The sequence below is a fragment of the Anopheles arabiensis genome, chromosome 2 (assembly GCF_016920715.1).
Source record: "Anopheles arabiensis isolate DONGOLA chromosome 2, AaraD3, whole genome shotgun sequence".
In the NCBI taxonomy this organism is placed as follows: domain Eukaryota; kingdom Metazoa; phylum Arthropoda; class Insecta; order Diptera; family Culicidae; genus Anopheles; species Anopheles arabiensis.
Genome location: NC_053517.1, coordinates 69,284,767 through 69,356,855, shown reverse-complemented (window position 1 = coordinate 69,356,855; position 72,089 = coordinate 69,284,767). Strand labels below are relative to the sequence as shown.

General features: G+C 38.3%; 5 protein-coding genes across 5 annotated transcripts; 4 read left to right on the top strand and 1 right to left on the bottom strand.

Annotated features, from left to right (window-relative positions):
* Nucleotides 1–26,844: 26,844 nt before the first annotated feature.
* Nucleotides 26,845–28,205, bottom strand: LOC120896467 (60S ribosomal protein L15). The gene is made up of 3 exons (XM_040300603.1): nt 28,096–28,205; nt 27,495–27,828; nt 26,845–27,254 (listed from the first exon to the last, which is right to left on the bottom strand). Exons 2-3 carry the CDS (start codon nt 27,801–27,803, stop codon nt 26,949–26,951), a joined length of 615 nt encoding a protein of 204 aa, XP_040156537.1. The 5' UTR covers nt 27,804–27,828; nt 28,096–28,205; the 3' UTR covers nt 26,845–26,948.
* A 1,957-nt stretch (nt 28,206–30,162) lies between these two features.
* On the top strand, nt 30,163–32,044 carry LOC120895946 (microfibril-associated glycoprotein 4-like). Its single transcript, XM_040299702.1, has 2 exons — nt 30,163–31,193; nt 31,291–32,044. The coding sequence occupies exons 1-2, from the start codon at nt 30,226–30,228 to the stop codon at nt 31,418–31,420; spliced, it is 1,098 nt and encodes a 365-aa protein (XP_040155636.1). The 5' UTR covers nt 30,163–30,225; the 3' UTR covers nt 31,421–32,044.
* Nucleotides 32,045–32,184: 140 nt separating this feature from the next.
* On the top strand, nt 32,185–33,317 carry LOC120895947 (ficolin-2-like). The gene is made up of 2 exons (XM_040299703.1): nt 32,185–33,000; nt 33,072–33,317. Exons 1-2 carry the CDS (start codon nt 32,219–32,221, stop codon nt 33,205–33,207), a joined length of 918 nt encoding a protein of 305 aa, XP_040155637.1. The 5' UTR covers nt 32,185–32,218; the 3' UTR covers nt 33,208–33,317.
* Nucleotides 33,318–34,268: 951 nt separating this feature from the next.
* Nucleotides 34,269–35,495, top strand: LOC120895948 (ficolin-2-like). The gene is made up of 2 exons (XM_040299704.1): nt 34,269–35,079; nt 35,146–35,495. Exons 1-2 carry the CDS (start codon nt 34,310–34,312, stop codon nt 35,270–35,272), a joined length of 897 nt encoding a protein of 298 aa, XP_040155638.1. The 5' UTR covers nt 34,269–34,309; the 3' UTR covers nt 35,273–35,495.
* A 7,444-nt stretch (nt 35,496–42,939) lies between these two features.
* Nucleotides 42,940–44,016, top strand: LOC120897573 (ficolin-1-like). The gene is made up of 2 exons (XM_040302558.1): nt 42,940–43,746; nt 43,818–44,016. Exons 1-2 carry the CDS (start codon nt 42,953–42,955, stop codon nt 43,951–43,953), a joined length of 930 nt encoding a protein of 309 aa, XP_040158492.1. The 5' UTR covers nt 42,940–42,952; the 3' UTR covers nt 43,954–44,016.
* The last annotated feature ends 28,073 nt before the right edge of the window (nt 44,017–72,089 follow it).

Here is a 72,089-nt window from a genome sequence, read left to right as displayed (position 1 = left end):
GATGATGATGTAGAACAGGGGAAAATCAATTCAACCCACGGAACCCATTTCACATGAGTTATATCCACTGCCAGTCACACATCCCACCAACTGGACGGAGGCAAACGGAGGTATAATTGAGGAAACGTTGGTATTTTCTTTCCGATCGACCAGTTTTGTCTGTCGGGGCAGGTGAAGCAAACAAAGTGCCACCGACGATTCACTAGATGGTGAATAAATTTCCCTTCTGCAAAGTATGATTTATGAGCGCCACGTTTGGATGTTATCGTTTCTTGGATCCGTTCTTTACCGAGCTGCACTGAATGGTAACCTTTCGCGCGGAGGAGTCAAGCGCACCCAATTGTTTTAGCTCCTTCGCTTCGGTTTCGTTTTAATAAAATCCCTGCACCGTACGGGGGCTTCCTTTGTTCCGCTTTTTTGCTCCATTGTTTAGCGTCAATTAGGCTAGCGAAGGGGCAGCAGCAGTAAAACCGGCAGCCTGTCGATGTCCGGAGCATCTGCTTTCATATTGCTGGACACGGGGAAAACAAACTGATCCACTCCCATGGCCCGGGAAAGCGATAAAGTTATAAATCATGTCCATAATTGATTATTTCGACCGACCTCCTCCCTTTCTCGGTGCTGCTCAACCAGGCGTGCGGCTCAAAATGGCGCGAAAGATAAAGTTTTGTTCGCGAGAGTGTATCGACCTGCGGGTTGCGGTTTTGCTAATCTAGAAGCGCGTAGAAAACGGGAAGCCCATTATCAAGTCGATAGTTGCAAAGGAGCATGCCAGCGGCCTTAGAGGGAAAATGAGACGAGACACTTTGGTGGCTGTGAGATTGATTGAGGCACACACACATTGCATGGGGAGGGGAGGATCAACTTTCCTCCAAACGATGGTTGTCGATTTCGAAAACATCTTTACACTTCCTTCCGGAGCTTCGTGTGCCTCACTCACGCCCACCTTCCGGCATTTTGCGATTAGATTTTATGAACACCGCTCGCGTTGGGTGGCACTTGCCTTTCTCCGGCAGGAGTTTACAAAAGATTTCGGTAGTCACTTGGGAACCCGGTCAAAATTCGGTGACAAGGAGAAGAAGTGTTCATTCGAGTGAGGGTGTGTGTGTGTGTGTTTGTGCGTATGCCACGGGTGTCATGTTGTCGACTTTAACCGAAAACTGGCACCACATCCCATCATCATCATCATCATCATCATCGTCATAGTCGCAGTCTTCTTTATCCTGATAACATTACGAAAGAAAGATGTTAAGCGCTCGTCAAGCCGTCGAGAGTTTGCTTTCCAGTCAACGAATGAGGGGACGAGATTGGTGAGCTAAAAAGAACAGACGGGAAATTTCTAAACACAATGCGTAAAGAAGCTAACGAAAGTGGCACCGGATGGGAACTGTTTTGGGTGGGGGGAGTTTGCAGTAACGTGCTGGGTGTTCCGCTCCCGAATCGGTTCCGGGCCGTTTTATGGCTTGTTTATGTTGCTTTAGCCGGGTCAAGATCTTATCGCGCCGGGTAGGGGAATTTTCACGACGATTCAAATATCTCTTCTGCTGCATTAAGCAGCGGGCGGGTTTTGGTGATTATGTCGCGTAAGCAGTTCAACAACCGGCACGACGGGTGAATGATACTTCGGGATGCGTTGAAAGATTGGTGGGTAGTGCTTTAATGAGCTTAAAATTGATGGGCTTGCCATGGCGGTGGACGTGAGCCAGAGATTGGTATGGCATACGAGGAACAACACTACCTTTGGAGAGGATTTTTCACACAAGAGCGGTGGAATCTTTTAATTAGGGTGAAATTGAAAATATAGACATATTGCTTGTTTTGTTCTACTTTAGATCGTTTTATTCTGTGCTTTTAAAATTGCAATTAAAAAATATCCTACTTAATGAGAGAACATTGTAATTGCAATTAAGAAAAGTGGTCTATACTTAAGAATAATATTCATATTGGAAATTGCTTTTTATCGTTTTAACTAGCAGAACTTGGTTTATTCCCTAGAGTCTTTGTGGCAATATATTTGATGCGATTTTTGTAAGTGCTTGGTCTAAGTGCTTTAAACCTATGTAATTTAAATTAAAAAATATGTTACAATAAAAACAATTGGCTTGTCAAATGTACGGAGTAATATGTTCCAAATCAAAATGGAAATAAAATATAAAAGTGGAACATTGAGAAGAGCAGTAAAAATCATTATATATTTGAACCATTTCGAATCTCTTAAACAATATATTAGTAACTGTTTACAGCACTGATTATAAATTGATGAAAATCATCATATAACATCAATATTTGTTTTGTCTTGTAATGGAAGTAAACATTAAATTAGTTACTAAATTATTTGATACATTAAATACAATTTTTTCCACTAACAAGAAAAATAAATTAATAATTAAGTCCACCAATTCTGAAGCACATATTCCGAGAGCCGGTGTGCCGCAAGGAAGCGTTCTTTTCCACTTTTATTCAATATATTCATTTCAGACTTTCCAAAATAAAATAAAAATTTGTTCAATACCTTTTTATCGACGATGTTGCGATTACTGCCTCAGCATTCGGCCCTTGTCAATTATTCCAAGAATTGTGTTAAAGTTAAAGATTAACGGTAACAAGCCCGAAGCTTTGTTCTACACATACCTTACAAGTTGTAGGAAAATCCCTAGAAGTCAATTAAAAATATCAAATTCTTACATTCCGTGGAAACAACCTGTCAAATATTTTGGTGTTAACATTCACAAAAGTCTGACTTTCAAATCGCATGTAGAAAATAGTATCATAAAATGTGAAAAAGAATTTCGTAGTTTGTATAGCTCACTTAGGTAAGACAATAAGATTGTACGATACACAATAATAAGACCTAATATCACATATGTTTTGCCTGTTTGGAACAGTTGTGCTAAAACTCATAAAATTAATCTCCAAAAATAACAAAATATGTTTCTCAAATCAATATTAAATGTACCACCACGGTTTCGAACAAAAATTCTCCACACAATTGAAAAACTTAACATAGAATTAGTTAGTTTCTAAAGAAAACTTCAATAGTAGATGGACTCACAATAATTTCGACAGACATAATCTTGAGCATTATGAAATTTGTCCTTTTTCCCTTACCACCAAAATACCCTCAAGCTCATAATCCTAATAGTTCTAATGCATTGATATCGTTAAAATTCAACTAAAAATGGAATTAAACTAAAAATGGAGTTTCGTAATGGTATAAGTTAGGCTATAAGCAGGTTAAGTTAAAATCTTTTTTTCCTATCTTGGATGTGATGTAGATTTTTCAAATGTTGATAAAAAATAAAAAATATACATATATACATACATATATATACATACATGTATATATATTACGTTATAGACCACAAAGATACTAAATAGTTTCAGTTAGTGAGATAAATTAAATTATTGAACCCACTGAGAATCACAATCCAATGATTATTGTAAAACACATAGCATGAAAATCAGATACATTACTTCTAATAAATTTAATTTAATTAAATGAGTTACTCTCGAATATCACGCACATTGATCTCGTTTTTATGAACAGGCATGCACTTTTATTGTTTGCATTTATCACCTTAATTATTATTCAATATCTTGATTTCAAGCTCTGCAAACAAGCTTAATGATGAATAATTCAATCACTTCCTACAGCAGTGTCTTCCCACATCTGCTGGCAAGGAGAAATTAGCGTCTCAGTAAGCGTAAGACGCAAACCCTCCCGACTCAACGATCGACCAAACATCAACACTTTCAGCCAACCGATGGTTGTACGCATGATTATTCGTATGTAAGCTCCATCCTTCGTCTTAATCATCCTAATCGATGGAAAACGGTCCCATCGCCGCTTCCCCGCACTTGCTTCGGCTTCTGGTCTGATGGTCGGGACACCGGGCAGAAAATGGTCGCTTATTGCTTCTGTCAGCCGTTTCCGAGTTGGTGGCGGGCCACATGTGTGTAGTCGGATATAAATTAGATTGGGGGATTCCTTTGTCATAAAACGTTTTCCAATAATCCCGGGGATGACATAAAAAGGTACGAAGTGAAATATGCCAAGCTGACCGGAGTTCGGGTCCGGCAGCCAGCAGCATTTCCCACGTCTCACGTTCACGGTACCCCCGCGCCCCACCTTCTCGTAAGTCCCCCGGGGGAGGTCGAAGATGTGACCGGGATTGGGAATGGGCTTTTACCATGAATCATCGCAACCCCGTGAGGTATTCAAATGGAATTGGTTCCCCTGGCCGGGTCGGGTGTAGGCCACACATAAACATACACGCACACACATAGAGACAGAAATGGGCAAACATTGGACATTTATCAAACCCCCAGGAACGCCAAAACATAACGAAGCAGCAGCTTACCGCAAAACGGACACATAAACCATCACACATCTGGTGTCCGTACGGGGCGATCCCTCCCGTTGGGCGCGCTCCAGGTGTGTCCGAGTGGGTGCGCCCTACCAGCGCGGGCTTCTCGAAGTCGAAGAATGTTTGCCCAAGACTCCTGAGAGTGGCTTCCGCAGTGACCTTTGGGGAAGGGCCAAAAGATGAAATTATTAACTGCCCCATACGCAGCATTCTGTGTGTATTGTATGTACGTTCGTACGTTCTTTCCTACCTTTCGGTGGATCGGAGAATCTGAAGCAAACTGGGCGAGCCTAAAAAGGTGACCGAACAAGTTGATCAGACCGGACCTGTGCTGTTGGCGGTAGAATCGTACCGGTAGGTGGAAGCGAATTGCTGCTGCTTGAAGGTATATCGCACAACAAATCCTGCCTCGGCTAACAACTCTCTTAATCGTTGGATAATGAAGCATAATCCCGGCGACGATTTGACAGTAAGGGAAAATGCTCATTCCCCTGGAGACGGTGGCCGAAGAAGCTGAATAAAGGACGCTCATGACAGATGATCTCAGTCCACGGGTCCACGGTCGAAAGCTGCATTGTCACCGTACCGTGTTTTTTTTGGATCGCACTTAAGTCACACTACAAGCGGGACGAGTACGCAAACATCATACCCCCACGCTAAAGTGAAGACTTCAGATTACTGTGAGATTTCAGCGCATTTGGATTTGATTCTCTTGGAAGCCAAAATAATTTGGACAAAAAAAGAAAGCGTTAGAAGCTTAAGATTCAGTCAACAATCACGGCACACAAAAATGTGTATTAATAAAAAGCAGCAGCTCCCATTCTAATGCAAACGTACACTTTTCCAGTGTTCCAAAAAAAAAAGGAAAAATATCAAACTTTGATAAAGAAAACACTCGAAAGCAAGTTCTCTCTCTCTCCAAAGCAGTCCGTAGCTCGCTTGCTACATTACAAACGCGGTCAAGTGCTGCGGACGTTGCGAGGATTGGGGAATCATTCGAACACCATCGGTTACGCCACCGCTTGCGCGACGAACCGTTACTTCTTCTGCACGAACCTTTTGCGCGCTTCCATTCGCGTGCTTGCGGCTGTTCCATTGTTTTTCCTTCTTCCACTTCGTTTGTACTCGAGATTATCATAAAGCAATATTCGCGGGATATTGTTTTGTCTCGCGATTCCCGAATGCTGATGATCTTTCGCATTCATTTTCTCGAGTGCAGTTTTGATTACGTGAAATGGGGCCGGCAGCTTCCTTTGAAGTGGCCATCAAGCGGTTGGGTGGGATGGAAATAAACACGCCGCAGAGATATTGTAACAAAAAAAAAGAGAAAGAACGTGAAGCAGATAAGAAACTCGCACCGGATTATTAAATATCAAATGAAAGACGCTATGAATATGGCTGACGTCACCGGTAAATCTGTTCGTATTTGTAGCAAATCCAAGCCACGAAACTCCTCCGGGACATAAACAGAAAAAGGCTTGCTTTGTGATAAAGTGACAAAGATACACATTTCATGCGATTAACATGACGTGAATGACCACATTGTAATATGCGAACAACTCTCTCAGCCCTCATTAGCTGAGTAACATCGCATCGGGATCATGACAACGGGATGTAATAATCAATCAAAGTTAGTTCTATTCCAATAACTTCATCCTCGACAAACCGTTACAGCTGCTAATAACGCAGCGAGCTCCCGGAACGCAAAGAGAGCTAATTTCAAACGCAAAAAGCAAAGGATAAACCGTAACGGGTCGCTACTTTTACTCCCGCCGGGTAGAGCGAAAGGATCAGTTGCATGCTGCAGGACAAATTACGCTTCAACGGTGATGGACAGAAGGATTGGAAAATTAATAACCCTTGAATATTAAATTCTACTTCACTGACCATCATGCAACCGACCGATGTATGGGGCCGGCTTTTAACTCCTTTTTTATCCTTCTTCCGCTGCTTATTTGCTTGCCTTTATCATTTTGGGGTTGTTGGCAAAGAAAACGGATTATGATCTATGGGAAAGTGTTTTTTGTTTGCTACCTCCTTCGCCTCATGCGCATTATGTTAGTTGTTGTGTAAAATTAACTCCCCGAAACCTTTTTGAGGCCATTTAGCCTCAACAATAACCCGAAAAACACATACACACAAATGCATACAAACACAATTTAGACACATACATATTTTTTTACTCTTTTGACGAAAAAATAGAATGATGTAACTATGTACAGAATATTACATTGTGAGCAGTATTTTACTATTTTGAATATACTTTTTTAAAGTAGTTTAAGAAGTACACGTCATTAGTCGAATATCAGACTCGCAAAATATTCACTTTATCGTTTTGGTTGTGTATCAAATTAAAAAAAAAACAGTGAATTTTACAACAAAACTATACATATATTAAGCTTTTGAACATCGTTTATATGGTATTTTTCATTTTATTAAAACAAGTCCTATAACTCTAAGCTCTTTATGTCATATAGCTATTGTTCGTATGAGAGTAAACTATATTAAATGTATTGTTATAGAACACTGTAGAAAACATTGGTTGTATGATAAGTTTTCATAAAGAAACAAAGATGAATTACGATGAACTACGAGAACAATAAATAATGTCATTAACTATTTTATACTTTTTTATTACCTCAACCACTTTTTAAGTGTCAAAGAGAGCATATTCATTTATTACTCAGTAGTGACAACCAAATAAATAATTTCTAAACTTTCTTTGGAAATTTTGAATTTAATTTGGAAGTTCTCAGAGGACTTTACGTACATTGATGAATATTCTGTTCAGTTCTTAATTATAATGGAAAGCCAGGATAACCTTCGAGTGCAATTCCCGAGTTAGAGTCCAATTCGTGGGCCGGTCTGGTAGGAAAGTCGTCAACTCGTACGACTTAGCAACATGCCCTAACATTCATTAACATTCATTCATGTTCATTAACAACATGACTCAACATCATTTCGGGTGAAGATGACCTCTGCAAAGGTTTTGTAGAACATTTTGCTTCCGTGTACACCTGCAATTCTTCGAAACCTCTCAACCTATCTTCAGCACTTTCCGCAATAAACGACGCAGTTGACTTATCCACATCTACTATCAGTGAAGATGAAGTCGATGCTGCCATATCGCAAAAGAAGCTTTCGTATGCCTCTGGGCCGGACAACATTCCCAGTGCAATTCTTATTCACTGTAAGGCTGCTCTTTTGCCTATTCTGACTCAACTTTTCAACAAATCCTTACAGTCGAAATGCTTCCCGCAAATATGGAAATCTTCTTACATGTTTCCTGTCTTTTAAAAAGGAGACAAATCTGATATATGTAATTATCGCGGAATCTCTATGTTATGTGCTTGTAGTAAGCTGTTTGAAAAAGTTATGTTCCGCCACATGTCCTACGCTTTCCTGCCTGTTATATCTGTTATGCAACACGGCTTCATGCCTAAACGTTCGATTGAAACTAACCTGCTTCATTTGCTTCAATTTTGCTACTCCAATGTTGACAAGGGCCTCCAGGTTGATGTCATTTATACCGACTTTTGCGCTGCATTTGACAAGGTCCACCACTACTTATTGTTTGCTAAATTATTAAAATATGGTGTACACTCAAATTTTTTAGCATGGTTAGAAAGCTACCTAATGAACCGTTGCATTAATGTAAAAATTGGAAAAACTTTTTCTGACCCTTTCTGTAACTTTTCTGGTGTTCCACAAGGAAGCATATTAGGGCCATTATTATTTATTATATTTATTAACGATATTGTGTTTGCTGTTCCCAACGTCAATGTTTTACTATATGCAGACGATTTTAAGATGTTCCTTGCTGTTGAAAATTCAAATCACTGCGAAATACTTCAAGATTCCATAAACCGTTTTTTGACGTGGTGCCATGATAACGAAATGTTTGTGAATGTAAAAAAATGTAAAAGAATGCTCAATGTATTTTCATGCATAAATTATTAAATGGGCTTATTGATGCACCTGAAATTTTAAATCTGATCAGTTTTTCTGCACCTACTAGGGATCTTAGAAGCAGGTCTTTAATCAGGATCCCATTTCGATCTTCTTCATTTAGCGCTAACGATCCTTTAATTAAAATGTATGTCAGCTACAATAGACTTGAATCATCTGCAGATTTTCATATCCCTGTTTCTCACCTTCGTCAGTTGTAAAGGGCTAGTGTTATTTATGTTTAAGTTGTTTACTAATTAAGAATTTGTATCTGTTATTTAGGCCTATTGCCCGATAACGTTAATAAATAATAATAATAATAATAATAATAATAATAATAATAATAATAATAATAATAATAATAATAATAATAATAATAATAATAATAATAATAATAATGCCCGTCATGAGTTCAAGTCCAGAATGAATCGTGGCGCCATACCTAGGACTTCACTATCCTGTTATGTGCAATCAGTGAAAGTCATGTCACTGAAAATCAAGCCCATTAATATTAGGTGAATTCATGTGGCCAACAGGAGGATTAAGAGTAAGCATGAATCAGCTTGCTAAATTCAATAAAACCTCTTTAATTTAATGAATTATCTAAACCGGAATTGAAAGGTATAAATAAGCAAAGTGGAAAAAAATCATGAGTCTATACATCAACTACGTTGAATTGATAGATAATAATGAAATAAAACAAATAACGGATAAAAACATGTTGAAGGTAATGATAAGTTAGGGAATAGGTTGTAAGAAAATATACGGATTTGTATTGTTTTAATTTAAAAAAAAAACAAAATGGTGTGCTGGAAGTCCTTGACCGACAATGGTTGTTGTGTCAAAGAAGAAGAAGAAGAAGAAGAAGAAGAAAAAAAGTTCACAAGGAGTCGTCCAAGAGACGAATCCGTGGTAAAATCGTCAACTCGTACTACTCGATAACATTTCCTTCATGGGTTTAAGCCTAGAACGGACCATCCCCCCGTAGCAAGGATGTAACACCAAATAGAAGAAGAGTACAATTCCCCTAACATATGAAGTTCAGTGCTTATTGCGTAAACATCGGAAAAACTACTACGATCGTAGAGTCGTATTTTATTTAAATTTTTGATTTATTCACATTGTACAATCAACGGGACGGTCCCGTGGTACAGTCGTTAAGTCGCACGACTTAACAACATACCGCGGGCGGGTCGTGGGCTCCAAGCATCATATTGACTGTGCCCCGTAGCGTTTTACAAAAATAATTCTCGTAAGCCTGTATGGACCGGCGGCAAGACCGCGTAGGAGGTTACGTCAAATAGAAGACGAAGAAGTACAGTGAAAGTATAGTTATGGCTTAGTTAGTTATCTGCTTTTTCTATGACCAGGGGAAACGAACTCTCTCCGCCTAGTAGATATTGCTGTGTCTTTCACAATAGATCGGCCCCTAAAGAGTCTTGGTTATTCAAGCAATTAATGAAAACTGGATGCTAATAGCTACTTTCGAAGAAAGATAAATGAATAGTTTAATTATACGTTATATAAATAACCCATTTGCCCACCACATCTTTTACTATCGTCGCTATGATTCACGTTAAAATGAAGAAAACATTCAAATGTTTAATTAATTATAGCTAGCGGTGTTTGCACATCATTTGATCGCATCCTGAGCAACCTTTCCTGCTTGATCGAAGCGTACCAAAATTAAGTGACTTTAAAAGTTGTACACACGACGAAATGCTATTAAACTTTTCGTTTCATGAACCTCGTTTTGAACTCGTCCTTTCGTTCTCCCGACATGCCTTTTGTGTACTTGTGCCGGAAAGTGCGAATCGAAGGAAAGAGGAGAAATTTAAAAAAAAAAAACAACATCGTTTACGAAGCAATCACGTCGTGCATAAATGATGAATTCTCCAAAGATATCCCACTCAGCCCTGCAGCTCGGGCCTTGTCTTGCGATACACTGTTCCTACCTTCTCGGCAAATATCCGTTCTCGTCGGCGGCAGTGGTGATGGTTGGTTCGTACGGTTAATAAAATAAAACACAGGAAGTTACTTACTTGCATCCCATTCCGGTACAGGCAAAGTATAAAGTGGCTGGCGTTCGCCCACCCTCCGTCGAAGCGAGAGGTTTTTAGCAGCAGCCGAGCAGTGAAAGTTGCTTCCATCTTGGGGTTGCTCGGGTTGCTTGAAAATAATTGCCGACGTTCCTGGAAAAAAAGAAAATCGTTATGACATAGTAATTACTTCGTATAATCACATTAACAAACGAGACACATGTGTGAAGGTTGGCATCAAAAGGGCAGCGTTTGGCATTTTCTCCAAGATACATAGGCTTGCCTGACTGATAGCTTTAAAAATAACACACACGGACAAGAATCAATTTCGTTGCACTTGTTTATCAACAGGGAATGTAAAAAATAACTCGCATAAAAAAAAGAAAAAAAAAACACCAGAAAAGCGGCGCACAAAGGGCATTAATATTCATGATCGAAATCGAAGTGCAAATAAACCGGGTACCATTTGTTGAAAAAGCTTTCAGCATGGGAAGGTGAAGCATATTGCCAAGGTGCTAGCCTCGCACACGCATCCCCGGACACCTCTTCACACGTCCGCTTGCATGGAAAAGTTTTCGCACCAAGAGTTGCACAGCAATTTGAAGAGCAACATAATAAAATCAAAACTCTTTCCACACGAAGCCACCGAACCGGGCCACACTGCCTACTCACTCGTCCGGTTGCAATCTCATTTACTTTTCGGTTTCACCACCCTTGCAGCAAATGATCAAATGAGCAGCCGCAGCAGCAGCAGCAGCAGTATCAGCAAAGGGCAAAGGTGGGGACCATGCGGGTTACTACGGGGGCAACATGTAGGCATGGCCCGAGTTTGGTATGGGTCCAGTGCAGTGTAACAAAACCGCAAAACTTATCACCAACTTCGTTAGACGATCGTAATACTTTGATAAAATTTAATGCATTGCTAATGATTTCGGCAGCAGCAGCAGCAGCGCCGTGGAATGATTCGCCCACGAAACGAACCATCGTCGAATGACGAAGTTATTGCGGGGCACAGCATGGCACGTTGTTGTGTGATTGGGCAAAACTGTGCGGATGGTAAGCGGTAGTGGTAGTCTAGAGGGTGGTTTGTTATTTGACGCCGAAAGGAAACCATGTATCAAGTATGGTATGTCAAAAGCGCTGCTCTCTTTTCAATGTTGCTGAAGAACTGGGCGCCTCCATGCCCTTGTTCGCTCGTAGTGCACGGTCTGCACGTCAGCGGGTATATTTATGCATGCAGATTGTGCAATCCCTTCTGCTTGGTCGGGGTATGCCCCTCGTGCAGGCTGGCCTCCTGGCTGGTTGGCTGGCCGTGTCTGCACATACGGCAAAGTTAGCAATTCAATCTCTTCGATTGCTACCTTGTTGGTCGTACGGAGGGGGCTTTCATCGACTGCAACGTGCGTTTTGGGGCAGAACTGTAGCAACACTACTACTGGCAAATGGCAAGAAGTCATCCCGAGAAGTACAAGTACGTCCCAAAAGCGTTAGTGTGGAACGGTGCAGAGCAGGCGTCAGGTTGAACAGCTGCTGCAGTGTCTTTTCTGGGGTCTCTTTCTCTCTCTCTCTCTCTCTCTCTCTCTTTCTCTCGGCATCACACGTTAAGTGTGGACAGAAAAGGGTACTGAATTGCGACAATCATCACTTGCTCATAGGCAGCTCAGGTGGGTGGGCTTGCCTAGATACAGGGTTTCCCACGATTTATTGGTCAGTTCCCATGATTTATTGGTGCGTTCCCACGATTTTTTGGTCGTATCCTATAGATTTTTGGTTCGTTCCCATATTTTATTGGTATTTTCCAATTGGATATCAATACAATTGGACCAACAAATTCTGGGAAACGACCAAAAAATCGTGGGAACGCACCAAAAAAATATGGGAACCCACCAAAAATTGATGGGAACCAACCAATAAATCGTGGGAAACCCTGTAAAGATAAGCGCATAATTAAAGGACGTTAGATAACTTTTTCGACATGACTTTTGTTGTAGCGTTGGGTATGTAGTGCACGTTTTAAAGTGGATAGTTCTACAGCTAAGAGAATGTGTGTGCATTTATTATCAAAGCAAAATCTTGCTGTTATCACAATTATAAAAAGAGGTTTCGTATAGCCTCGAATTTTATTTACGTTTGCTGTTGCGACGATCATAAACAAACAGAGTAGAACTGTCACCGCGGCTGACAGTCAAATATTCAGCACTTGCGATCGCGAGAGATTCCACAATCTCACCTACAGAGGGCACTGTAACGGGTTCGGGTACAGGGAAGGCGAATGACCTTAGGATTAGGAATCGGGTTCCTCGCCATCGCGATTTAAACAGTAGCATCACGACAGCGAGCGAGAATAGTCAAAAACTTTTTAAAGGTGTACAAAAACCGCGACAGAATAAAGTTTCCACCCAAAGCGAAACTCGGCGAATAAACATTTTTTTGACTCCTATGAGAAAACAATTTCTACTCCGTTACGCGACTAGTTCGGGAGCTAACATTTGCACTAAAAATAGATTTTTTTTTGGATGAGGAGATTTATTACCATGAACATCCTTTGAAAGGTTTAAGTTTTCTTGCAAAAGTAAATGTACGGCCATGCTAGTTGCCTTTCGTCAGTTATTCGGAATTTACGAAGTCATACGTGTAGAGGTTTTGAAGGTCTATCTTCGATTTTTATCAATTTCTCCAAAGATTTCGCGAAAAAATTGTTTGAATATAGATTTTGAATCTTCTTCTTCTTCTTCTTTGGCTCAACAACCGATGTCGGTCAAGGCCTGCCTGTACCACTACTTGTGGGCTTGGCTTTCAGTGACTAATTGATTCCCCCCCATAGCAGGATAGTCAGTCCTACGTATGGCGGCGCGGTCTATTTGGGGATTGAACCCATGACGGGCATGTTGTTAAGTCGAAAATTTGAATCGATTTTGAATCATTTTGGTAAAAAATGACCTTCCGACCAAGCGAACGCAGCAATGTAGCACCTTGATCATCTGTCTTCATTTTCAGCTTCTTTTGGAACTTCAAGTCGCTCAGAGTAGTCGGCTAGACGGAACTCGGCTTTCTTTCCATGCTCTGATTGTTTTTTAATAGTGCCAAGATGATGTAAATGCCAGAATAGTCTTATACAAAGTCCACAAACTGCCGCACGAAGTGCGTTTTAGACGCTGGTGAAGTTGCTTGGACAATTTTTGTCCATTTTTTCTAATGCAAACGTTATGCTGCTTAACGTTATTTGGTTTTCTAGGATACTGTAAGCTATTTACCCTATATTTAGAAGACCATTTGCTATATTACCGCAATCAAAGGTAGGTAAGGGCAGAATACACATTGTTTTTACTCCAAACTAACCTAATATATGTGAATTGAAATATGAGTACGACAACTGGGTGATAGCAATAGCTGATAGCGTGGTGGAATATAAAACTGGGATTTTGGGAAGCAACAGTCAGTCGATGTACAACCTTATTTTACATTCTTGATATATTTTGTGAACAGTATACATTTATTGGAGAGTATTTTCCATAATCCTTAGAAATGATTGTTTTCTATATTTGAAATGTGTAAACGCAATCACGTTTTAATCAGTAGTTATTTATTTCAATCATACATGGAAGTGATCATGGCATTTTATTTTCTTTTTTTCCTATGAGCATCATATGTTACTTCTTTCTTTGTTTCTACCTATAAAAAAGGGCAAACGTGCATGTTCGCTGCTGTGATTTAAAAGTTTCCTTTTTCCTTAAAGAGTGTAATCCGAAAATACGCACACAGTCCGAAGGCTTCGCCCTTTCGGTTTCGGCTCAGCTGCCGTAGGGAATTTATAGCTAAGGATGAGTCAAACCATTTATCTATCCACCGGGTGACTTTAAAGGCTCGAGTCAGGCTCATTTAAAGGCTTTGTTCTTTGAAAAAATTAAGCTCATTACGAGCTAGGGCATAATTAGACCTTACCGTTTTATAAGCGTTTCGATTTGGATACGGAGGCAAGGGCAAACTTTGGCTAACAAAAGTTTCCACTGGGAAAACCCACAGTTGCCACAGGACGGCATGGGGTGGGCTACGGTAAAAGCGAGTGACTAAAATAAGCTTTCTCAACTGATGGCAAGGTCCCCCGACAACCAAGATGAGACAGGTGGGGAACGGGTGGTATGTGGTTTGGGGGCACGGCTGCAGGACCGCTGTGGGATATGGCACGGGTACAGAAGGTATCGTGCGCTGGCCGCACACAAAGGAGGAAGCAGCGAAACCGAGCCAGGAAATAAATTTATTGGCTGTTAAGATCTTTGCTCTACGATATCCGATACTTGCTGCTCCAGTGCACGTGGGGTTTGAACTTTACCGTCACTTTCCTGTCCGGGTTTCGCGTAGGTCAGTGTAGCTCCCGCTGGTCAGCCGCTCTGCTCTGCAGCCGCGCTGGCAACAGTTGCAACACTGTCTAGCAGAGTGTACCATTTCCCGCACCACCCGCAGGTTGACGACCAAGGGACGATGAGAAACGGAATGGGAAAACAGTCAAACGAACAAAAGCAACCAAAAACTGAAAGCAAAAAGCGAAACAAATCCATTATGTCAAATAATGCCGGTTTAGCTGCGAGCCGAGGTTCGCTTAATCTTGCAAGACAATGAACCTGGAGTGTGTAAATAAACATTTTAACGTCCCCTGTCAGCTTTCAATTGCACGAAATTTGGTATGCAAGTGTGTTGAGGGGAGATTTTTGTTTTATTTTCGAAAAAGGAGAGGGGGAGTGTAGAGAGTAGAAACTTTGATAATCATTTTAAGGACAAATTTGACTCATGAAACAAAGGTTGGTTAATATGATTCATAGATAGGTCCATATGTGTTTGCAGAATATTTGAAGTTTTTGTAGGAAATAGACCTTTTCTTTAACCTATAATTGTTTTTAAATTTAAGAAAAATTAAAAATTGTGTTGGCATTGAATAGATACTTACGGCTTTGGTATATTGCTTTGCTTATACAGTTCAAATTATTGAACGTTTTTTGTTTTAAAAAATATGAACAAAAAACTTCTAAATTGCATTTTTAAGTCATGCGAAGCATTGCAAGAGAAAACTATGTAAAACTTCGAAAAAAAAAACGATACATATTAGTTCAACGGTCCCTTTGCACAGTCGTATACTCGTACGACTTAACAACATGCCCGTCATGGGTTCAACCCTCATATGGCCCGTCCCCCCGTAGCAAGTCAGTCCTTGCTGCTCCGGCTGCTTGGTGCTGAATAAAGTCTCGAAAGCCTGTACAGGCCAAATTGTCCCAATAAGACGTTTACGCACCAACTGTGAGCAACATATATGTTAGCATAGATGACGAAAGAAAGAATCATCCTGAGTATAACAATCATATTCGCTGCAGGTTCTTATTATGTTATTAAATCATAGAGGATGAAATTTCATTATTACAAACAGCCTGTTTAAAACAGACAATCTGTTATATTGTGTGGTTTTATTTCCTAAAGCTATTGGTAAAATTAAAATTAAATGCCATATGATAATTAAAAGAGGGTCTGCTGCTGTCAATAATACTTTGCACAAAATATGTACTTTTGATTGTCATTGGTAAAAATTTCATACCCTGTAAATCTTTGGGCTGGATAAGTAAGCAAGTAAGTTAGTAAATCTTTGGGATACATTCCAAATACGCACGTAATAAAGAGAATGCATATTTCTCAATTAAAGTATAAATGATGTTTAAGTAAGCACTTTGTCCTTTGCTACTTAGATTCATATAATTGTTGTTTGATTTATATAACTGTGGTAATAATGTTGACAAAATCCAAATAAACTTTATTGTTTCGTTTAAGATTTTTACTTAAAAATACAACAATACCTATAGAGAAAGTTTTAAAGTATCATACCACAGCGTCACGTTGTCCGTGGGATCGATCATAATATTAGTAGTTGGGGGTCATCAATTAAAATTGTTAACTTAGCAATACAACCAGGTAGCTCTCAGTGAAAAAAGAAGACAATATGTTCATTCGATTAAAAAAAAACAAACAAATTGCTAACAATAATGTTTCTTAAATAGGTGGGTTTGCGCCTTGAAATGGTGATTGGAGGACCTCACAAGATGTGACATCTTTAGCCCTTGCCTACCTACCTCTACACATCGATGCGAATCACGTCCATCGATTATGGGAATGTTGCCACTCCCTGGACGTGCGTCACTGTACTGCCGCTGTTCGCCCAGCCTTATGCTAGGATCAGCAAAACTGCCAGGTGGGGTAAAAAGTTGACGCGTTGCCTTTTCCCACCGGAAGTGCATATTACTGCTGAAATGTTCTGCGGTGGTTTTCCGCTTCAATCTGCACCATTCCTTGGGGCCTACTTTCATCGAAGTGCCGCTTTTTTTCGTAACGATTGTAGGACAATACATTCTTTTTCCCGCTAAAGTGGTGTATACTACTGGGGATGGACGAAATGATCGTTGTCACTTCAAATGGTTTTTATTGCTGCCGTTGTTAGATCTTAGATATTGTCGTTCGATAGCCATGGACAATGATTGGGCAATCGCGATTATCTTCAAATCACGCACAAACATTCACGTGTCGCCGTGCGTGTGGTGTAAGATATAGTTGGAACGTGGTATTTGGAAGGATTGTTTGTGGGTTATCAATGTTTTTTTTGGGCCTATAATCGATAACCGTGATACGCAACCAAAAATTATCTTTATTGAGAATTTTCCACTGTTCAATGTGTATTTGGGATTGCATTCTAAAGATGGCATGTTAACATAAAATGGGTAAAATTGTAGAACAGAAATCTTCTTCGCAAAAATCGCTTGTTGTTGAATCTATTGTAAAAAGACTTTTTTCTAAATTGCTTGAAACCCGCTCAACGTCTCCATTCAATTCACTGCACTAACCCTTCGGCGGATGAATTGGAAGCTTATCAGAGATAAATATTGTTTGATTGTGCTGATGAATTCCCCACAGCCAGCGTATCCGATGAGGGACGATTCCTCACATCAAAGTAGTTGCAATACAATGCCGAAAATGTAACATAGATCCAGCAAACTTCCCTTCCTGTCCAATAGGTCGGACGGAGAGTTCGAAGTCATTTCCGTGCCCGAGTAGTATATGGATCCCCACACCCGACCCGACCACTACAAACGAAGCACAGCAAAGCGAAACGTTCGAGCGAAACCCGTTGAATGCTGTAACAAAAGTAGCATTAACCGGATCATTTTCTTCCCCTCCAAATTGGATGCGGCCACAAACGATGACGGCTAGAAGCGTGTGCCATCTTTCGCCCGTGAACCGATGGGGCGGGTTGTTCCGGGCTTTGAAATGGGTTCAACACTTTGCTCGCTAACAATGAGCTTCCTTTAAATCCGTTCCCTGCGTGCCGGGTTTTTTTAGCCTCGGGGTACTGGGCCCGGGGAACATAATCTCCAAAAATTGACAACCCTTCAGAATACGCGTTCTATGCGCATTGAAAGTCCCAATGGATTTCGAACAGTATTCGGTACAGTTCAGCTGCGGCCAAAATCGCTGACGGTGGTTTCTTTTCTACCGTCAGCATCAAGCAGTGCAAGTTTCCGAGGGTACCATAAATCTGGGAATGTTTTGATTTATTTGTGCTCAGGCATCATAATATTCAAATATTTGTAACTCCGCTGGATGCGTAGTTTTTTTTTCTTCACCGCGCTGGACAGGGGGAAGAGAAGCAATGTGCTTTTTTTCTCCTGCTGCCTACCGTTTAGGTTGGTTTACTACTGCGAGTGAATCGAGCGAGCGCTCCCGGGGGCCATTACTAGTTCGCTTGCACTATGCTGAAAGCGTCGTTTGATGTGCTTTTCGCAGATCTCTAGACTCCGCCGCATAATGGCTTTGATGGAAAACATATTGAAAACTTTGGCGATAGTTGGCAATAGACTGCACGAGTGAGAGTAGCATATGGTTTGGATGTTTTCATCGAGATGGTGGGTTTTCACGTATTTTCTGAATAGTTTATTTAATCGCAAATTTTTCAAAGTTTTTCGAAGCAAACTGCAAGGAAGACAAGCTAATGACTCCTGCCTTGAATTTTTTTTTTTTTTTTTTGAAATCCGAAGTTAGATTAGGGACTGGAACTAAATCTTATTTACTTAGAAGTATGATAATATTTAGGCGGTCCCCGTGATACACGGGTATCTCTTATACGCGGAATCGGAGATACGCGGTTTTCTAAATTTGACAATTCTTTGAGCAAATTGTACTGATTTGACACATCAATTGTAAAATTCCAAATAATGTCCCTTTTGATCGAATGTTAATAACAATTTCAAAAGGTTCAAAACTGTTTAATTCAGTCAGAATCATATCACACAATTAATTAAGTGGCTAAAACCACCCCTTACTTAGAAAATTATAAGAAAATTAGTGATATTTTTGCCTGGAAATCACAAGATTCGACTTACGCGGAAATTCGAGATACGCGGTATTTTGCGGCCATTTTCGGTTCTCATTAACCTTCGTTTCTATGACCAAAAATACACTTTATAATGCAGGTAATTCATTTTATAAGGGAATTTGTATTTTTATTGGTGAAAAAATGTCTTATATTGCTTGTTCTATGCAGCTGTAATATCAATACTTATTTTTATGTTATACATTTATGATGTATGGCTTTTAGTTACGTAAATTGAATGCACAGCAATTAGTTCAACTGACACTGTAGCATATCTGCTAAACAGAACTTATTATAAACCACACTATCAGCTATAGACACATTGTAACACACTTCGGAAAGCCAAATCACACCATTGCAACACATTCATTATAACACATCAGCAAATCAATCCACACCATAGCAACATACCCAGACCATACCGTCCATAGAAAAACAATTGTGACACACTTCTTGAAAACACCCGAAAGACGCATAATAATCAAATCAGGCGTTACTGCAGGCAAACTAGGTGAACCGAGAACGCATAGCAACTTATTGCTAAAAGCGCAGTGTAGGCAATGATCGACGAACGCACTCGTTCCGTAACTATCTCCAAAACTTACTACAACATTGATACACCGCCATGCCGTCCCAACTGTCGTGGTAATCATTTCAATCTATGTGACTTTTGAAGAATATTAAGAGCTAGAAAACTTTTGGAATAGATTCTATAAATATAACTACATGCATTGCTATACATATCATGACAAAATTAACGACTAACCGAAACCAAAATCTTTTATTGTATGTATTACGTACCCGTGTAGGTGGTTATAGAAGTAAAGAGTAAAATTTGATTTTATTTTTTGAAGCACAATTAAAAAAATTGAAAAATTCTGAATGTTTTACCACTATTTTAAAACATGTTTTTCTAGGCATTCATTTGGATCGATTTGATAATAAAAATGTATCATAAAAAGAATAAACAAAACTTTCCCGGGTAGGTGGTTATAGAAATGAAGGTTAACCGTGCATCTCGGGGACCGCCTGTACTCGTTAATGATATTGACATGAGCTAGAACCATACAAAAGACGCATACAAAATAACAAGTTAAGAATCTTGAAAACTCTTGTTAATATGATGATTAGTGCATCAAAACTCAGATTTTGTTTTAATGCATAACGTCTATGGTCCTTCTTCGTAATACAATCCCAAAATATAATGTGTATAGGAGTAAAGTTACGATAATGTATCCTTGTTTGTTTGTTGATTGAACAGATTTTTCTCTTTTGGCTCAACAACCGTTGCCGGTCAAGGCCTGCCTGTACCCACTAAGTGAAGTGGGCTTGGCTTTCATTGACTTTTTGTAACCATAGCATGATAGTCTAGTTCTACGTATGGGGGCACGATCCATTCGGGGCTTGGACCTATAACGCACATGTTGTTAAATCGTACGAGTTGATGATTGTACCACCAGACCGGCCCTAACAGAACAAAATATTTGCTAAAGATTAATAGTTTTATAATATTTCGATCGAATTAAAAAAAACAGTTGTTTATGTGATTATGACTTCTTTTGGGATTTATTTAATATTCTACTCCTTATGTTTTTTCAGATATATATTTCAAATATTTTTTTCAAATAGATTAAATTTACATTTTGAATAAAATAACATGATGATAATGATGATGATGATAATGATGATATTATAATACATAATATGTGAGTATAATTAATGAGAAAAGCTAGAATATAGAACCATTGTTGTTATACTATCATACCATATACTATACTATTCAATCTACATACATAATTTAGTCTACGAATACATCTACAACTACAACAACTGTAGGTTAATATTAAATATTAAAATTACCTAAATATTGAATATCATTAAACAATATTTAATTATTTTGGACCGAAATACATGTACATCACAAACCCTTAACTACCCTTATTTTTAGGATACTTAACCGAATCTTCAGTGATGTTATTAAATTAGGAGGTTAGAACTGAGCCGTCTTCAAACGCCATTTCAGTCATCATCTTAAAAAACCTGAGGCTCTAAACATATAGTGTGAAACTGTATCTCATCTTGTTTACCAATTGTTAATTGTTGTGTAAATGTGACCAGGCTTTTCAAGATGCAACTAGCTAAAATCTTTTCTATTTAACCATTGATGAGTGATGAGGGTACCTCGTGTCCTAAATTCATTATCGATTTTTTTAGAAATTGTGGATGTTGTAGGTCTGATTTGTAAGCAATGCTCTAAAAACATGTTATGCTAAGGACATTCTGAACAACAAAAAAAAAAAGTCGAGCCTAAACTAGTTATAAACATTCCACAACAAACCACGACAAATACGTTTTATATGCCAAAATCTAGCAGCAAGCTTCCGAAATATGCATCTGATTTCATTCTACACTAGCACGCCATTTGATTGCTGATGCTTAATTCGACTGCGTTAGAGCCGCCACGCACACGAAACAATTGTCACAGATTGTCGATTAGAAAGATACATTGTCGCACACCAAATCGTTCCTGCAATCTTTCGAAATCGGTTGTTGCGATCGGTCGTTAGGCTATCGACAGAACGCGGCAGAGCCACCGCCGACGAAATTGCGACCAAATGCGTGTTGTGTAGCAGCAATAGAGAGCAAAAGTGAGAGAAAGAGAAAGAGAGAGAGTCGCTCCATTCGCATACCAACGCAGGCACTGATATAATTAAAAGCAGATCAACTGATGATGGAAATGACTTCTTCGTGCGCCTTTCATAAACAAGCCACAGCCGAGCAGCGGCATGCACAACTTTCGCACGGTTGGATTTGCTTCGATTCTGCGTGCAAAATGGAAAAGGAATGTGTCGTCCGGGGAGTTTGGGCCAGGGGCAATGCACTGTTACCGCGTGGGAGCATGCGGCAATCCCTTCCATTAATTTTCAACGACCGGCTGCAATCTTTGGAGCTTGCATATAAATGCCTATTTATTCCAGAATGCCGGAAATGCGACCCGTGCCTGCCTAGGTAGGGGCGATCCTGGATCGCTTCAGATCGGTCGAGGTGGCTAAATTGTTGCTCCAGCGTGGGAGGCCACCCAATCGGCCAAACAATTGCGAAATGCGAGCGAATATCATTCAAATGAGGAAGGCCCGACTGCCCGCTACCGGGATTCACGGGATTCACACTGATATACGAACGCACCCGCACACTAACAGCACCGGGGCAGGATTTGATCTGCCACGAGCGCTTCCAGCGAAACCTTCGCTTCCAAACTAATTAATTCATGATAAAATGCAAGATTGCACATCCTGTCGAGTCGCGGAGTCGGTGCGATACACCAAATTATGTACTGGGTTGCGCTGCGCGATGTTCCGCATAGCATGCAAACAGAGGTGATTGTATGCCGTTGTACTTACGGTAGGATAATCTAAAGTGTACAGTGTCTCTAAATGATCCAACTTTTCCGTGATATGTGTGATTGAGAGAAATTGAGAGCCTGTTTAATCTATGCATGTATGATTACCCGCTGGTCGGAAGGATGGGTAGGCGTGTCAGATCCTGTAAAAGATGACGGCCGTGGTTCGATCCTCCACTCAACAAGTCCAGTAACTCTGTAGAAAGCCAAAAACGGCTACGTACGGCGGCGTACAATTTATCCGCTAGGAAAAATCTATGAGCAGCAAACCAAGTAACTTATTAAACATCCTCTCTGTTTCATAGTCTAGCGAATAATAAATGAGATTATTTTGAATGTGGTTTCCGGCAGGTACTCAATTTTATTTTCTTATTACAGCGGAGCACCGAAAACAAGCAAACAACACGAGAATTAGCACAAAATTGATTAAAATACAGTTTGCATACATACGCCACATTTGGTTTGTATGTACTCGGTAAACTTTGCTGGGTCCATGGCTATCATATATGAGGGTCAATAAACATGGAAAAATATACTACATATGAAATAAAAAGATAGGCAGTTAAAGTGTTCATTTTGTGAATAGTAGAGTATTATTAATATTTTAATCGGATTTCTCCACAAAACGGATATAGGACCATATATGCGAGCATTTTTTATACGATACATATTAACCTTCAGTTTTTATGAACTCGAGAATTGTTCAGACGCATGTGTTGGATTTAGAAGAATCGATCAGTTGAAATTGAACCAGTAATTTTAGTTACAACAATAGTTTTATGCACATTAGATCAGGCAGAATGAATATTAAATTTCAGTCCCGATGACTATCAATTCTGCTGCCATGTCTTCATTATCATTAGCCACGCACATACACAGCTCATTAATTACACGATCTTTTTGAATGTGGTTCACCTTACCAGCTACCAATAGTATGGGAGGAATATCGTACGCTTGGTTGGCGATGGACAGTGGCCAACGGATATGAAGATAAGAGCCATCAAGAGCAAGCCTGTTCACCTGTCTCATCCTGTGTAGAGTTTTTTCTTTGTTTGTAGCAAAGTTTCAATCCAGGAAATGCTGTAGCTTCTCGCATTGTGTTAATATAATTTCATTACTGCTAAGCATAATTACGCTTCAGTAAACTGCATTAATATGACATCAAAGGGATGTTGGAATTATCACTTCTAGGGTTTGAGAATGAGTGAAGTCATAACGTTTCTACTGTTGTATTTCTGAGTCTTATTCTTCTTCTTCTTCCGCGTAATAAACGGTCATGTTGAGCTAGATGCTGCAATTGTAGCGTTTGAGGTACCAAGCAACCCGATAGTAGAGTTCTTGCTAAGGCGAATGCGGTCCCGGATGGGAATCGGAACCGTGCGGGCTTTTAGCTGTCGCATAGACCACGGAACGCCCCACCAAAGGTTTCAATGATGTGCTGAGTGTTATCTCTCATTTAGTATAGGTACATCTTAAAGTTCGTTAAAATAATTGAATGACTTTTATCACTTTCTTAATTTAGTTTTAAAACTAGCAGATCAGTCGTTGAAAACAGTAAGAAAAGTATGTTCTGTACTGGCCTTTTTTCATATGCCTGCGGGAAAAGGGACACCAGCTCACTTGTTAAATTAATTGTCGTCAAGGTACAGCAACTCCCGCAACGGTCCAGATGAACCCTTTTTTATGATCGTTTTGTATAGCCCTTTTTGGTCACAAACAATCCAAACTTACAATGGGTAATTTTGAAATTTTAAGTTGAAAGATTCGTACGAATGTCCTTTAATTGTTTTTTTTTTGTATAATTTATCTACTCAATGAACAATTTCATTTACTACACTGAACAACAGAAACCTCAATATGGTTTAAACGAAAAAATCATTTAAATCTAAATATTATCATAATATTTAACAACAGCTTCATGTGTTTTACCTCCCAGTAATTGACCTAAAAAACATCCAAAAGATATTAAAGCTCACTCTAGCGTACACACTTTTCGAAACCAAAACCCCCAGCCGGCAACGATGATCAGAAGCACAAACTGAATCGATGATACTATCTGCGGCACAATCACTGCCTTGTTTGCATTTAATTAAAGTGCAGCGATTTCGCTTCAATTAAATTATTTTCATTTACACGAAACGGACAACACACGCCGGCATGGTGGCTCTTTCGTGTGTCTTTGTGCCTTTCTTTGGCTCCGGTGTGTTCGCGTCTGGCAGTGCCGACCAATTATGGCTATGCAAAAGAAAACTGCATAGAAATGCATCGCTTTCACGGCCATGAGAAACATGAAAACGTTAACGCTAACAGCAACACCGAGGCAATATGGGAAATGGGTGAGATGGGAAAATAAAGAATTCTCCCCTGTACGATTGGGCCAAGGGTGAAAGGAAACAGAGAACGATGCTTCCTGTGCGGTATGTATAGTAGTATAGTTGTTCGGAGCAAACCCAACCAATCCACCTACTCAGTCCGATTACTCGCATTACCGTGGAATCGAGCGGCAGCCGGAGCAGCTTTCATTAGAAGTAAACGAACCCTGAAAATACTCGTTTCATTTTGCACCTGTTATGCCTTCGCCTCTAGCTTTCCAGAGCGTTGTGGAACTGATTGTGAGCAAGAGATGTTACGTTCGCTATTAAAATACACACCATCCACTCGATTAGTCTAGTTTTATCTTCTAGCATGTTTAACGAAAGCTAAGCCATTCATACACACTCAAAACTTGCAGTGTGCTCGATTATTTTGCCAAATGTTTGCTGAGTCCTGTTTTGAGCATTATCATTTAAATCATCTGTTACGGTTATTGCCCGCCCACATTGGGAATTGTTTTTTTGTTTACGTAGTTGTATATCAGTTTAAAGCTTCTTTATATATTTTAACCTAGTGGTCAACTAAAGCTAGTCACTCGACTAATTAGCATCCTTTACACAGACCATACAAAACATGCATGCAAAACGTGCAGCATAAAGGGTATGGAGAACGTGTTTTCATTGCATTGCGGCTACACGTCGTTGTACACTGTACTGTGCACGTCCGCCGAACAAACGCCAACATGCGACTGAGGTGTACCGTTCCACGCTGCAGCCGTTTTGGCTCACGATGGAAACCATATCCCGATGCGGGACCGACCGAGACGAATTCTCCTACAGCTATTCCCCTTAACAGCATCCTACTAACTGAGCATGTGCCGAGATGCCAAGGTCTCGTGACAGTTTCCAAATGCATCGCGTTCATTTCACTGATCGCCAAAAAGCAACCGATTAGGTGGAGAATGAGTTACTCTAAATGAATATGTTCATTTGAACAATAGACACCCTTGGCTGCAACGCTTCTTGATCTGGAATTCAAAGAATGAATGATTTTTTTTATTTAAACATATCACATTCTATTTGATGAAAACAATTTCTATTTTTACTTTTTGTTATTAAAGTAAATATGATGCAGGAAAAAAACTATAATCAAGTATTTTCGACAGAATGGACATTAGAAGCATTTGCTATTACAAAAAAGGTGGAAATATTGAATAGGTAGATATTCAGTGAAGTTCAGTGAATTTTTCATCAGAAAGATCTGGTGTGAAAGCAATAAAAAATCTCACTCGTTAAGATTTCTTACATATCCTACACAATGCTCAAAAGACAATTTAATGGAACGGTGAAATGAAAAGGGTATTTAAATGCATATTTTACTAATGTTCGAAAATGAATAATCCTTGTTTTTTTCATATCTTCAATTTTAAGCCAACTAATTTTATGACATTTTTTATATTACCGATATCTGTACAACTGTAACATCTGACGGTATGCAACAAGTAGGAGTAAGAGGGCTCAATGGTATTTTTTTTAATTGGTGAAAATATAATTCACGTGCTTTGTATAATTGTTCTTACCTTTATTCTGTAAGAAACAACTATCAACATTTAGTTGAAGAAATGAGCTGTTAAGCTAGATACAACAGAATGTACTGTGTGCAACGTATATTATTGCAATTGTCTGGAAAGGATTAAAGTCCTATATTACACTATGCTTAGTATCGAATTTTTGCCTGAGCGATAAATTAAAAAAATAATGCTCACGTATCAATTGTAAGCTTAACAACACATCGGCAGAGCAAATATGTACCAGGAACACAAACGATAACAATCAATAGGCGAGATTTTACTTATTAAAGAAGGTATTTTTTGTGAATTTAGACTAGCATCTTATGACAAAATCGTTATGAAAAGTGATTCCACTGTATTATGAAACGATCGAAGTTTTCATTGTGAGTATGTTTCGTAAATTCCGTATGTTACTCTACTGTAATGTTAGCACAAAAGCTTTGCTTAAAATCAACTCGAAAATGGTTTTTACTTCTTTCTGTGCTACATATTACTTTCAATGTGTGTGTTTTTGGTAAAATGAATATAAATAAAAGTTGGAATAAACTTACTGACCGGCTCACGTCACAACGATGTGCTGCTCCGTCGCCAGGAAGCCAACAAGAGAAACACTTAACGAATTTGAATGCGTTGTGAGAGCATGCCAACCGTTACAATCAAAGCCCTTTAAGTTTTTAAAGATGTATTGATTAACTAGTTCAATGAATCTACCTAGTGATTAACGATCATTTTCATTTGCAAGCTCTTTTTAAAAACAAGGAACCATGCACTTTCTTTCGCAAAGTTCAAGGGTACTTCGAAACTTATTACATTTAGATGTTTTCATCAGATGTTTATTACGTTGTGGATAGAAATTACAACTTGCGTTTCAAAAATCCACCAAACCTGCCACACTAGAGTGCGACACATCTTAACGGTAACGTCGCAGGTGCAGACGGTTACGACGACGCCAGCAGGCGCGACGGGATCCACCAATGGTCTGGGAGTAGCGGTAGCCCTTGCCCAAACCACGCGAACTCTTTCCAGCGGAAGTGAGACCACGAAGTTCACGATGCTTGTGCACGGCGTTACAGATCCAGTTAACGTTCGGGTCACGACGGATAGCGTTGTGGGCGGGATCGACCATGATGACCTCAAAGTACTTATGGGCAGCGTCCTGAGCAACCCAGTACGAGTTCAGCACGCGCAGACCTCCCAGCCGGCGACCGACACGTTCCTGTCGATGAGATGAATGAATGAGAAAATCTACTATGAGAGTGCGAACCAACATATCACACGTGCACATTTGTGAGGTTAGGTCGTGTAAATGTTCAGACATCCAAGGAAGAGTACGGATCATATGATTCTTGATCATCTCGTGAAATCGGAATTTTATCATCATTAAAACGATTAGCCGATGTTTCAAACGGCTAAATACATAACACGAAACACCGGTATGGGGGCACTGGCCACTTACCTCAGCGACGGACTGCAGGCAGCGGTACGGCTTGAGCTGGTTGACACCATGGCTCTTGGGCTTGCCGTACGTGCAACCCTTGGGGACCGGGCGTTTGCGGCCACCACGACGGACACGAATACGGAAGATGGAGAAGCCCTGCTTGGCCTTGTATCCGAGACGGCGTGCCTTGTCCGGGCGCGACGGACGCGGTGCACGGTGGAATCTGGTCATTTGGCGGTACTGCCAAACGCGGATACGCAGCAGGTAGCGCATCACATCGCTCTGCTTTTTGCGGTACAGCTCCTGGACGTATCGATATGCCCCCATGTTTCAACTCGTGTGAGGATAGACCCTAGCAACGAAATCAAACAAGTTTTGATCAGAAGTCACATCATCGGTCTATCCTACCGCAGCCCTCGGGCGGCAGACGGTAGCGGGGCATAGCCGGGAGTTGTGTGAAGAATTAAAAATACAAACCTACAAGAAACAAGTAAAAATATAGATTAGAACACGTATCAACAACTGCCTATTCAACAAGTTTGCTGAGGTAGAGTAATTTTTCACCCCTCATCTGAATAAACAGAGAAAATTGTTGCAGCCTCAAATTATCTGAACTTACCTCGTGGACAATTTGCTGAAAAAGAACTCTGCAGAGATGACAGCTAGCCAGTGACAGGAAGCCGCGTGCTTCGCGAAAGTACCCGTAAAACATGGCGAGCGTTTTTGACGTTCGAATATTGCTGCACCTCGCTCATTTTTTCTACCCTTCCTTTTCTCGTTCGACGACTCATGCGACAAAAAGTAGCTCAATTTTGCAAACAGAGCTACTTGTCTCGCGCGACATTCCTGCTTCGTCCGAAACAATCAAATTATCCAGTTTTTTTTATGAGCCAGACTTAATACAAACTCAAAAAAATAAATTTTAACACATTTTACTTTTTTTGTGTTTTAAACTAAATACATGCAGGTTGACTAGGTCAAATTTAGCTACTATGATCTACACAGAGTGAAATTTTGAGCTACTTATTGTCGCGCGAGATATTGTAGCTCTATGTCTATTTGAGCCGTCAAACAGAACATTCATGGGTGGTTAGACGGATCGATTGGCTATAAATACAGTCTGTTCCCGAGTTACGCGGTTTCTGCGTTCCCGGCGAATCCACGTTACTCGAATATCCGCGTATGTCGAATTTCTCATTCTTTGAATAAAAATACTATTAAATACTCAGAGTTTTTGATTTTATTTAGTACTTTTATACACTTTATCACTTATTTGATATGATTTGTGTGAAAAATTCTAATATTTCTGGCTTTTAAGCGGTTTCAATTTGTAAGCAAAAATGAATTATATGGTTGACATGACATATGGTGAATTGACATATGGTCTTTCAAATTTAGAAAACCGCGTATCTCTGAATCCGCGTAAGTCGAGAACCGCGTAACTCGGGAACAGACTGTATGTAATGAATATTAGTTCAATATGAGAATGTTCATCATGCGACGGATAAATATTTATACAATAAATCACTTTCTGCAACATAGACTGACATAATGTTTGATTAAATATTTCCAATCAAGATAATAAAAATAGAACTGCAGGAAATTTTAAAGTTCTCTCTACCAGTAGCAGCGCCATCTGTAAAATGCGATTTGATTCGGCAGGTAGAATGTACAGTGATTGCTGAAAGAAATCATGATAAGTTACTGAAATAAATAATAATTGTTATAATAATTATTATTTTAATTATAATTATTATTATTAATATTATTATTATTATTATTATTATTATTATTATTATTATTATTTTTTTTTTTTATTTTGATTAATATTGTTAGTGTTATTATCATTATTTTTATTATTATTATTATTATTATTTTTATTATTATTGTTTATAGTATTATAATTATTATTTTTTTATTATTATTAAAAATATTATTATTATTATTATTATTATTATTATTATTATTATTATTATTATTATCATTATTATTATTATTATTATTATTATTATTATTATTATTATTATTATTATTATTATTATTATTATTATTTATTATTATTTTTATTATTATTTTTATTATTATTATTATTATTATTATTATTATTTTTATTATTATTATTATTATTATTATTATTATTATTATTATTATTATTATACTTATTTTTATTATTATACTAATTTTTATTATTATACTTATTATTATTATTCTTGTTTGATGTAGCTGTAAGCGAAGCAAAGTTTTTAATTAATATGTCTTTTTTGTGTTCATTTTTTCAGTTGGCACGTGTTTTTATACAAAAAAAAATTGGAATTTCTGGAAGCAAGCCATGAGATATTTGTAAAATTTTCAAAACCAGTGTTTCCTATACAAACGCGTGCTTTTTAATTGAACTCCAACTATCGTCAGCCAACTGTCGAGCGTTCAACTAAAAAGTATGCCTACTAAAAAGTGATCAACTATTGAACTATGAATTATGAATTCCATGTGAAATTAAAAAATCTACGTTTGAATGCTTCTTTTTATGTGATATGCTGTTCCCAACATGCGTTGAGCAATTTAGCTCCCCTTTACCCTATGTTCTCAAGGTCAATGATTCAACGCATTTGTTTTTTTCTTTTGCAACAAATACCCTTGCAAAACGGCCAAGCCGTTTCTTCTGAAGATTAAAAAACGATCTCAGAAGATCCAGCGTCCGTTGGGCTTGTATAACCAGTTTCATACGTCAGCTTGAGCAAGAAACATCGACATGTTCCGAAAGACACTTTTGTTAACTTGGATTCTGTTATACAACGTTTTTAAAGTGCAAAGTGAAGCAACAGGCACACCAACGAGTGTATCCTTAAACAGGTTTGGTTTTGAATTGGTTATGGCAAAACTACAAATATTAGAACATCATCTCGTTGAAAGTAACCTTCAAACAGAGGAGAAGATAACCATTCTGAATTCCAGAATTGATAATCTGGTAACGGCGGTCGAGAATTTAGCCTGGATTGCGCAGCAAACTGGAGAAACTGTACACCAGTTAGGATTGAGCGCAAGATATATTGCACACAACCTAACCGTAATCCAACGTGATCTCACAAATGTTGTAACCGAACAAAAACTATTGGTGACGAATAATCAGCTCAGGCAGTACCAGCTCTTTCAGAGTAGTTGCAATGCATCAAATGGAACAATAAACTTCGAGGATCATAGAAATGTTTACAAATCGTGCAATAAGGTGCCTTTTACTGCTTCCGGTGTATATAACATTCGTCCGGAGAAACCTTTCAAACAGCCGATAACTGTATTGTGTGATCAAGAGTACGAATCAGGCGGCTGGATTGTGATACAGCATCGTTTTGACGGATCGACAAACTTCTATCGTAACTGGGACGAGTACAAGAATGGGTTCGGAAATCTGGACGGAGAGTTTTGGTTGGGTTTGGATCGTATTTATCAGTTGACTGTGTCGCAACAACATGAGCTGGTTGTACTGCTGGAGGATTTCGACGGCAACAAAACGTTCGCCAGATACGAACAGTTTGAGATTAGCAACGAAAGCGCGAAGTATGCTCTCACCAACATAGGCGAGTATTCCGGAACGGCTGGAGATTCTTTACAAAATGCTAAAGGAATGAAATTCTCCACTTACGATTCTGATAATGATGTGTGGAACGACAATTGTGCAGTATCATATACGGGAGCCTGGTGGTATGGAGCTTGCCACAAAAGGTAACGTGTGGAAGAGGGGAAGCACTTTATCCCAGTTTGTTGCAAATATTTGGTTGACTAGTAACTAGCAATTTTTCACTGTTTTACATTATTTCAGTAACCTTAATGGAAAATATTTACGTGGAGAAACGAAAGAATATGCTACTAGCATGGGATGGTTTACTTTCCGAGGACATCATTATGCTTTAAAATCTTCAAAAATGATGATAAGACCTAATGTGAAGTAATGATCAAACGGTATTAGCTAGTGAGTTTGAAAAATGGGAAAATTGGTTGTACGTGACATGCTGTCTAGCTCAAAATGAATACATACATACATGGTGAGCTTAAATAAAAAGTTTACAAAACATATATTATCTTTTATGTTAATTATAACACACGTGTTGTTTCCAACTTTGAACATAATGTAGTTAGTTTATGGAAAAATAAAAGCTTCAAGAACAGTGTCGTAAAAGGGTAATAATTCCAATTTTGAGATTCATTCCTCCGTACTTATAATATTTGTATTTCTAAAGTTAAATAAAACACAACTCAGCTATAATCTGATTTGATTTTGTATCCGATTGAAAAGAGCTTAAGCAATTTCCTTTGATATCTAAAAAAAATCCATTGCCTTATGTAGGTCCCTAGCCGAAAAAAAGTATAAAACCTTTACATGAATAAAACAAAAGCCAAAACATTCATCTACAAAAAATCCCCGCAAATAGCTCTAGACTTGCATCCGCCAGTAATAGAGGGTACCAATCTTAGACATTCATTGTGTTTACAAGAAGAGATCAGATTGATTATCATTCCACCAATGTTCTGTTGCAATTTCCAGCGTTTAAAAAGGGGGTTTTGAGTTTGCTGGAAGCTAACATGGAAAAAGCAAATACACATTCAGATAAGATTGCAAGGTCTTATCACTGTTGGGGTCTTTTCGTGAAATTCATTGAGAAACGATGACACGGGTTGAAGCAAAAATATATAAATAAAACGTTTGCTTGGGTTCAAATTAGTACTGTTTTATTCTGACCAGTGGAATCATGTTTAAAACGTGTTTAGGGATTGTTTTGCTGATTTCTTGTGACGGATTGCTTGCACAAAATGTAAGCAATTCGTTTAATTGGGGAGTAGAGCATTGTGGCTATGCATTAGGCTTGGTGATGAATGAGCTAAATTTATTAGGCCATCTCATCATCGAGAAAGATGTTCAACTGCAAAGTAAACTGTACGATTTGAGCTCTAAGATTGATAGTTTAATGCAGCAAAAGTGCAATACAACAACCCTTCCGGTGTTCAACGGGACCAAAGACGATGTTTACAGCTCCTGTAAGGAGACACCCACTACTGGAGTTTACATGATACAGCCTGAAAAGCCATTTAAAGAGCCAATTACTGTGCTGTGCGATCAAGAGTACGAATCAGGCGGCTGGATTGTGATACAGCATCGTTTTGACGGATCGACAAACTTCTATCGTAACTGGAAGGAGTACAAGAATGGGTTCGGAAATCTGGACGGAGAGTTTTGGTTGGGTTTGGATCGTATTTATCAGTTGACTGTATCGCAGCCACATGAACTGGTTGTACTGCTGGAGGATTTCGACGGCAACAAAACGTTCGCCAGATACGATCAGTTTGAGATTGCTGACGAGAACCAGATGTACATGCTTAGTAAAATAGAAGGCTTCTCAGGACCTGCGGGTGATTCCTTAGGGAATGTGAAAGGGATGAAGTTTTCCACTCAAGATTCCGACAATGATACATGGAAGGATAGCTGTGCAGTGACCTACACAGGAGCCTGGTGGTATAGCGCTTGCCACGCTAGGTAATGCATGGAGAAAGTGTAAAAACAGCATATAATTAATGTGTCCGTGCAATAATATATTTTCGTTACAGCAATCTGAATGGGCAGTACTTGCGAGGCGAAACTACAGAATATGCAACAGGGATGGTATGGAAAACGTTCCGGGGATACTATCACTCACTAAAAATGGCAAAAATGATGATAAGGCCCAAATGGCTGCAAGCTTGAGTGGGTATAGCAACACAAATGTGAACAATGATAAATAGAATGCTAATAAAACTTACACGCATGGAATAATATTCACGAATTTGGATAATATATAGAATATTTTAAAAGCATCTTTCAAACGACTCGAAGAAACTGACCTGTTGTAGTTTAAGGTTCTAAATTTTCTCCTAATATTGTTTGTGGTTTACTCTTATGGCTCGATTGCATGATTTGTGTTCATCAATATATTAATCACAATCAGTTCAATTCAAATCAATTCTTTAATCTGTATGTCTGCCTTAAAGGTTACGCATATTTTTATTACTAACTATACTATTCAATTCTGAATGAATCTATCTTATTATCAAACCGAGAACAATCTAAGTAACGTTATCACCATGAGGACGAGAAATTTAGAGATGATTTTTAACGGAAACGGAAAACGGAAATATATATTATTTTAGAATCTGATCACAATACTTTTGTCAAAATAGTGACAAATAGATGTCAACTATTTTTTGTTCTTTTAGCATAAACCAGCTGAGCATCGTGTTATACACATATCGTAAAACTTTTATATAGGAAAAAATATTATTAAAAAATGGACAAAAATAAATCATCGACGGCAAAACTTTTGTCTTAATTATTATTATTATTAAAAAAATGGACAAAAATAAATCATCGACGGCAAAACTTTTGTCTTAAATGAGAAATCCAGTTAGGTGCAGAGTTAAGAACGATATTGTGAATCCCCACCATGGCGCAAGACTATGAATAAAAACAAAAGAAGCTAAATGATAAGCACCGGAGTCTGCTTTGTCGTATGGTTTGCGGGGCAGTAAGTGCCAATGATGTACGCTAATTATTTTATTTAAAAACTCCTTATTTATACGCTTGTGATTTCATATAATAATACTTAATTCATGTTGCTGCTTAATTATTCAAATTGAACATTGAGATCTTAATTCACATTTATTGCTCTCGAGCAGAAAAAAATATCAACAGTTTAATAGTTTGTTTTCAAGGTCATCGAAAGTATACGTTTTATTTGATAGGAGCACTCTAAAACTAGTTAACATTTGGCCACGAGCGTCATTTGTATGGTGTGATCAGTGTTATCAACATGTGCAAGTTAAATTTGCTGGTTCATTTTGCTCTGTTTTGCACAACGGTCGGTGTGCAATGTGACTCAAGTGCCGAAACATCGAGTGATGTAAAAGGAGGTTTTGCGTTTGAAATGATCATGACAAAACTAATACAGCTAGAAGATCATATTAAACTGAAGGACGATGCATTGGAAAAAAGCTATAAGGAAATAAATTGCAGGATTGAAAATTATGTACAAAACAAGGAGAAAGAAAACGAAATAAACGAAAATGTTTATAAATCTTGCAATGCTGCACCATTTGCTTCTTCTGGTGTATATAAAATACAACCTGAAAAGCCATTTAAAGAGCCAATTACTGTGCTGTGCGATCAAGAGTACGAATCAGGCGGCTGGATTGTGATACAGCATCGTTTTGACGGAACCACAAACTTCTATCGGAATTGGAAGGAGTACAAGAATGGGTTCGGAAATCTGGATGGAGAATTTTGGCTGGGTTTGGATCGTATTTATCAGTTGACTGTGTCGCAACCACATGAACTGATTGTACTGCTGGAGGATTTTGACGGGAATAAAACGTTCGCCAGATACGATCACTTTGAAATAGGTGATGAAGGCCAAAAGTATTCGGTCATGAAAATAGAAAAATACTCAGGAACGGCCGGAGATGCTTTCAGCGGCACTAAAAGTGTAAAGTTTTCTACATTTGATGCGGATAATGATACCTGGGACAATCATTGTGCAGTGAAGTTTACCGGAGCCTGGTGGTATAGCAATTGTCATTCAAGGTACATTAGTTTTCGGTGCAGTGGAGCCATCGTAACTAAAAAGTATTGACTAAACTCTATTTTCAGCAATCTTAATGGAAAATATCTGAAAGGCGAAACGAAGGAATATGCTACAGGAATGGTGTGGTCATCGTTTCGTGGACATTATTATGCACTAAAAACTGCGAAAATGATGATAAGGCCAAAAATGTAATCGGTTTTCCATGCGACACAAAACTTAAAGGGTTTTCCAAGTCACTTTCGAATGTAAACATTGATATTCGCCGCGTGCAAGATGCTAATCCACATCAATCTGTTATTTCATTTACATCACAATAATATTATCCACATGATTTTCAACACCCTGAAGCTCAACTGAAGTGTTGAAAATCATGTGTTGAAATTGAAACTTCATTTTGAACAAATAAACCATTTGACAGCTGTTGATAAACATCTTGGATGTGATGAATAATTATGTACACATTCGAAAGTGTCCTGGAAAACCCTGTAATAATAACCTAAACAAATAATTATTGGACAGTGATTTAATTGAATTACAAAGCAAATAACTTTAACAAGTACTAAAGCATTGAACATTTAAATTCAACTGTACATTGTAACAAAAACTGATGACACTAAATCGATACAGGCGTTTCCAAGTGTTGAAAATCATGCTGAAGAAATTAAAACCTATTATGATGAAACTGAAATATCAAATTGATGTGGATTAACATCTTGAACATCTTGTTTATATTCGAAAATGACTTGGAAAACCCTGTCGAAACACTTACAAAGCTTTTCCTCAGTTATGCTGAAAAAAGAAAAATATTGAGCAGTTCTAGGAATTTGATCAACACTAATTCGTAATTGGATATTGATTGTAATTTCATTGACGATATAGGATTGTCCAAGTATGTTTCGAATGTAAACATTGTTATTCACCGCGTGCAAAATGTTATTCCACATCGATCTGCCATTTAATTTCCATAATAATAAAGATGTTTAATTTCTTCAGCATGATTTTAAACCCTCCAACGGGCTGCTGCCACCGTTTTTTTCGCCGGGGTTTGAATCCGGATCTCATTACCCATTGTCAGGTGAAGTGTTGAAAATCATGCTGAAGAAAGTAAAAACTATTATGATGAAAATGAAATATCAGAGTGATGTGGAGTAACTTTGGCGGTGAAAAACGAGTGTCTTGGAAAATCCTGTAACCGTGCAACCAGACATCCCGAGAAATAGCGTCGTTTCATGAAGCCAAATTCGATGACATCCGAAGATATTCGATTGCAGGTTCATAGAAAAACAATCAGTTTCACGGCGAATATTTTCAGTGAAGCATATGTTTTAAATTCAGAGGTACACACCTAAGACTGTAAAGATTTAGTTTAGGGTGCAGTCTGTTCCCGAGATACGCGGTTTTTGCGTTCCCGAGGAATTCGCATGAATCGAATTTCGCGTCTTTCAGCTAAAATACATTTGGCAGCTCGGTATTTTAGATTGAATTAGGTATTTTTATACTCTTTATCATTTTTATATTTGATACGATTCGTGAAGAAAACTACGATATAATTTTATATTCATTTTGAGCGAATTCTTTTTTAGAAAAAATGTAATTGGACTGGACACTGCATTGGACTGGGCAAATTGTACTGATCATTCTTGAAGCAATTGTACGATGATATTTGATCTATGAAATTTAGAAAACCGCGTGTCGCTGAATCTGTGTATGTCGGGAACATCATAATACGGGAACATACTGTATTCGATTGAGGCCGCGTGGTCAAATCTAAACCTTTAGCCAACCCCGTAGCACACATTATTGTGTGAAGTAGTAGCTCAGTTCATCATCAATTAGTAGTTCAACAATTCGTAAAAGTATTTCACCAATCAATATTAACACATACAGTGAGTATTCAATATTATCAGCGCTTAGCCATTGTAACCGGTGTGCAAACGGTATAAGTAAATAATTAGTCCTAACCATCATATCAGGCGCAAAGGTACATAGCGAGTTTGTTGGTTGGTACAGGTAAAGCCATATCTGTTAGAAAAAGGTGTCTACATCGATGGGAAGCTGCAGCCAAGCGTCAACGTTGAGCATAATCGTTGAGAGAATCGGATCCTCTACGAAGAGAACAAGTAGCGTAGTGGGAGAGCAAGAGGTGGTCAGTATAATATAGTGCAATCGAAGAAAAAAAACATCAAAAGTCCAGCGCGAGTAAGAAGTGAGGGCCCAAAAACACGATCCCCACCGTGATAAACTCAACATTACAAATAATGATAAAAATACTCCAGAAAGCCCAGTAAGATCTAGATCGCGAACGAGAGAGGATAAAAAAGACACAATTTGAAATGGCGAATCCTCAAGGTACGACGAATTGTGAAATATCGTTACGGATAGGTACGATAAACGTCGCGAACATTTCAAGTCCGACAAAAATAAATGCTCTGATAGTATGCATGCAAGAGTGTAACAATGCAATATGAAATATAGAAAATGTTAGTGATTACGATATAATAACAAATATAGACGAGAGGCAGAGAGGTACAGCAATAGCTGCACGTAATGAGATAAAAAGCACATACATTGAAAAAATTAGATGACGGATTGAGATGTATATCTGTTACAGGTCACCATCAGATACACACACTGCACCTATAAAGTCGGTTTAAGCTGTGACGATAAACAGTTAGTTATGCACATCTGTATTTAGATAACGTAGACGAGATATTTCGGTACGATGAAAATATTTCAAGTTAAATAGACTGATACATTGTAACAATGAAGAACACGATATAGATAGGTAAGGCAACAGAATGAGATTACAGTTTAGACTCGCAGTAACTATCACGTACAGGTAGTAGATAATGGGAACATTTCTAAAAGGAACATTGAATATGCATATATTACCTAGAACGTCTAGATAGAATATAGATTTCAAAAAATATAACAGAAAAACTGCGAACGGCAGATATTCAAAGATTCGCTTTCAGCGACCATCGAGCCTATTAATACACCAGAGATACACAGTGAATTTCAGTTTAACAATTGGGTAGAATGGTGGACTCAATTTGCAAAACAAAAAGTGAAGAGTTTCTTTAAATGGAAAAATAAACTAAAATATAGAGAGAACAATATAAAACAAGAATGATTTCAAAAAGTTCTAAATTAATCTTATTTCAAATATAATAATGATCCTATGCAAAAAAAAATATAAATAGAATAGAGGCAGAAATATTAACTTTACAACCAGATATAAATAAGTTAGGGAGAACACAGCATATATGGCGTGCGAACCAATTTCAACATTTCATTTAAACATTCGTCGTAAAAATAGAACAGTTATTAAAACAATGCAGAACAATGACACAATTATAGAAAATGAAGTAGAAATAAATCGTTTCGTTAATAACCATTTTAAAACCCTCCTGGAAAGCAATGGAACAACACGAACGAATGCTCCTATGGTAAATGAAAACTGTGAACATAATATAAATTTGGCGAAGGACATTGAAACTCATGAAATATATCAAGCAATTAGAACAGCTAACAAGAACAAAAATCCAGGGTTAGATGGACTGTCATACGAGTTCTATGAAAATTTTTTTTATGTAATACTTAAAGCACTGAACTTAATACGGAATGTCAATGTCAATGTTAATCAATCTAAAAATTCCACCCCAATTTGTTGAGTGAATAATAGTCCTAGCACCCACATTCAAGAAAGAATCACAGCTTCATGGAAGTATGAACTCACTTCGTCCAATAACTCGTCTTAACTGTGATTATAAAATATTATGTTACTAGAATTATTAAGCTAAGATTAACAAAAACTATAGCTGAAAATAAGCTTCTTACAACAGCGCAAAATTGTTGCAATAGTCAAGAGAATATTTTGGTATTTGGAATATTTGGCGATATCTCAGACATTCCACCATCATACTGTAATGTGATCGAACATACGCGGGGGCCGTCGAGCACTATGTTTGCGGGGAGTCAGTTTTTACTGACATGAGACGAGGTGGAACGAACTGTTCAAAGCGGACTGATTGACCCCGACATTTGATCGTCCCGAAGGGGTTTCCCTTACTGGAAACTCTTGAAATAAGCTAGTAGGCTAAGTTTTTAGAAGCATAACGTCCTATCTTGGCAGTCCGAATCAATCTGATTTGTCGCGATTGGAATTAGGTTTATTTATCCATAAAAAATATTGGTTCGGTACAATTTCTTGGGTCGTTTTCTTTGTTTTGTATTTTACTTGGTGTTAATGAACTTCTGGTTTCCGTGAGGTGTTTCTAAGTGGTTTAAGTTTACAATGTGTATGGAAGGATGTGAGGTGTTTTTGTCGCTGTGTGCTTATGCTGCAGGTTTAATGTGTTGCGAAAGAAGGTTTCAAATGGGTGTCTTCGTCACCGCGCTTGTACATTGCTATGCGTTCTCTACTTTGTTGTGAAGACGGTTGCGTTTGCTTATGTTGCGTGTTTCAGTAGTTTTTGTATGGACTGAGAGGCCTGAACTCTTCGGGTTTGTTGCCCCGGTCTGGTTTGCTGAATGTGTTATAAATGTATTGCAATAGTGTGATTTGGCTTTTCAAAGTGTGTAACCCTATGTTTATAGCTGGTAGTGTGATTTATAATAAGAACTGTATAGTAGATATGCTACAATATTAATGCATGAAAACAATAAGAATAGAAATGGCTTATCTATCAACTGCAATTATACAAAAACCAACAGCAAGCACAATTCACAAAACAATAGTCAGTTCTTATAGCACACCACATATAATACAAAAATTCCCTAAAATAAAATGGAATAACGTATGGCTCAATATAAATGGTAAACAACTGATCTCGGAACAAAAAAGCTATATATACTTGTTGGTCAATGAAAGAGTATACACACAAGAGATGAAATTTAAATATAATTTAGTTAACAGTCCTAATTGTGACAAATGTGGCAGTGTTGAAAAAAAAAAACAAAACAAACTAAAAGAATGTCGAGCGAGAAAGAGGAACTGATAACTAATCAGTGAAATAGCTCAAGAGCTCAAAATTAAAATATTGCCGTTCTATAGATTGATAAAACCAGATGTCAAAAAAAAAGAACAATAAGGGAAAACAATTAATCAAGTTATTCGGCAGTTACGTGATAGGAATAATTAAAAATGAAAGTAGGTAAGATTTAAGTGAATAATGGAGTAAAAACTGAATTAGTTGATTTTATTAAAAAAAAGTCTACAAATATTATACAATTTTGAGTTTGCAAACGTCATGATGTTTAAAGTAGAGTACAATTTTCTCGATTTCCACCCTTAGGTGACGCTTATTATTCACGATTGAATGAATTAATGAAACATTCAGTGTAAAAAATGGTCATTGATAGACTTCATCAACAGAATTAAAAATAAAAAAAAAAACCAAGTCTGACATCTTTTTAGGCATCTTTTTAAGCTTGCGATGTACTGTTTCCAACATGTGTTGAGCAATTTAGCTCCACTTTACCTTATGTTCTCAAGGACAATGACTCAACGCTTTTGTTTTTTTTCTTGTGTATCAAATACCAAATAAAAACGGTAGGGCCGTTTTTTCTGAAGAATAAAAAAATCATCTAACCAACAAAAAATAATAATAATCCAACAGCCGTGCCGACCCCTGGATACCATGGCAGTTACGCTGCCATCGGTCAACGTCCATGGGGACGACAGTGTTCACTCGCACACTGTCGCACACACTAAGAGCGTTAGACTTAGTGTGCGCCGTGTGCCGTTTGAGCCAGTGAGTGTGCAAAAGAGCCGATCAAGCAGGAGTTCTCGGCAGGGCGACTGGCTCGCTTCCAAATAATTTAAACGTGTTTGTATTGCGTGTCATTTGTTAATTATTGTATCGTGTTTTATAAGTGTTAAAATAAAGTAAAAGTTAAGGTCATAACACATTTCGTTGAAAGCAACTTTCGAATACCATTTCGCATTAAAGTATTGATAGTCTGGCAAAGGCAGTCGAGAATATAGCTTGTACGGTCATTACGGTAATGACTTTCGGAGCTGCTTGTTCGCCTAGTAGCGCCTAGTATGACGTCAATAACATGATTGGCTGATAGGTTCACCTAGCCATTCCCCCTGGCAGTTCAGTACATCAAATATGAACGCTACGTGGACGACATATTGGCTAGTGTCGAGGTGGAAGATGAAGCCTTGAAACTAGTAGATGATGCTAGGTACGTACATGGACAAGGTGGATTCATGATCCGCAACTGGATTTCGAACTCGAAGTGGGTTAGTGGAACACCGCTCTTAAGGCTGAGAAAGTTCTCGGTATGTGGCGGGACACCGCATCTGATGTCTTCACGTTTCGCCTTAACCCAAGGCACATTGAGCAGGTACTTACCTTAACAAGATCGCCGACCAAGCGCGAAGTCTTAGGCCGAAAATACACGGACTGGAATTTCGCGACCGCGGACTGTTGACAGTTTGTATATGGGTTTGACCACAGGCGGAATTCCACGGCCGCGAAATTCCGCCTGCTGAAAAATGTATGAATATGACAGTTCGGAAAACTAACCGTTGACAGTTTGTATATGGGTTTGACAGCATGCAAAATTCCGCGTCCGCAAAATTCCGGTCCGTGTATTTTTGGCCTTATGATTCGCTAGTCCGCACTATCTCATGTATTTGTAACAGATAAGCGGATGCGCAGTAAGAAAAAGGGGCAACATGGGTTGCGATTCTTCAGAACCAAGAGAATATTATCGCCATTCCGAGATATTATCGCAATATTACGTCATCTGGCGTCTAAAATGTCCAAATACATGTCTTCTACGGTTTAAGTGAGAGCAGCGATAACATATCTAAGGTTTGAAGAACACGGGATCATCAAATGTGCCCTGGTCGGTTCTAAAACGATGGTGGCACCTATGTATTGAGAGAGAGAAAGACTAAATGAGAGAGAGAAAGACTAAAAAGTCAGTTTTGAAAGTAAACGTTGTTATTCAACGCGTGCTAGATGGTAATCCACATTGATCTGATATTTCATTTCCATCATCATAATTTTTAATTTCTTCAGCATGATTTTCAACACGTCTTAAGCTGGATTGAGTTTGAAAGTTCTTTGTGATGTGTTGAAAATCATGTGATAAAACTGAAATTTCATTTTGAAGCAAATACACCATTTGAAACCTGTTGTAAAAACCTGCAGCGAATTATAATGTGCACATTCGAAAGTGATTGGGAAAATCCTGTAATGATGCGCACTTTCAAAAGTATCTTGGAAAGCCCTTTAAAGAATAGTGTAAGAAAAAGGCAAAGTGTCAATCATTCTACTTTTGGGACACATTCCAACGTAATAACAATATTTTATTCTATTTTAAACAATGCGGTAAAGCCGTTCCTCCTGAATATCTTCAAAAAAAAACATAAAATTAAAAAAAAACAGCTCGGTTATAATCTGATGCGATATTTTATTTGATAGAAACTACTTCAAGAATATGTCTTTATTTTAACTGCATTATTTTAGTCTATTACCGAAAAAAAAATTAAACTCTATGCATGAATAAACAAAATCTAAAATATACATCTTTAAAACAAAACAATCCCCGCAAATAGCTCTAGACTTGCATCCGCCAGTAATAGAGGGTACCAATCTTAGATATTCTTTATGTTCACAAGAAGCGATCAGATTGATTATCATTCCACTTATGTTCTGTAGCAACGGGAACTAATGTTGTTTGCTCGAAGCTATTATGAAAAAGGTAAATACACATGCAGATAAGATTGTAAGGTCTTATCACTGTTGTGGGCTTTTCGTTAAATTGCCTTGCGAGACGATGACACGGGTTGAAGCAAAAATATATAAATAAAACGTTTGCTTGTGTTCAAATTAGTACTGTTTTGTTCTGATGAGCGGAATCATGTTTAAAACGTGTTTAGGGATTGTTTTGCTGATTTCTTGTGACGGATTGCTTGCGCAAAATGTAAGCAATTCATATTATTGGGGAGTACAGCATTGTGGCTATGCATTAGGCTTGGTGATGAACGAGCTAAATTTATTAGGCCATCTCATCATCGAGAAAGATGTTCAACTGCAAAGTAAACTGTACGATTTGAGCTCTAAGATTGATAGTTTAATGCAGCAAAAGTGCAATACAACAACCCTTCCGGTGTTCAACGAGACCAAAGACGATGTTTACAGCTCCTGTAAGGAGACACCCACTACTGGAGTTTACATGATACAGCCTGAAAAGCCATTTAAAGAGCCAATTACTGTGCTGTGCGATCAAGAGTACGAATCAGGCGGCTGGATTGTGGTACAGCATCGGTTTGACGGATCGACAAACTTCTATCGGAACTGGAAGGAGTACAAGAATGGGTTCGGAAATCTGGACGGAGAGTTTTGGCTGGGTTTGGATCGTATTTATCAGTTGACTGTGTCGCAGCCATATGAGTTGGTTGTACTTCTGGAGGATTTCGACGGCAACAAAACGTTCGCCAGATACGATCAGTTTGAGATAGCTGACGAAAACCAGATGTACATGCTTAGTAAAATAGAAGGCTTCTCAGGACCTGCGGGTGATTCCTTAGGGAATGCGAAAGGGATGAAGTTTTCCACTCTAGATTCCGACAACGATATAGCGAAGGATAGCTGTGCAGTGACCTTCACCGGAGCCTGGTGGTATAACGCTTGCCACGCTAGGTAATGCATGGAGAATGTGTTAAAAGAGCATATAATTAATGTTTCTGTCCAATAACAAATTTTCGTTACAGCAATCTGAATGGGCAGTACTTGCGAGGCAAAACTACAGAATGTGGAAAAGGGATGGTATGGGATACATTCCGGGGACACTGTCATTCACTAAAAATGGCAAAAATGATGATAAGGCCCAAAGGGCTGCAAGCTTGAGTTGACTAATGTGAACAATGATAAATAGAATGCTAATAAAACTTACACACATGGAATAATATTGATGAGTATGGGTAGTTTAGATAACTTTTTAAAAGCATAGCAGGATCTTTCTCATGTCTCAAAGGAAATATCCATTTGTAGCTAAATGTTCTAATTTTTTTTGTTACTGGGTACTGGTGGTTTAGTCTTATGGCTCGATTGGACGGAAACGGAAAACTAAAATATATATTAGTTAAGAATCAGATCAGATAGCTATGCTAATGTCATCCAAATAGGGAAGAATATATTCAAAAATATTGTTTCGATTTTTCAGCAAATACTTACTGAACATCGTATTATACACATCTCGTAAAACTTGTTATATTGGAAAAAAACAGTGAAAAATACTTTTATTGTCCTAGCAAAATATAATTCAATAATGGACAAACGTATATCATCAACGGCAAGAATTTTGACTCAAGAATGATATTGTGCATAACCGGCTTGTACGATAGACTAAGCATAAAAAAGTGAAGCTAAATGATAAGCGCCGGAGTCTGCTTACGTCATATGGTTTGCTGGGCTGTAAGTGCCTATTATGTAAGTGCAAATGCCAACATTATATTTAAAAAAACTTTCTATGTATACCTAATGAATGTAATTTAGCCGGTCTCGTGGTACAGTCGTCAACTCATACGAATTGGCTACAACATGTCGTCATGGGTTCAAGCCCCAAATGGACCGTACCGCCATACGTTGGACGTTGGACTGGCTATCCTGCTATGGAGGGTAATCCATAAGTCACTGAAAGCCAACCTCACAAGTGGTACAGGCAGGCCCTGATCGACAAAGGTTGTTGAGCCAAAGAAGAAGAATAATGTAATTTAACTTAACAACAACCTGAACCAGTCATAATTGGTCAGGGATTTTAATAATTAATAATTACATTTGTTTTTCCTAGGCTCAACAACCGTGGCCGGTCAAAGCCTTCCTGTACCACTTGTGGGCTAACTACATTACTCGAACACTCGAACAACTCGAACTTGGGCATGGCTACCCATATAGGCGTTGGAGATTAAATTTGTTCCACATAGCTGGATAGTCACTCTTTGCTACGGGGAGACGGTCCATTCTAGGCTTGAACCCACAACGGGCATGCTATTGAGTCATACGAGTTGACGACTGTACCACAAGAACGCCCTTTAAAATACCAAATCTTTGAACATTTAAATTCAATGGTATATTATAACAAAAACACATAGAATGCTTTTTCTCAGTTGGAATCTGCAGTGACTTGTACCCTAACATTATTTTCAAAATTTATCTAAAATTCCTGAAACATAACAATAAATACGTAAAATAATGTATCAATATCTCGTTTTTAACCTTAACAACATATCTATCCTAGAATACACTTCTGCTTTATGCCTTAAGATATGTCGATATTATCAAGAAATGTGCGCCAATGCAAACCTTACATATCACAAGCATCTTTTCCAGTTTCGCTACCGAAAAACAATTCAACAAGAACAGTAAGCAAACGAAAGGCATACGCTTCGTTCCATAAAGATAGGTGCGTTCTTACGACAACCCACCCAATCATTCCCAACCACCCCAACCCATTCTCCCTCCACTCATCGGTGACTCAATGCGTGCAAAATCTTTCTACACGCATGTGACTTTGGAGTGTGGTTTGAGGGTGATTTGGGGGCAAAATAAACATCCCTTTTTAAAGCTTCTCACTTCCGGCGTACCGGTGTATCCGTTAGTACTTATGCGGTGTTGGTTCCTTTCAACGATGCAGGGAAGAGATTGTCCCGTCAATATGTGAAGAAGGTGATTCAAAAACACCTTCCGCTTTATTGAAAGGTTGTTTGTCGATTGGTGGAAAGGTGAGAAAAAACATCATCAAGCTGCTACCAAGTGGCCTTGATTTTTCTGCTTTTTGTTATTTGTTATGTTGAGCGGCGAGTAAAAGAACGAATAAGCCAATAATGCTTTGCACAATGCTTTCGTAGTGATATTGAATCATCTATTATTGCCCCGATAAGATGGTTATATGCTAATATCTACAATGTTTGGCCAACGCATTAAACATTATAGAATGAAAAAAAGCAAAGTAGTATTATAATTTAACATAAGGAAAGATAGCATTGAGTTTTAAGATAAAAATTGTTTCGATCACATTCTTTCAATATTTCATGAGCGTTACTTTGCACGCCTTGTAAAATTGAAATCATCTCAAAGCAGACAAGGTCCAAAATCGTTGGAAAAATTCAATTTCTAATGTCAATATATTCGATGAAACTCCTCTGTTTGACCATGGAAGCCAATGGAAAAACGGGTGACGATCGTGACCGGGTGCCCTCGTACCAGCGCAACGTGAACAAGCAAACAGATGATTCCCGAGAGAATGATCGAATCCAAAGCTTCCCAGAAAGAAGAAGAAAAAAAAAAGAAACGATGATACACTCACCCACTCGCTAAAACGGATACATACGTTCATGGTTTGCGAGCCGAATGCAAACCAATGCAAACAAGAAAATTGAATCAGGAAGTCCAGTGCTAACACTATGCTTCCTAACGCGAATGCACGTCTGGGTTTGGGCCGGCGTGCATATAAGTCGTTTATTTAACCTCCTGCCAAGTCGTTATGCTCTTGGGTTTTGTGTTAGAAACTGTAGACAAAACTTTTATTATTCGGCCAAATATTTCTAACCCTTAAAACGTGGGTTTACACATGTTGTTGTGGAACTTTTTTTAACACTTGCATAAAATGTAAAACAGAACTAATTTTTTATCTTAACTTATAGAAAAATCTTAAGAACTAATGTAGACATGTTTTAAATTTTTGTTTGTGGAATATACATTTATTAACAAATATTTTCACAAATTAAACTCTTTTTTAAGTTAAAAACCCTAAAAACAAGCAATACTTTTATATAATATTGTTCTTGATTCCTAAAATTAAAAAATTAATTAATTCCTAAATTAACTGATTAATGTAATTTTTAAAACATTCTTCATAATATGACTCGTATTTTCATGCTAATCAAAGTTGAGTAATTATTATTATTATTATTATTATTCTTCTTCTTTTGGCACGTGTCAGATGTCATTAATTAACATGTCTTACTGCTTCTTCTTTGGCATAACAACCGTTGTCAGTCAAGGTCTGCCTGTACCACTAATGGGGTTGGCTTTCAGTGACTTACTGATTGCACATAGCAGGATAGTCAGACCTACGTATGGACGCACGGGCCATTGGGGGCTTGAACCAATGACGGGTCTTACACATTGATAATTTACCATTAAATTGATTTGGCTTAAATGGAATCGAAAATGATTCGGCTGTTTTACACTGCCAACGTAATTATTTTCCAAAATCCATGTTACCTATATAGGAGCAAACAATTCTATTGTAAAAGCACATTTTATATTTTCTAAATAGTTACAAAATCGCTAGTTGTAAATGAGTAACAGAATCATCAACAAACACAACAATAGTAATATCGACTACGAATGGCCAGACCACAACGCCTCTGTTTGGCAGAATGTAATCAGAAAGCTGCGTTACCTTATCTGAAGTTCTATGTTCATCATTGAGGAGAATTATCACTTCCGGGTAGATTTGTTCCGTGCCGTGCATGATTTGATTACGATGCCTCCACACAGATTTTTGGGCCGACAGTAGATTTGCCCGAGAGTCGGTAAAGGTATCCAGACAGGAGGGCCAGTCCATGGTACGATACCTTATCCATCTCCATACATGACAGCTTTGAATGGCAACAGAAGCAACAGCTGCTACCAATCAGACACTCGTCAGACACACTGACATCTGTCCTAAGTATCTGCAGCGAACTCAGTGAGTGGTGCTGAATGCCGTGATTGCGAGATCGGAAAAGAACCGAGGAACCGTAAAAACCTCTTCGTCAAGGGCCAAGATTTGGGAGCATTCGGTTCAACGCGCGCCAGATGGTTAGGCGGCCCTGGAGTGGTAACTTCAAACGTATCTCAAAATTAGATTTTGATTAGGTTAGGCAGTTGAAATTCGGTGTCCGCCCCAGAAGTAGGGACCAGCCGGGATTGAATTGGGTTTTGATGGACTGTTGATGGGCGATTAATTTACGTTAATATTACATTTCCACATAAAACACCATAATCGCTGTTGGGTTAAATTTATTACTTTTACTCATCGACGTGATTGACACTGATGCTGGAACAAAACTGAGCTTTTACACAGCAATCTACAGTAATTTTAATATCGTCTTTCAGTGTTTCTTAGACGGTAAGTCAAATTTAAAGGATAAGGTCGATGATTTTCGTACCAAAATTGGTTCAAAAAAGGATGAATAATAACGTTTTGTATTAATTTATTTGACAATGATTTGAAAATAGTTGTTTTTTTTCAATACTAAAAAATGAGCTTGTTTTATGACAGAGATTCTGATTTTTTTTATTCATTTGACATTCCCAAAACATAACTAAAACAGTTTTTCTCTTTCTCTTGAAAGACGCAAAATACGATTTAGCCGACATAAGTCGGCGTGCAGTCGTGTCTTTGGTAGTGTGATCTGCCCCGCAGTCTGCTGTATGGAATATTACATCAATTTTGCATCCTCAGAAAATCCTTCTGCCCATTTCTCATTTTCTTATCACAATGCAGACAGTTGCAAACAATTCCTGTCACTGACATAAGTATCACCGGAGAGTGACAGCATACTGCAGTGTGCAGAGAGCGTGCAAGCAACATCGCAGCAGGGACACCGAATGGATGAGAACGTTTGTATACGTATGCATAATAGATGCAGCTCACTTTTCCGATGCCTTAATATTTTCCTCACTGCTCACTGTCAGGCATGTGTGTAAGAAAACAATTTCCCATCTCGAATGACTTCTATTGCAGTGGTGGCGGAAAAGCTTTTGTGAAGCGTGGAAGGATGAGTTGATGGTTTTACATACATTTGAGCTTGGCCAGAGTTCATATGTGGCTAGATATGTCTGCATGCAAGCAAGCTGCACTGAAATGAGTTGTACGGGTCAAATGTTATTGGCTTAAACTTAAGCAACTATTCATTATCAATCATGGGGATGAGTGTTAATTTCACTTCATCTCTGTGTTGGTAGCGTGCAGAGAAGCTCAAAGCTATAAATATATTATGGTTCACAGCTTACAGACAGATAGTTTTAAGCTATCAATCATGATAAAATAATTTTTAAATTAATCAACCAATAGCTTCTGTTATATTAGTAATGCATAAGTTATAGCCTGAAAGATGAGTATAATTATAAATCTAACGTTCATGTATGTTACATATAATTTCACATCATTAATTACATGCGTATGAAATCTGTGTTTTATGGAATTGTTTAATTACGCACGTGCTTTGTAAAAAATATACTTTGTAAAACAAATACAAATGATAAATATGTATATCGTGTACTGTTTAGTGTGTGTAAAAGTCAGGTGATTACGTTTTTTTAAGGTTTAATAGTAGTATTACTTCAGCACCCCCATTTATGTACAGCATTCGGGGAACAATAAACGAACCTTTTGCCTTTGTCTTGCCAACACCTTTCCTTGGGGAACTGCCGAGTAACTGCCGCTGCGGCATCATTACACACAAGAAAACATGCTTAATTGATTGCCCGCCGGGATTTATTGTGCTAGGGACCTGCGTCAACTGGATGTGACAGCTGAGCTTTTTCATTTAGTTAAATTAATTTTTCTTAATTTTCCACTCTAACAAGGCATTTGACACCTACGGTGCCGGGGTGCACGGCAGCACTTGATGCGTTAGTTTTATTTTCCTGCACAATTTGTCGGTTGTCACCTTTGCCTTTTAAACACCCGTCACCCGTGTTTAGCGCTTCGAGGTATTATTTTTATTTGTTATTTTTTGCTCCGAAACATTTGCTCCGACGGACACAGACTTTGTAATTGTTCCTTGTTTTGGTGAGATTTTAATTGTTTGATGATTAGAGTCTCCTTATCAGTAATGAAATATGATAGAGTCCTTTAATGATAGACAATGTATCATTTGTTCATACATAGTCATTTGATCCTTTTTATAATATCGTTTTATTTCTTCATAATCACACGATTTTAAACCATATCACAATTACAAAATAATTTGTACAAAATTTTGCAAAAATATCAAAAATAATGTTTAATGATTTATTATGATATAATTTTTGTGCTAAAAGTTACCATTATTTTACAATTTTGCCAATGAATTCGATTAAGGTTATTAAAACACAAAGACCAGGGTCAACGATTATGTATGAAGAACCAACACAATCCGCAAGTGAAAGAGTTGTTTCAGCATTATAATTGTAAGTAATTTAGCAATCGTTTCTACAATCGTTCATTGAAACATAGTCAAAGAACAGACATTAAAGAATTCCATTTTAAATGCGAGCTTCTATAGCAATAATATACTGCATCACTAAACCTTACCTTTGTTACGCTGGTTGTGTGCATTTGTATTCATTTTATTAAAGCTTCAAACGTTCTCGATTTTGTGCACTAACGTCAACCTCAATGTTGAACATATTTTTTATTCCCTTTTCGCCCGTCCGTCACAGTTACCGAAAAGTAGTTTATTGTCGGTTCTGTTTTGTGCTGGCACGCGACGCTTCATGTCTCACTGGTCACGCTGTTCGCTGTCAGCTAGCTAGACGTCGCTTTAGAATGAAACTAACGCCAACAAGCGATAAAGAATGTGCCGGAGACGGTGCGGCATTCTTTGCGACCACGGCGGGCAACGTGGAGCGGTGGCATTAGGTCTCGTTTAGCCCTGTGCTGACCATGAAACATACGAACGAAGTTCTTGGACTTGGGCCAAAAACATCCTGCTTCCGTCGATGACCGGGGGTACGATGTACATTTTTGTGGTACTTATCGACTTGTTGCTATGCCGGTAAATCTAAGGGCGAGTCCGGTAGCCAATTATGAAGATTCGAGTGATGATTGCGTTTTGCGTGGTCTAGGAGTGCAACTTACCTAAGTGTGCGTCCGGGATGTGCAATGCAGTGGATGTGGTGTTTGAGGCTGATAGTTTGGTACAATTAAACCCGGTTCATAAATAAATCAATTATGCAATGTTGTTTGCACATTTCATTATGTTTTGCCTTCGATGGTGGGTGCTTCATTTAACAGAATTTAACGAGAGAACTGTTTATTAGTTTAGTTGTCATTTTACCGACTTTAAATAACTATACAAAACACGAACGTGTATATATGTACTCATAAATATGAATCATACAGCAAAGTACATTCAAACAAGATAATGAATACAAAAATGAAAATACATTTTGAAACAAATAAAAAACCCACCACTGACTGCAAACCGTGACAATATTGTTATAAATTACTTTCAAACTGAATTTTCCTGTATTATAACACGCTCACTAGCGGAAGCTAGCGGTCGAATATATGCATGAAATGTCTGCAAAAGGCCCCATTATTCATACTCACAAACTTTTCTAAGAATATTATCTACCCGCACCACGGTTCGTACGCCGCAGAGCGAATCCAGCGCAGGAGCTTACTGTCGACTTATGCAAAATAAGACGAAACTTTAAGCCCATCGTTAAGAAACTACTAGTGGCTCAGGTCACCTCCATCTGTCACTTGCGATACACAGAAAATGGTGGCGCACAAAGTAAACTCAGCACATCAGCAGCCGAAAAAGCCAAATCTGTTTCAAAGCGTTGACTTTTAGTGTCCTGAAAGGCGTTGCGGACCTGAATTAGCGTCGCAAAAGGTGTATCAAATGGGTGCAAGTTAACAAATGGGACGTTCTTGCTGCCGATGGCACAAGGTGTTGCCGTACCTACCAACTCTACTTTACCAACGGCTCTGAGCAGCTCGTTTCGCTACGATAACACTTGCCCAAGCTAAACGGTTGCGCTTCGATCGGTAAATTATTAGATTGTCAAACGGTAATTTTTTGACACCCGGAGCAAAGTTTTCCGCTGCGAGGAAAAACACTTTGGCCACTCATTATGTAAAACACTCCGTCCGTCCGTCCGCTCTGGCGGCACGTTGTCGTACGGCAAGATGCAAGCATCGTTCCCTTTTAGTTCACCGCCATGGTAAGCAAATGGGACGCATAGTGGCGAAACAATCCGGTGTGACTGCATAATGATAGCGGGTAAATTTATGCTCAACGCTAATAATAGCGACCAAAAACCAAAAAAAAAGGAAAAGTAGCAGCGGCAGCAACTGCTTTGCCGCCCTCAAAAACACTTGGGCCAGGAGGCACTCGCTCGCTTCCGTTTACATTTGCACCGTGAAATTGCAAAGCAAAACTTCAACAACATTGCACTTGCGACTGTTGTATCATTTCTTTCATTTTCACAGTTCCAGCGCTCGATTCTGCTGTTCAGGTTCCTCAAGCTGACCTTCCCGGCAAACGGTTTCCTCATTACCCCTTTTTGTTGCTTCTCGATACGCGCAAACCCACAGCGAAGGGAGCAGAATAAAAGCTTATTTTTCATTTCTATTCCCCTCTCTTGCTTTCCCGCCCGACAAAAGCAGTTTATTTATGGAGCGAAGCGGCAATCGAGCTGTTTCAGCTTTCTACACCGTAATGGAAGCAAACGAACTGGCTGCAAGAAATCTTACGTCGAGCAAGTGGCCATCTCCAGATTCGGCCAGGAAAAATAGCAGTTGGTAATGTTGTTTCGGGGCGGAGGCTTGCAAAGCTGTGCAAATGATTGCTTCGTTCGCAACACGAGTTGCCACTTTCTGGTGTTCATTTATGTTAATCGACGGTACTTGAAGGAAGCTGGCCGAACTGTAAGCAATAGGGATGGCAAACGCGGAACATAAATACATTTGTGTGAAGCTATTGAGCATCGACATTGAAACTAATTTTGGCTCGTAGGTGCTAGGACGTTTGAAATTGTCAGGAAAATATATGATCAATTACGTTAAAAAAAACTAAAAATCATTACTGCTAATTGGACGATAACATTTCCCTTTTTTCATATATTTTTTTATTGTTAGATACAACAGTGACAATAATACGAATAGTGGTGTCAGTGCGCTATTACACAATATAAATAATGAAGCTATTTATCTTTAAACGCATGAAAAAGTATTTTTTGGCGTTTATGGATGTTATTGAGATATAATCATCAATTGTACATTTTTATTATATCTATTATTTTATGTATTACGACGGACTTAGGCCATTCGATTCAGTTTTTATAAACCGGTTGTTACAGGCTTATTAGACTCATGCAGAAGGAGAATAGCCCGGATGAGAATCGAACCTGTTTTCGCGATTGAACAGCCTAGGATGCTTAAAATATGTTATGCTTTTATAACAAAAGTTAAAGTAAGATAGTACAGGGTACGATTTCGAAAACAGTGTTTATTTCTCTTGCACATTTTGACTCTGCACCCTCTCTCTCGATTTTGATTAATTTTTCATCAAAAGTTTAACCAATTAGTCAACAAATACCAACCCTTGTATCAACAATGTCTTCAGCCGCTTAATTTACAATGGTTCATTATTGCCAGTATGCACTTTATTGATTTTGTGAACACTCGTTTTTATGCTGTATGCTGCATTTAATCAATTTAAAAAAACAAACGTTTACGTTATGCTCCCGTGAAACAGTGTCTGGTCTTCCCGAGCCCTGGTTCAATACTCTATTACAAAATTTTACCACTCCTCGGTCAGTAACCTGTGTAGGATGAAGTGAATAAATTTTCCCGTCTGTCGACTACACTATCGATTATGCAGTATGCAATTATGCAAGCGTGATCACTGTTACAAAATGCATTGATTTGGTGCTATGTGGAAACAGCGATAGCGAGTGCAGCTTGTGTCGCGTTAGCCTATGGGGATTTATCGTTGCGAGAATGCAAATGTAGCCAAAGCCTCAAGATAACGGGATAGTGCAACGAGGAGGTTAAGAATCACGTATCGTGCTACCAAATCGGTAACACAAGGGTGGGCTCATTGGGACGTGGACCATATCATACTGGTGTATTGATGGCATAACACTATTTGTTCAACCACCACATGTAATTACATCGCGGTTGAGTCTGGTTCTCGATGAGGAGGCTACAAAACGTTAATGAAGGGATAATTTATAGATTTATATGTAAGTAACTTATATGTTTTGAACATGTTAAAAAAATGATCAAAAATAATTTTATATTTGTTTGTTGTAATGATCAAAGAGAGAGCTAATGATAAAAGTAAGTAAACGAATTAAAATATTCAGTGCTTTATTTAATATAACATTTAATGTACCAGATCTATGGTACGTTATTTCACTATAGGCCAACTCCAAACATCTTGTTGGCATCAATACTCTAGTAAGTATATGTACATAGTTCCTTAAAATGAAAAGAATAGGGTAAACATACTTTTAGTAGTGGTTGTACCAATAGTGGTACTTAAATGCCCTCGATACGATAATTTAAGAGTAATTAAGTTATTTATGTTATTGTGAAATTTGCTCTGATCTTTTACAAAGGGTTTAAAAGTTAAATGGGACCATTCCGTTACTTAATGACAGAAAAATCCATTATGTTGTGAAATGTGTCAACATTTTTGCAAAATCCTTAGAATTTAACATATCTTAACATATTTAACATATTTAACATATAACACATAACAACGCAATTTTTAAGTGTGTTTACCATAGTGCCATTATAGGTACACAAAACAGGCATATTTCTATAATGATTATAATTATAAAACAAGTAAAAACAATAATATTTTTTCCGGGATATTTTGAACATGTCGTATTGTTTCACAAAATTAAGCAACAGAAATGAGCTTTCTGTAAGTAATTTACCAAAAAAGGCAAAAATTCGCAAATCTAGATGAGTGAACATTCGACTTCAGTTCAAACACACTCTTCCGGGTTTGAGTTGACGACAGGAGTGCAGTACTGCAGTACTTTAGCTAATAGTTTCATTGATTAAATTTATACATTTTTTTATCAACTTATGTAAGAAATTAATATTATGGCAGTAATCCTTTCTATTCATATCAAAAGAGCTTCAAAGCTAAATTCCATTAATATTGTACACACTTTTTTATGTATCTTTCTTTACCATCACTATAGGAACACAATACGACGACTTTAGGAACCATATCATTATATGTACAACAAAATAGTCACGAAAATATGTATTTTTCGTAAATTTATTGTGTTTGATGGTTACAAATAGATTTGATTACGAAGAGAAAACATGTTCCAATGTTGAGCAACAAGAGAAAACATGTTGCTATATGTCGAAATATTCAAAAGTTTACCTTCCTGACACCTTAAATTTTTTAAAAGCACACCTGTACCCCTACAAATCGGATTACTATTCGTACGTTTACACTATTATGCGCCTTGCGCTTAATATTGTTTGTGATTAGCCTGCACTTTTAATCGTTTAAACTGCATAATGGATTGCAAAAAGGCGAGCACAAATACAACCTCCAGACAAACGCAACATTGTTGTGCATAGATTTATTTAAGAGAAATTCAATCAGTTACATAATTCAACAATAACAACGTGAGTAGTTCAAATACGATTTTACATTTATATAAAAACAAATATTGCAATGCTCAAAGACAGTTTTAACTGCAAGTATTTATAAAAACTGCATTCACACTCAACGCATAACGAAGATAGATTTGCCGCCCACGGGGGATATTGTTTCCAGCTGGAACCTGCTCCATTTCACAACGGGACCCAAAATTGATGGATTGTGAACAATGGGAGCTAAGCAGCAGGTCAATCTAATTTTTCTAACCAAGAGATGTGCACGCACGGGTTTTTTTATTCGTATAAACAAAACAAATGTATAATGTGTTGATGGATCTATTCCAATATGAGATGGATACGGATAGCAACAAAAAATATCAAAAAAGGGGTAAGGCTCCATTTTCGGGTTTGTTAATCGTAAATGTATGATAGATTGTGCCGCATAAGCGGAGTTGAGAGCGGACCGATTCGAATTCCGATGTGTAACTGTCAGTCCCTGTTCGATGCTCGTTTTCGAAATGGACCATATTAAGGGTGATTGATAGGTGGAATGTGTGATCCATCCAGCATAAAAACAACCGATACATCACTGGAGCAAGGAGTAGCCCTTTTCTCACGTGAAAACCGCAGCGCCCACGGCAGAGCGAGCGAAACTCGCCCAGTCTGCTGAAGCTGGATTGGGAGCTAATCAAGCAAACCACTTTCCACCGGCCTACCCGTGACCAAATGTTTGAATTGCAAATGAAAAACAACACTGACCCCGTATGGCGCACGTTCGCTCTTTCGCTCAGTTTCTTTAAATATTTTCTTTTTCACTGGCTGATCGTCTTGCCGGCACTTACATGCACACAAAAACTAAAGAAGGTAATAAAATGAAACTACTACTGAATATAAATTCTTTTGCTAGAAAGCTCAAAAGAAAAACGGGTGAATTATGGTCGGAATCGGAGCCACTACCAGAAAGGCCGTTGGCGGGAGCATTCTGCTAACTGCGGCCAACGCCAATGGTGCGCATCTGGCCGATTCCGATTTCATGTTCCGAGCATTGGTCATGTATACATTTCGGTGGAGATTCGCACGCTGACTGTACGCCCTTTCCAAGACTCCCTTCTTCTCCCTTCTTTCTTAACCCAATGATGCAACTCTTGTGTACCGTTTCTGGTGAAGCATCTTGGACCGCCATATAAAGGCGAATAGAGAGAAAGGGAGTGAGGTAGCACGAAAAAAGAGTTATATCGGGTAATATCTTTTATGTGCTTACTTATAAAAAATGCATCGAAAGTAACTCCCGTGTAACGGAAGTGTATGAAGCCCCTGGTGGTGCCAGGCCCCCATACAAGTAGTGCAAACGCAGTGTCGATCAGTTGCCCGGAAAACTCGCGTACCAAATTGGCAAGTCGCTTTGGCGCTTCACTACCAACCATCTTGCCCCTGAATGGCCGGTTGAAGCTGTGGCTTAAATGCAAAAACGGTCTCATTCCTTCCTTCTGAATCGCACACTAAGACGACGGCGAATCCCTTGTGAATGCCCTCCACGAACGAGTAGAGAATGGGAGAATGAGTACAACAACAGAAAAAAGGATTCTGAAAACCCAAGCCACCCGATCGGATGTGCGAACTGCAAGCGGTGTGAAGTAGTGGATTCGAAAGCGAGCAGCTTATGGAGGGTAGACTCGTTACGATACCGCATGGTTGCTGTTGATTAATGGAGCTTTTATTCCCAGATGCCACATTCCGGCGGGCCAAACGTTTGGTCTTTGGTATTTTCTTTACTTTTCTTCATCCCGGTCGTCGCGCTATTAACCTACTTAGTGTCGGCAATATGTTTTTTCCTAACACCGATTGTGCTGGAATATCCACGATAAGCGGGTGTCCTTGAAAAACATCACAAGCTAAATTTGGAAGAGCAGCTTGAAGAAAGTTCAGTTTGTTTGGTTTGTTATCTGATTTGCGATTAATTTGATATTTTAATCTTTATTGTAAAATGTCATAAAAATGTCATTGTCTGGAATTTTTGGAAAAAAACTTTTATTTTATTTAATTTTTTAGGACAAAAGCTTAGATTGTATAATTAAGTCATCAAGAAAAAAAAAACCATAATTGTGTATTGAATAAATATAATGTTCTAGACCAGCGGTCGTCAATGTCCAGCCCGCGGGCTAAATGTAGCCCGTCGCAACATTCAATCCAGTCCGAGAAAGCATTCGCCAGATTTTTAAAGATGGGAATAATCTTTTCGTATACAAATTACTGAACATCGTTTAGTAAGAGTAAGATTTTTCTACATTTTCTACATGACAATAATATGAGCATTTGACAGCAACAGAAACGAATATACAATATACCTGATTGTGTTTTATGAGTACGATAATTGCGTTTATTGAAGCATATTGCCATAGCAAAAATATCAAAATTTCATGGCAAATTTCATATGTTTTCATGGAACAAACATGAAGTTCATAAAATCTGACTATATTTTACCAAAAAATAATACATTTTTCAATTAAAATTCAAGATGTAAAAAAACCTTACTAAGACCGATTTTCCGTATTATTCCAGCTTCCGGGCGAGATCGAGTACAGATGTGCTCGGATATATAACGCTCCATTTCATTTATGCGTGAAATTAAAAAAAAGAAGATTCAAAAAGAAGACAATTTGATGCATGCTTTACTTCTAATACATTTGATAGTAGGAATTATAACCTATCCATGAAGATTTTTTGTGTGTTAAACTTACAGAATCAAAAACCATCATATTAACAAAAAATACTCTAGGCCAATTAAACGGGTCTTTAAAATGAGAATTGGGTCAAACCATGTTACAAATAGTCATGTAGCAAGTTCGTGGTATCACACGGTTAATCTATCTGATTAAGCTAAATATTTGCAACTGTGAAAAGATCTATTTTGTAAATTCAAGAGGATTAACAACAAAACGCAAAATAAACTAAATCTAACCCATCCGTGAAACTCTATATTAGGCAAACAACTACAATTAATGTTAAGTCATTTGTGTATATTAAATAGTTAAGGATAGTTTTGACGATTGTTCAATGGAAAAGCCCAATTCCATTGATAATTTGAGTTCATTCCATACTCTGTTTCTCAAAACATCCATAATAAATTTATGATAATTTTTATCCTATTCGTTATTTTTCAAAAATATCATTTTGTTCGAAAAAAAGAGTTACAAATATAGGATAAAAACTCAACATTGCAGCAATAAAATAACAAAAAAAAAATTAATCAATAAATATCATTTTATGTATTTTTATTGTTTACATCGTTTTTAGTGCATATGACTATAATCATCTTTACATTTAAAACCCATTATCGTTATTAACGAAAAAAATAATTATACGGGTACATTGCTTATGATTTTTTTTCCGAAATTAAAAATACCTCATCTAAACAGATTAAAACAAAAAGAAAAAAAGCACTGAATAAACTAATCTTGCAAGGTGTGAAAAGTGTTTAACAATATTTATTTAGAAAATTTAAATAATTACTAATAATGACTTCTACCAGAAACATGTAAATTAGGGTTTATTTTATTTTCCAAAATTTTGTAACTTAGGTGGTTCATCTGCTCGTTTACTTAGAATTTGATATTTTTTCTGATTATGAAAAACAGAAAATATATGCATGTCGTGATTTTTAACCTCTCCTTTAGAACACCATGCATGTACATCGAAGCCTTTGAACGGGCATTCGAGTTGGCGAAACTGTCAAATCCAAACCGAATCCAATCAGGCAGGTCCGCATACCAATAACCTCCAATGCAGCAACAGCAGCGGCAGCACTGAAAAGAAACAAAACCTCGTACCACGGCTAACAATCCGCAAAATGAACAAAACCGAATTGAATTGCCATTCCGTCCCGGTTCCGGTGTCTAGTTTGGCTTAATCCTCTGCATAGCGTGGCTGGCTGGAGAGCAGAGGCCAAAACTCGCCGAAAGTAAATCCCCCTTAAGCGAAGGATAATGGAACCTAATCTTCTGACGCTAATTTACTTCGAACCGCAGCGCATGGTTGGACGGGAATCAATAAATGGCCAACCAGGAGGAACCCGCAACATCATCGCCCGTCTTGTTGAGTTGTAGCTTTTGCTGCAAATAACTTTCAACGGCTTTCGGTTAGCTTGACTTGCGAGCCTTGCCTGGGAAACGATACAAAGAGGACGAAGGATCCGTACGGACGTACGGACGATAAACTTAAGACTGCCAGTAGCTTCACTGACGGTGATAGTTGCGGCACCCAGTGCAGTCAATTTTGCCGGTAAAGATGAGGATGACACTGTGGGGAAAGGGAAAGAGCATATTATGACTGACACTTGTATCGTGTTTGTTTTGATACTTTAGATTAGAAAAAGTTTGCTTTCAAAAGCTCAACCAGCAATATCTGGACACATATAAAGAAAAACTGTGTGTATGTTTTTTTGGAAGCTTACCAAAGCCATCGAATGGTTCCTAAAGTTTACCTTACAGCCGAAAGCTATAACTTTTGTAGTACTTTGTGAAAGGATGTTTGGACTTTGAAAAATACATGCTAAAGTAATACTTAAACGTAACAGTCTTGGAAGACACAATTAAGAATAATATTGATTTAGAACAGTTAATAATACGAATAATGCAATAATTCTAGCAAAACTTTTAGGTTAATTTTATCTAGCCGATCTGCCTACATCTACTTTCAGCGTGATCTACTAGTAAGTCTTATATATTTAAGATACATAAAGAATACTCGGATATTTTAATGTCTGAATATCTGAATACCCACAAAATGTCTGAAAGCCTCGAGCATTATTCCCTTGTTTAATGTCTCGAAAAACCGACCTCTCGTAAGTAGAATAGCCATTCGCATGCAACATATTTCAAATGGAAATTGTTGATAAACTCATGATGCAAACCGCACTGCTGGAAAGCTTTCTCAATAATTAAATATCCATAAGACTTCCCTATTTGATTATACAACGGGAAGATGCCGAGCCATCTTGCGTCCAATAAATAGATAACATCGAACTAATGATTCGAGAAAATACGACAATCAAATATGAATCACGCAGCTGAATGCGAATTTTGTTCACACGACTAGCAGTTGTATGCTAATGCCGCAATTAATTAATTTGTTCATTTCTGGGCTAGCACGCCAGTCATCAACGCCGGACATCCGTGGCAACGGAGCTCCCCGCTGCAAACACAGGCCAAATGGAAAACCGACATTTTGTAGCCGCCTGGCTATGACTCCACCATGAAGTGATTACAAATGCGATACGAGCGCAATTGGCCTCTTCGGTCGAACAGAGTTGATGTGGTTTCCTGATCAAACAACTAATCGCTTTACCATTGCCTGATGCTGATTGGTCAGTGCCGTCAATATCGAATGGATTCAATCAACACGCAACAACCATACCGCCCGTTGTTCTAGTCTGCCTTTTAGCTTGATAGAAAATGAATGTGGTATTCTGGTAAAATCATATTTCAACCATCAACCGACAGGTGCAAAGTGATGAAATTGTAAAGCGATAATTATCAATAATAACGACATATTCATAAACACGAGACACATTCCTGTGAAGGTTTGATATTAATATTTGTCAACAGTTTTTCGTATAGCCGTATCTTTTTCAGCATTAATATTTAAATTCAGCATTAATATTTAAAATGCATTAATATTTAAATTCAGCATTATTTTAAACAAAGATTAAAGTTAATTTAAATCACATCCAAAATATCAGCTTTGGACAGCTGGTCACGCATTTAAGTTATGATGTGTGTGTAAGTGTTATTTTTTAAAATAAACTGTGTAAGATTTACATTTCTTCTTCTTCTTTGGCACAACAACCGCTGTCGGTCAAGGCCTGCCAGTATCCACTAGTGGAGTGAGCTTGGCTTTCAGTGACTTATTGTTACCATAGCAGGGTAGTCAAGTCCTACGTATGGGGGCACGGTCTATTCGGGGCTTGAACCCATGACGGACATGTTGTTACGTTGTACGAGTTGACGACTGTGCCACCAGACCGGCCCCAAGAGATTTACATTTACCGTGTACTAATTTCAAATCAATACAAATTTTACACAATTCGCAGTTTAATTCTCTACCTTGATCAGTACATCAGATTACACACAGGTCTCAGATTACACGTATTTACAAAGTTGCGTCAGTCGACAAAGTTGCTTCCCGGTGGTTCCGGACAAAGACAGTCAGATAGATAGAAAATGTATTTCTACCAAGGTGGCTAGATATACTACAGTTACGTTCTTAGCTCTGATTTTGGTAGCCATGTTGGATGGAGATGTCTATGGAGATTGCCAGATAAGGAGATTCGTTTGCTTAGGACTTTGTATGAGTTGCCAAATAATTGTTCTACTCCCTAGCTGTCAAATGAAGATTTGTTAAAATACACCTTGATTTCTACACAAATTTCTTCCACCAATGATTGTTCGTAAGATGCTGTGAACAGGATCTAGATGCAGGAAGATGACGGATGTCTTGCAATGAAATGTGCAAGTTTATATTTTACCTGAAACAAAGAGCTGCAGCAGAAAGCTTATGATAGAATATAATCGCGGAAATTTGTATAAGGTTACTCATGTTTAAAAATGTTCTGATGTTGTTGTTGTTTTATTGTTTTCAAAACATTCGTTGAAAGTTGACCTGACAACTAATGTGAAAAAATCACCATTCATCTTATTATTATTTTCGATAATATCCTAGATGCGGAATATTTTTTATACTACCAACAATTGCGGCACTGAAACTTGGACTTGGACTGAAATTAATCATCTCAGATCTCAAGAACAATGGAGACAGGAAATAGCATAAATGACTAACCGAGCAAAGTAGGTTTAACATATTTAACTAACACCAAGAAAACTGTAAAAAAGGCAATTCGAGACTTCATCTTTGGATACTTTTATGTGGATCATCAAGATCAGTGAAGCTTGCGAGCTGTATTTTAAGTAGAAAGTGAAAATATTAATATATTATATATATTAAGGACAAGTCCATGAGGCCAATACAAATAATTGTTAAAAAATATTTGGTATTTCATTTGAATCTAAGAAGGACGCAAAACTGATCTCAATATTAATATTGGAGAAAGATCATAATTTTGGCTGTATTGCAAGAAATAAATATTTGTAATGGAATAAACTTTACCCAAATCATTCTAATAGCAGAAGGCTATATCGACAAAACTAGTTTTATTACACCGATGTTTGATATTTAGCATATCAAGCGTCAATCAAGCCATTTTGTTATGTTGCGTATCCTAAAAAAGGATTAATCTTTTCAATTCAAGATATGCTTAACATAGCATATAAAATTATGCAACAACACCTGTAAAAACTTAATGTCATCTAGAATCATCAACAACGGCGAACAACGACTCATCTTTTTTTAAATTCGAGTATTTCTCGCACCTATTTTACTGTCATCTAGGACAGAAACCATATTAAAAAAAAACTTGTATGCTTCATATATAAACGATCATAACACTGTCCATGTGGTTTATTATGGAAACCAACATAAACACTTTATCAAGGGCGATCTTTAACAACTGTATGAAATTCAACCTCACATGATGAGCATGATTTCTGATAAAAGGTAGTCATATTTTTGTTACGGTTAATATTGTAACACTCATAAAAAGTTCATTCTCGGTTACTAATAGCAGTGGTTGATGACTTTTTGTTGTGACGATGGAACGCTTTTTATGTGACATTGCTCACGGGTGCAAAGCAGAACTCAATTTCCGCCGCCGCAGGCTTGATGGTGATTTAAAGCCATAAACCATCATCAAGCGTATAGTAGTGTCATGTTACGTGTGCGTGTGTGGGTGCTCCCTGCGAAGTCAACTCACAAATCATGTTGATTTTTCATTTTTATTATTATGGCGTTTGCAAATGTAAATCCATCAACTTCATGTTGATACCTGAATAAACTCAACCGGTCTGAATGAATCGTCAAAGACATGCATACTTCACAAAATGCATTATTGTTGTAATTGAAGAGCAATATCGCTTGTTTACATTTTGCAAAACCACTGGCGCAAATTTGATAAATAATGAAGATTCTATAGATTTTGAATCAATATAAACACTACCTGCCTCTTCTGATATTCACTGCAGTGGCTCTTTTCAATAAAGTTTTGCATTCGAATACGAACCCTTTAACGACTGGACAGCTATCGGTTGATTGCCCAAGTATATTTAGATTTTAATTAGATTCAAACTGTGCTACTTCAGCGCCACTGTAAGTGCAGTAACACTAATTTACCAACCCCATTATTACCAGTGATGGGCTTAATCGAAAACTATTTGTTGCTTTGAATGGAATTATCGTAGTGCACTCACAATCAGTCACAATGCGGCTGCCAATGACGCACTCATAATATCGATTGATAAACCGATCAGACCCGAGCCACAACCTACGGCCATTTGTTTCGCTAGTAATGGAAGAGAATAAATCTAAGCCGTACCTTATTGGCCGCCACGCCAATGGCAAAACAGCGACACGGACCGCAATCAACCGACGCTTTATCCCGTAATCCTTTGCCACATCCTTTGCCATTATCAGATGATCAATCTAATTAAATTTTACATTTACCAAATCATATCATCACCGCACAGTCGAACACTCGCAGAGAAACGGTACGCACCTGCCCAGGGGGTCCAGGTCCATTTGTGCCAATGGCTGGTGGAAAGCAATAATTTACATCGTGCCGATACATAATAGGCTGCACTGCTTTACGTACCGTGCCGGTCGGTTTGCGCGGAAGATGGTGGTACAACGTGTCTGTGCGCGGGAGTCACCAACACCAACTGTGGCGGGTGTGATTTGGTATGCGTTTCACTCCCTTCGGTGACACGAAGCACGATATCGGAAGTTCTGTAGTATCAATACCCGCCTGCTTTATCAATGGGCAATAAAACAGAACGGAACGGAGATCGGTCCCACGAGATTGCAACGATTAGCAATTGCCGAACAAATGTGCCAAGCAGCTAGTGATCGAACCGTTGTCGCAGATTCCCTGTGGTGAAAAGTATTGCTATAACGGTTATCGGAGTGTAAGATAATGGTACAACATATTTTGAGATAATTTTTAAACAGGTTTAGGTTAGCATAACGTTATTATTTAAATCTTAATAAAGGAATGAAATAGATACAACTAACATGTGGATTCCCCGATAAGGCTGTTTATTTTAATCTCAAATATATTTAATATCTTGAGTTACTTCAAATAGAGAAGTTGAGTGACCAAAATCATCTAATCAAAGAACACATAATTGCTTACCTGCCTATTAAATCATATGGCGATTACTTATACTCCAACGTTAACGAGAAAGTAATTACGTCTTGCAGTACATTCTGTCGTCCGAACGATTTAATAAAAATAAATCGATTGATTTTCCCCGAGCTGAGGTCTCGTTTGCACACGAATTCCCCAAATTTAATAACGTGCCAAAATGATGCCATTTCCTTTCGACCCTTCGTGCTCGCGGTGGCACAAAAATGCATAATAACAACCATAACAATGATGCTTGATGGTGAAACGATTTGCTTGAAGGTTCCATTGGCTGCCCTCCGACCGGAACGCACTCATCGCCATCGTTCGATTCGGGTCACTGGAAAAGCTTCGACCCATAAGAGGTAGCAACGTTGGGCGCAAAGTCGACCGTGTGGGCCAGCCGGTTGAAACGAAGGCCGACGGAACCTGCATGGAATAATAAGCAATTTGTATAATTGAAATGTTCCAAGTAATTAAAATTCATTAGCGTAGAAAATGGTGGACACATTTCAAACCAAAGTGACCGCCACCGCTGCAGAGACGATTCATTTGCCTCATATTCTTACGCGACGTCTTTATGGGGTCGGTTGTTATAATGGAAACAAAGAGCGGTGCAAAAGAAAGCAACCGTTTTCGATGACTCCCTTGTAAAAGGATTTCTACATTCTCATTTACGCGACAAAGCTGGAGGGATAATTTCCCAAACCTGCCTGCCAGTGGCGCTTTCAATTAAGAATTTTGACAGAAAGACTGCTATTATAGATTCAAACAGAGAAGAGAAAACAATCTAAGCAAGCATTGCCCGCGGCGTTTCCGTTCGCAAAACCGATCCAAGTGCTTTGTTTTCCGCCAAATGATTGTTTGACGACCCGTGAAAATAATTCAACCATACCCAGCTTAATGTGGTGGTTTGGCAAGTGTAGGCTGTGCATGTTGAAAAAGTGAGTCCAAAATGAATTCGACGCGTCTACGAAGTGCACGCGCACGCGAATGAATTGGCAGTAGGGTTTATCTGTTATGAATAATGTATAAGCGCACGATTTGCTATCGTTGAACCAGTGGCACAAAGTTTGCTAACTGATTTTATTTTTGCGGCAGGTTTTTTTTTTTACGGCCAGCGTGATTTTGTACAGGTAATGGCTGATGAAACGAAAGAACCGATGTATTTTATTTCGTTTTAAGAATAATGTAATTTGAAGTTAATTTTTAAAGGTTATGGAAACATAAAGATGAGTAACACAATGCATGCCAACCTAGTCTTAGTTTTCAAGAATTACGTAAGCACATAAATAAATAGCGACCCGGTAGTCGATTTGGCATAGCCGGTAGTCTCATGATACAGTCGTCTACTCGAACGACTTAACATCATGCCCGTCATGGGTTCAAACCCCAAATGGACCGTGCTGACATACATAGGAATGACTATCCTGCTGTTGAGGAGGGTCAGGGGGCCAGATAAATAAGTCACGTAGCATACGCTAAGCCACTTTCCCAAATCAAGAACGATCATTGATCAGACCAACAGGAACATTGTTGAGCCAAAAGAAGAAGAAGTCAATTGGCTGATACAATCGTCTTCTATCAAGGAAGACCAGATCTTCTGTTATCATGTACTGTACCCTTTTCACATCCTCACGTAGCATACGCTAAGCCACTTTCCCAAACTCGATCATATCGAGAACGATAGGTTGTTAAAAATGACATGTGTCAGGTATCTAGGAGTGCTCCTTGACGAAACATTTTTACACTAGAGCTCAAAGTCTATATAATACAGAGGTCGAGTCATCAAGAACATTTGATCAAAAAAAGTTTTGACAGCTGGATGAAAAAGCTTCAATAGTTTCATCGCAGCATGCATTGAGGTTTTAGTTGTTGTGCATGCAGTGGTCTGAATACATTTTCGGTAATTTTTACGCCGTTTTTTCATAATCTTGTTCTTGAAAAAGTTGACGAATATAAAAAAAAGTTATAATTATAGTGTAATTATCAATTACAACAAGATCAGTGCCCGAAATTACGACGAAATCATGTGCAGTTCAAGAGGACCAAAGCTAAGAGGCTAGATTTCTGATTGTGGTCGTTTTTAAGTGATAAATTACTGAAAAAACTACTCCATGCCATGTTCATGAGAAGGCAATGTATAGTTACACTACACCGACAACAGGCCAAAAGAAGAAGAAGAAAAAGTCAGCCAACTATCGAGCGTTCAACTAAAAAGCGTTCAACCATTGAATTCTGCAAATGTAAAGTTGTTTTACGAAATTTTACAAGCTTCGATATCAAATAGCAAAAAAAGCAAAACGAATAATAAATCTGATAACATGCACAAATCTCCTTTATCTTCTTCTTCTTCTTTGGCACAACAACCGCTGTCGGTCAAGGCCTGCGTGTACCCACTATTAGTGAAAGTGAGCTTGGCTTTCAGTGACTTTACCATAGCAGATTGTTACCATAGCAGGATAGTCAGTCCTACGTATGGCGGCACGGTCTATTCGGGACTTGAACCCATGATGGGCATGTTGTTACGTCGTACGAGTTGACGACTGTACCACCTTGTTATTTAGTGTTTTCTCCTTGGATTGATTTTGACTGAAAAACAAATGCACATTTGTTGTTTACTCGAATAGTTTAGCTTATTTTTTGTCCTCAAGCATATTAATTTGGCAAAGTCAGTTTGAAGTCATGTTTGTAAATGTTATGAGTGTTATTAAAGTAATGAAAGAAAGCTGCCCTTGGTTTATAAAATTAACGGCAATTGAATTTTAAATTTTAAGTGAATAAGTGAGGTTGAATAGCTGATATCCGTAAAAACATAACATTTTTTCCAAAATGAAAAGCCTGCTTCCGGTGGTTCTCACAAAAACACTCTGAAAATAACATTTGAATTTGTTAATATGTAAGAACACGGGCTGATCCGAGGGCCCACCGATATTAGCGAGTCTGTCGACGTGTGGCATTCTCATCAGAAAGTCTCTCTTCTCAAACCTCTCCCACTTTCCTTCTCCTCTTTCTCTCTCTCTCTCTCTCTCTCTTTCTCTCTCAGCCAAAGAACGAGGTTTTATATATGTTTTGTACGTTGATGTTGGGTTCTGATATGTTTATTTGCTTTTGATCGCTTTATTTTTAACTGGAGGTTACGCAAAATGATGATAAATCTTTCGTTCACTTGTCAGCAGGCTAATAATGCTCCGAAATGCTCTGCAATCAATTCAGCATAGTTTTTGCTTTGGTCTCGAGAAGAAAAGGTTGCAACATTATTGCATTCGCAAGGTATAGAACCGTAACAGATTACAGTAACCGAGCGTTTGCACTCTCAGTATAAGGTAAAGGGTTACCCCGCATCATTCCCTGCTGCATGTGATGGTGCCAGATCTGATAGATTAAAATTTATCTTTTGCCATTTTTTTTTCAATAGCTTCACATTTTCTTTCATTTTACGATTCAGGTTTACTTGAAGCATGTTTCGAACGCAAAGCGAGGTATTTCCGTATGCACACCGACACACGTTAGGTATCGAACGAAAGCGTATGGAACGTCTTACATCTGACTGGGTGCATTTCGATAAATATTTTAAATGCCCCACTCGATTACACAACCGTGCAGATCGTGCAGCACAGACCGGGATAAACCGATTGAAACGATAGCTTCCTTATCCAGGATGCAGAGGAGAATGCTGAGCAAAGTGCACCCTGTGAAAAAGAAGCACGGACACGTCGCTTGCGAAGAAGGCAACGGTTTCTTCGAAAAGTAGGTGAAATGAATTTTGTATAAAAAAAAAAAACCGGGTGGTAGACGGTAAAAGCAACATCATCAACAACTTTCTGAAGACGACCACTCACCGCACACCGCTCGCACCATAAACAGGATGCACTTGCGGGTGCAGGCATCAAGCCATGGCTGCAGGAAGAGGAAGGCAGACGGCAACACCCTTGGGGGCAGTGAGAAAAATACTTTCAACAACACGATCCTTATCGCAAGCAGGGTAGGTGGAACGAAGAGAAGGTAGCGGACGATACCCGGCTACGTACTGCCTGCCGGAGATAGCTGGCCATGTTTTGAAAAGTGTATCTTCATCGTTTACAGGAAATTTATTTGCCTTTCACTGTCAGATGCACTTCTTTCACTCCATTTGCGCTCCGGCCGGCTTGGATAGAGATGTTTATGCAATATTTGCTAATTGAAGCGTTACCGGAAGCTGGTGGCACTGAAAGGTTTGCATAAGCTTCCAAACTATTGAACAGCGTTGTATGAGAAGGATACCATTTTCCAGCACACTAATAAAAACGTCTTCCTTTGACTTTGTTGCTTGTTTCAACAATTCAATTCAATTACTATTTTATTTTTATGTTCTCTTATGCAGAAACTCGAAAGAGCATCAAGCATTTCAAGCATCATAGCTTTGCTTTAATTTTTTCCTTCAATCAAACATTTTTCTTAAAGCCGTAAAACCAAACCCAATCGGTGTCACAAGATAAACGTCCCTTCTCCAGGTTGATTGACTGTTGATCCACCACTCCCGTCCCAGCTGCAACCACATAACAGACCGCAATAACATTCCAACACAAGCATGCAACCGATACGGCCATACGGTACGTTCCAGCGAAACTCAATTCATCCGTTGGAAGATTTATGGAATAATTGGCACATGAATTAACATCGCACTCGCACTCGTACTCCCTGCACTGTGGTGTACAATTTTTCCAAAAACTTCTTTCGATTGCACATTGCTTTTCCGCCGTTGGGCTCCGGTATGTGTATGTATGATGTGTGTTACCATTCCTGTACCGTCGGGTGGAACTTCACGCATGAAATATGGACGACCCGTTCGGTTTCGCGCAGGTTGTAAAAAGGCGCAAAAATCCATTTATTAACATAGTTATACATCATCCATTTATTTTATTAACCCTTTCAGCTCGCTGTCCAACCGTAACCATCCGATCCTGAGGTGCAATTGCTACGAACAGTGGTGGGAACATGCGAACTTCGATTGTACTCCAGCGATGGAGACATTTTTTCGGAGCATTGGGTTTAAATCAAAAGCCAACACCAACTGCTCGCTTGAAAAACGTCGCAATAGGGTGTACGGATACGCCTTTCTGTTATGAGCTAAAGCCTGGCCTGGAACTCGCCGACGGGGGTCAGTTTTGTGGATGGGAAACGGTTATTGAATGACTTTATTACCATCTTACATGATTTATCGTCGGGTGGTCGGGGACACGAAAACAGGCAAATATACAGACGATGGAAAAAAAATATGACGCCGACCGTGTGGCAACAAAGGCGGGCAGGGAATGGAAGAGTGGAAAGGGAATAGCGTGTGTAAATTAGAAACAAACATAAATATTTTCCGACATGTGTGAACATCAAGTGCGAGTTCGATACGGAAAAACTTCGGTTACTAATGCATTATGAAGTTGTCATAAAATATTTGACTTGTAAATTATGAATATGAAGGTTATTGCTAAATTTAAACCTTTTGAACTGGTTGTGAATGGTTAACAAAGTATTCGTTCTAGCGCAAGCATATGTAGTAATTTTAATAATAATAATAATAATAATAATAATAATAATAATAATAATAATAATAATAATAATAATAATAATAATAATAATAATAATAATAATAATAATAATAATAATAATAAAAATAATAATAATAATAATAATAATAATAATAATAATAATAATAATAATAATATAATTATTATTTTTATTATTATTATTATAATTTTTATAACAGGGGCAAACATGTATATTAATAATAATAATGAGTATATTAGACTACTTGATTGGTGTCTTAAGATAATAGTTATGAAAGTACATTTTAGTTCACAAACTTTTTTTCTAGAATATGTCGAAATTATTACATCAAGAGATAATAAGGTACTTGGATTAAAAAAGGACTTTGCGCAGACCGCACGAGAACCAGGTAATGCGCCGTTTTTTCAGGACTAGTGTTTTTTTTTTTTAATTTCCCTACAATTGTGTTCCACTAGCGACTGCGTGCTATTTCCTTATTATACGATTTTATACGATTAATATTATAATAATAGCTCAAACGTAAAAAAATATATACAGGAAAACAAGAGGAAATAGCATTGACACGGCATCCAAATCATTTGTAGGGTCAGAGGTGGATCATCATCATCACCATCAGCAGTAAGTATGTTAGTTGGTTTATTGTCAAGTTTATTACAGTTTTTAGATTATCTTTTTTATCGATTGTAGCTAATTTGCAAGTCTTTTTCACAAAAAACACATCTTAGAAATATAAGATCATTTTAATTTCCATCAATCTGCATTTACTACTCCCGCACCTAATATTACTCCAAACATCCTCGTTAGGTCGTTTATTTCGTGCCCAGGAATAGACTGGAGTATTACTGCGCCAGCATACTGATATTGACGTTGTAGGAACAATTATTTCCCACCACTCAATCCACCACTGTTCAAGTGCCATTCATCAAAACGGCACAGGGGAGTGCTTCGCTATTCCTTGAAGACACGTATATGCATGCAGCTGGCATTTATCACCAGCGACATTCGATTATCCTCGTCGTCTAACAAAGCTTTGGACCCTGGGGCGTTGAAGGCCTGCAATCCCTCACCGTTCGGGATGAAACAAAAGGACAAAGGCTGGCCCACGATTTACACAGGCCTGGGCGCAGCATACAGTCCGCCACCATTTATCCTCCATGGGAGCGGTCCGGTGCCGGTTTTGGGTCGAACAACGCTTTGCGCCAGCATTGAGCTTCAAGATTTGTGCCCGTCCGCACGGTGCGACAGATGGGGGATAATTTCATCGTCTGAAAATCATCTCCTAAATCCTATTTAAACTTTGTACTCGCTCAGCACTTCACACTGCACTTCACATGTCATCGTGGCAGATCGTCCTCGTTTCCGAGCTGACCCGAAGGCAAACGGTTTATTTTCTGTGCCATGTTACACGGTCCGCACGCCTGTCAACTCCAGGCTGCACTTGGGAACAACTGTGTGTAGGGAAATTTGCACGAAGGGCATTACTCTTCGTTATCGTCCCAAATCTACCTGTCCGATGACCGATGGACGAGTGGCGATGGAGCTGGCAGGCTAGCATGATGGCGGTTGGGGGTATGGGCTTCTACAGCTGAATTACAAGCAAACACATTGACACGTGCATATATACACGCACCTTGGCCTTGCTGTCGTAGCACTAGAACGTAACGAATGTTGGATGTACTTTGTACTACGTTTGGACACCGCAAACCGGTGCGCAGAACCGGAAACAAACAGCATCAGGTCATCATCGTCAAAGGCGTCAACTATAAAACTCATTGCGTAGAAAGCCAGCAGCGCTACAACAACATC

Excerpts from the sequence above, each read along its gene's own strand:
- LOC120895946 (XM_040299702.1), top strand. The coding sequence starts at position 30,226 with ATGTTCCGAAAGACACTTTTGTTAACTTGGATTCTGTTATACAACGTT. Across the intron at positions 31,194-31,290 it reads TATGGAGCTTGCCACAAAAG|TAACCTTAATGGAAAATATT; the intron begins GTAACGTGTGGA and ends ACATTATTTCAG.
- LOC120897573 (XM_040302558.1), top strand. The coding sequence starts at position 42,953 with ATGAGCGGAATCATGTTTAAAACGTGTTTAGGGATTGTTTTGCTGATT. Across the intron at positions 43,747-43,817 it reads TATAACGCTTGCCACGCTAG|CAATCTGAATGGGCAGTACT; the intron begins GTAATGCATGGA and ends TTTTCGTTACAG.
- LOC120896467 (XM_040300603.1), bottom strand. The coding sequence starts at position 27,803 with ATGGGGGCATATCGATACGTCCAGGAGCTGTACCGCAAAAAGCAGAGC. Across the intron at positions 27,255-27,494 it reads GCCTGCAGTCCGTCGCTGAG|GAACGTGTCGGTCGCCGGCT; the intron begins GTAAGTGGCCAG and ends TCTCATCGACAG.
- LOC120895947 (XM_040299703.1), top strand. The coding sequence starts at position 32,219 with ATGTTTAAAACGTGTTTAGGGATTGTTTTGCTGATTTCTTGTGACGGA. Across the intron at positions 33,001-33,071 it reads TATAGCGCTTGCCACGCTAG|CAATCTGAATGGGCAGTACT; the intron begins GTAATGCATGGA and ends TTTTCGTTACAG.
- LOC120895948 (XM_040299704.1), top strand. The coding sequence starts at position 34,310 with ATGTGCAAGTTAAATTTGCTGGTTCATTTTGCTCTGTTTTGCACAACG. Across the intron at positions 35,080-35,145 it reads TATAGCAATTGTCATTCAAG|CAATCTTAATGGAAAATATC; the intron begins GTACATTAGTTT and ends CTCTATTTTCAG.